Source organism: Cynara cardunculus (assembly GCF_001531365.2).
Source record: "Cynara cardunculus var. scolymus isolate 2C chromosome LG 16, CcrdV1, whole genome shotgun sequence".
In the NCBI taxonomy this organism is placed as follows: Eukaryota; Viridiplantae; Streptophyta; class Magnoliopsida; order Asterales; family Asteraceae; genus Cynara; species Cynara cardunculus.
The window spans coordinates 18,987,532-19,059,620 of record NC_037543.1 but is presented as its reverse complement, the minus strand read 5'-3'; the positions used below and the strand labels follow the sequence as shown (position 1 = coordinate 19,059,620).

The following is a 72,089-nucleotide window of genomic DNA, read 5'->3' as shown; positions in this document are numbered from 1 at the left end:
CACAACTCCATATATATATATATATAATATATATATATATATATATATATATTATTATCAATCTTTCTTTAATACATATATCATTGGTTAAAAGAGAGGTTGCAAGGGTTGCAAAAAAGAAAAGGTTGTAAAAGAAATATACGATATATATATATATATATATATTTGGGATCATGTGAGACCAGCATGTTTTCGTGAGACCCGTGAGACCAGGATTTTACACTTGAAACTTCACAGCAAAATGCTGTGAAGGTGAATTTTTAAAACCTTCACAGTGTTTTGCTGTGAAAGTTCGACTTTTTTTAAACCTTCACAGTGTTTTTGCTGTGAAGGTTCGACTTTTTTTTAAACCTTCATAGTGTTTTTGCTGTGAAGTTTACGTGTAAAAATGTGGTCTCACGGGTCTCACGAAAACAGGCTGGTCTCACGTGAACCCAACCCTATATATATATATATATATATATATCATTATCAATCTTTATTTAATACATATACACGTGTATTTGTGTGTATGAAAATGAGACGTTATGGACATAGAAAAAGATGCCTATTTGACCATATCATCTATTAAAATTAAACCCTACTGACAACGAATATCATTTATTAAATATTAAATAAAATAAAATATACGTCTTCCCCAACCCCCTCAATGCTTAGAAACCTGCAATACATATAGCTACAAAGCTCGACTTCATTTCTCAAATCAATTTTCTATGGCGAAAACACCTCACATCGCCATTTTTCCAAGTCCAGGAATGGGTCATCTCATTCCAATGGCCGAATTTGCTAAACGACTCGTCAAGCACCACCATATCTCCGCCACCATCATCATCCCCACCACCGGACCTCCGCCCAAAGCCCAAACATCCGTCCTTGAATCATTGCCGGAAAACATCCACCACATCTTTCTCCCACCAGTCACTACCGTCGCCGACTTACCGGCTGGTTCACGGCCGGAAGTTAAAATTTTCTTCATCATTCAAGCCAGTCTTTCAAGCATTCGAGATGCTTTAACTTCTTTGAAATCAAAAACCCATTTGGTTGCTTTAGTATTCGACATGTTTAGCCATGATTCGTTCGAAATTGCACAAGAACTTAACCTCTTTAAGTTCTTGTTCTTTCCCATGAACGCCATGGCTTTATCTTTCAGTTTTATATTGCCAAATCTTGATAAAGAGATAGTTTGCGAATTTAAAGATCTCCCTCACCCGATTAAGGTTCCGGGTTCGGTTAGTTTTCATGGCCGAGACCTCATGGCTCCGGTTCAAATCCGAACCGATGAAGCATACAAAGGGTATCTTCAGTTGTCCAAACGACTAACTTCTCTTGATGGTATCTTGGTGAATAGTTTTCAGGAGTTAGAAGCAGAAACCTTTCAAGTTTTGACCGCCGGAGTTACCGGTCAAAGTCAAACACCCATCTACCCGATCGGACCATTGATTCGGTCGGATCCAAGTAATGGGTCGGACCGGCACGAGTCTTTAAAGTGGTTGGACCATCAACCAACTAAATCTGTGGTGTTGGTTTCTTTTGGAAGTGGTGGAACCCTATCTTTAGACCAGATTCATGAACTAGCCACAGGGTTAGAAACAAGTGGCCAAAGGTTTTTATGGATCGTAAGAAGCCCAAATGAAAAGGCTTCAAATGCTTCTTTTTTTACTGCTTCTAGCCGAACTGATTCTTTAGGGTTTTTACCACAAGGGTTTCTAGCCAGAACCAAGAACCAGGGTTTAGTGGTGACGTCATGGGCTCCACAGATTGAGATACTGAGCCATGGTGCAACCGGTGGGTTCTTGACTCATTGCGGATGGAATTCAGTTCTAGAAAGTGTGGTTCATGGGGTCCCAATGATTGCTTGGCCTCTTTATGCAGAACAACATATGAATGCTAAAGTGATGACTGAATCGCTTTCGTTGGCTTTACGAGCTGAAACCGATGAACATGGAATCGTTCGAAAAGAGGTGATTGAAAAGGTTGTGAAGGATTTAATGGAGGGAGATGAAGGGAAAAGGGTATCGAATAGATTGAATGAATTAAAGGTTGCCGCCATGAAAGCTCTAAGTGATGGTGGTTCTTCAATGGAGTCATTATCCAAGTTTGCAGTACGGTTGATCAGTAAATGACCAATTTCTTTACCCATTTTACTTTCTGTTTATATCTCATCGAGTCCTTGCATTTGGAAATTTCTTACATGTATCTCCACTTTCGTATTAATCTTTTTGTTTTTAAGTATATAATATTTATATATAGTAAGTAAAATAAATAATCTTACACACCCTCCTCATATTCGGTGAGGTTTGAATCTTTGATCTTCTAGGAAGCTAATGACTCATATACCATTAAGTCAAAAACCTTTTTTAAGGTTATATAACCTTAAATCACATTTTGATCAAATCGATAACCTTATGATGAATCTTTAATTATAGTTTAACAGGACATAAATTTAATGTAACAAAGTTTAATGATTTGTTTTTCTTAGGGGTTGTTTGTTTACCTTTTAGTAGTTTCATTAAGAGACAACCTTTAAATCGTTAAGAGATGAATCTTGTTTGACAAAAAAAAAAATTGTTTCTTAATGGTTCTAAAACCCTCTGAATGATTTTGTATCTTGGATCTCCCTTAACCATTAAGATCCCTGATTTCATTATATACAATTATTAAACAATTATATTTTATTTTGTACTATATCATGAGAGTATTTTAATCATTCTGACCACTTAATCATTCTGCACCAAACCATTCAGTAATTGCCAAACAGCCCCTTAGTTGATGTAATAAACTTTCAATCGTTGCTATTTTATACCTATTTAAATAAGCTATTGACGTTTTTAATGATTTGGATGTCAAGTTGTCAATTATGGGGTTGTTTGGGATTGTTTATTGAAGCAACTTATTGACTTATTTCGATGTGGCATCGGTAATAATTATTTTTGAGTGTTTGGATAAACAACTTATACCGGTGCCAAACCGGTAATAAGAAGTTTTTGAAGAAGTTAAACCCATCTAATTCTTAATAAGTTGATAATGAATTTTGTAGAAAAGTATAAGTTGTTTCAAATAAGCAATCCCAAACACCCCCTATATTGTAAAACTGGCCACTTGAATTATCAAGTGAGATTATATAGTTTTATTATTTTTTTAAGACTCGAGATTTTTAATTTCAGTATTTTCGTTCACGTGTTTTGAAAATTGGTTTAATAGGTAAAATGGAGTAGATATAAAAAAGATTGAAACTTTGTTACATCGATTATATTGCATTTCACCCTTATTTATTTCCTACACTTACTCAAGCAAGTTTTCTATTACCATTTTTTTCCATTTCCCGCGTTACCCGTTGATGAAAATTTATCAACTAAAGAATAAAACAAACCGACACAATTATGAAAGCAGAATTCATGGTTATTGTCCGCAATACCATTTCCATCAAAGATTCCCGTCATTTAATTATTTGTATCTGAACGGTTTACATTAAACGCTTCCGTCTTTATAACAATCATCGAGAATCTCCATTAACAACGATGCCTCTAATACCGATCCTGAATGTCAACTGTTTCTAGTGATGTCATTTTCATGGAGAAGGCTTTATGGGATTCCTATTCGATTTGATGATATTCTAACTTATCTTGCTTCAATATTCATCTAGCATTTGTTTATTCTACAAGTAATCATCATTATCTCTTTTTATTTATTGATGCAGAATTTGTTATATTTTGGAAACATAATATCAAAATCGTTTGGATAATTTAAGGATCATGTATATATAAAAGACTTTTCAAAATCTGTGATTTCAAAATCCAATTATGGATTTTAGGCAAAACCCAAGATCACACACACATAATGCCCTTGCTTGTTTATGTTGCTTTAGTGACAAAATCCGGAAGAGTAACAGTGAAGATGATCTGCAATCATCGAATGAAGCCTTATATAGTTACTGCCGCTAGGGGCTCTGCCCCTTGGACCCGGCCAGGGGAGATGCCTTTTGGAACTCCACTAGGGGCACTGCCCCCGGACCCCCATTTTTCGAAGATCAACTTAACTTATCCGAGCGTTCACTCCACACCTCTGGGCTCGAATTATAGTTAAGTCTAATTTCGACTTGCCTCACATTAAATCCGATCATGCTAAATGACTTTTAAAATCACTAACAGAAATTCGGTTCTTTATGAAAAAGACAAGGGAACAAATAATAAAGAGACGAATAAAGAAAGAAAGAAACCACTACCCAACTAATCCACCAGAAAGTGTGAAGTAAATTCAATTAAACATTTAATTAGTTTATTTTCAAGATAATATTATTGTTTATGCAAGTGTGTTTCATATACCATACATATGTATGGCAATGTTAATTTTGTGTTATATGTAAAACAATTATGCATGTTATGTATATAGGGAGGTTCAAACGAAAACAACAAATAAATAAGAGAATATAAATAAGGTTAAATACATGCAAAATCACATGTGATTTTACACTAACGGTTGACGTATGGGGTATGCGGGCGACATCGCCCGTGACCATAGGTCGCAGCCAAACTTACTTTAAGTCGTATGTGATTTTACACCTGATTTTAGTGTAAAATCCTATGTGGTTTGACTATATGTATGGAATAACACTGAATATTTTAAATTGATTAATTTTAAATGTAAAATTGGCTCTCATAGTTCTCAACTATTATCTTATTCTTTTTTATGTGTGTATCTTATATATATATATATATATATATATATATATACTTGAGATCATGTGAGACCAGCTTGTTTTCGTGAGACCCGTGAGACCAACATTTTACACTTGAAACTTCACAGCAAAATGCTGTGAARGTGACTTTTTAAAACCTTCACAGTGTTTTTGCTGTGAATGTTCGAATTTTTTTAAACCTTCATAGTGTTTTTGCTATGAAGTTTTAAGTGTAACAATGTGGTCTCACGGGTCCCACGAAAACAGGGGTTCCAGACTGTTTTCGTGGGACCCGTGAGACCACATTGTTACACGTAACCTTCACAGCAAAAACACTGTGAAAGTTTAAAAAAGTCGAACATTCACAGCAAAAACACTGTGAAGGTTCGACTTTTTTAAACCTTCACAGCGTTTTTGCTGTGAACTTTCAAGTGTAAAAAGTTGGTCTCATGGGTCTTACGAAAACAGTCTGGTATCACGTGAACCCAACTATATATATATATATATATATATATATATATATATATATATATAGGGGCACGTTCAAATGAAAACCGTGCATTTCTAAGAAATCGTGTAAATCAATTTCGACCAATAGAAAATTCTTTTTTTTTTCTAATTAAATTTAATCAATAAGGGTATTTCGGTCATTTACAATATTTTCTATTAAATATGGAAGTTATTAAAAATCTTAATTAAGGAAACGTAATAAAGAAAATTGTATAAATGGTAACATTTAAATATTTAATTATATAAAATATTAAAAATTTGGATTTCATATATTGTCATGAGTTATAATCAGGAAACGTGTCTTGATGAAACAATTGAATTATAGAATGAAATCATCAAAAAGTAGATAAACAAAAAAAAATCCACAAAATGAAACAAATTTCATGAACGTAAAACCGGTTCATGTTGCAAAGAAATTAGGTGAACCGAAATATTTTTATGGTGAACCCGTTGCATTGATGGTGTAGTTAATCCTTTTTTTATGAGAAGCAAAATGAAACCGGTGCATTTTGAAAAAAAATATAAAAAGGAAAATGAAATAGGTTTCATGAACGTGAAACCGGTTCATGTTGCAAATAAATTAGGTGAACCAAAACATTTTTATGGTGAAACCGTTGCATTGATAGTGTAGCTGATCCATTTTGTTGATGAAAAGGAAAATGAAACCGGTGCATTTTGAAAATAAATTATGAAAAGGAAAATGAAACAAGTTTCATGAACGTGAAACCGGGTCTTGTTGCAAATAAATTATGTGAACCAAAACATTTTCATGGTGAACCCGTTGCATTGATGGTGTAGTTGAGCCATTTTGTATTTCGCTCGTCATGAACGAAGTGCATGATAAAACGGGGAAATAATTTTAATCTGCTACATAATCTTGAAGATTGTAATCTGCTCCAAAATCTTCAAGATTGTAAGGACTAAATGAATGATTCCATCAAATTGGTGGTGAAATAATAAAATTACTGTACATGAAATAGTTTTCATGAAAGTGAAACTGGTTCATGGCAGTATTGAGCCTGATAAGTGAAATGGTTGCATAAGTGAAACAATTTCATGTTGTATTATAAACTTTTATGAAGTCAGTAATCGATGAAAAATTTTCGTTATCTAAGTGTAACGGATCCATCTACCAGGATAATGAAAATTATGAAATATGATCAGTATTACGTGGATTAATCTGTTGATTAAATTTTGAAACCAATTTCGTTCATATAATGTAATTCAAAATTTAAAACGATTCACTCCATATAATTGAATATGGTGTGTTATATTCATTTTTTTATATGTTTTATTGATAGATGTGATTTAAAGTTAAAAATAATATATTGCTTTAAAAAATGAAAATAGTGTCATTAATATCAAGAAGGATGTTACCAAATGTTAAATTTTGTTTACCATTTTTGTCATTACTGTTGAAATAAAATAATTTTTTAATATATATATATATATATTTAATTTTCTAAAATAAAGTAAACTAATTTTGGCAATTGATCAAGAAAATGGATGGATGAGATTGGTTTACACGGTTTACACAAATGGTGCATGTTTTTATTTGAACGCTCCTCTCTCTCTCTCTCTATATATATATATATATATATATATATATATATATATATATAGGGTATATTTCTTTTACAACCTTGTGTATTTGTACAACCTTTGCAACCTTTTTTTAACCAATCAATGAATAGGTTTTTTTAATTATTTTTTAAATGAAAAGGTTAATATTGTCCTTTGCTAATTTTACATATTTATTATTATTTTTAATTAAAAATAATAATAATCTATTTATGGTTGTAACCTTCTAATTACTATGTATATTTGAAATTGATATGGAAACTTTAAAATTTCTATAGAAAAAGAAATATGTACCTGGATGAATCTCGATGAAGCATCAGCACAATGGGTTCAACTTCACATACTCTTATGGATTCGATATCCTTCAATGAAACATTCGTCAAAGATACATTTGATGAAATTGGTGCCATCAACGGTAACCGTAAAGGTTTTGATCATGTTGGTGAATTTTCAACTGCAGCTGATGATATAACAATATAGGATCAATGCAATTATCAGCTATGAATGAGGAAGAACTCATCCGTCGAAATCAAACAATACCCGAGCCTAGTGTGTCGATTAATGACGGTGTTTCTGCAGATTTTGATGATGATGATGTTGCATCATTGAGTAATGATTCCGAAGGTAATATATTGTTTTCGATTATTTAACTCGAATTTGAGTTCATCAGACAGGAATCATCTCAACCTGTACAGAATTTGTTTCAGCAATTAAGACATTAGTTTAATTACAATTAAAACACCAGTTTCAACAGTTAAACAAGAGTCAAATGTTAAAGGGATCTATATTCATGTAGAAAAAGAAGATTCAGATGCTAAAGTAAGACATCAGTTTCTTTACATCACAAAATCTGTTCCATGACAGTCTTTTTTAGTGACCAATGAAAATGGGTTTGATGTTTTTTGAACTGCACTTGATGTATTTGGTATATTTTACACACGAGTGCATGGCATACCTCTTGAAAATATTGGAATCTAATAGGTCCTTCACATGGGTGCTTGAGAAATCAATCACTACGTTATTTTTTATATAGAGTCATGATGAAACCATGTTCATCAGTTTCATAAAGTTTTTTTAAAGGTGAGATGGATACATGAAACTAAGTTCATAAAAACTAAGTTCAACATAATTGTTGTCAGTGTACTGATGAAACCATCTTCATCAGTTTCATAATGTTATTTTAAAGGTGAGATGGATACATGAAACTAAGTTTATAAAAACTAAGCTCAGCAGAATTGTTGTCAGTGTACTGATGAAACCATCTTCATCAGTTTCATAACGTTATTTTAAAGGTGATATGGATACATGAAACTAAGTTCATAAAAACTAAGCTCAACAGAATTGTTGTTAGTGTACTGATGAAACCATTTTCATCAGTTTCATAACCTTATTTTAAAGGTGAGATGGATACATGAAACTAAGTTCATCAGACTTCTTGTTGATGTACTTATTAAACCATCTTCATCTGTTTCATAACCTTATTTTAAAGGTGAGATGAATACATGAACCTAAGTTCATCTAGCGTGTTGTCCGTATGTCAAAGCTTATAAAGTATGCTGATGAAACTGAGTTCATCAACTAAATAACGCGGACAATGACCTACATAGGCAATATGATTGAGGAGATCGCTAAACTAATGAATTTTCCTGGCATATGATGGAATGTAATAGTAAACTTACTTGTTGAGAAAAACAGTTGCGGCACAGACTATATGAACGGCATAGACTCTGTCACCTATGAAAGATTACAGATCATTATATAATTTCCCTGCATTAAACAATAAGGATTAAGTACTAATTTTCATGTATTAAAAGTAAGTAATGAAGTTATCTACTTATACTTGCCTGAACAGTCTTTTCAGGATAATCAACTATTCATCCCTTCTTTATAACAGACTAACAAAACGAGAACAAAACTCCGAATCAGTATCTTATTTGATATACTTAACTATATAAATCATGGTACATCAACTTGAGTACCTGATAGATCTTTCTGGTGGTGATGTTGTTATAACTTGTGAATCTGGTGTCATCGAAATATTTTACTTTAATGCAAAAAGCTTATAATAATACACTGATCAATGTCTAACAAGTTGCCAAACCATGAAATCGAATATTGGACATCCTCATCAAAACCACAATTGTCAATACCTGATGTTATTCTATGTGATTGTCGACAAAAAAAGCAGACACAATCTTTAAACACACTGATATATGCCATAAAAGTGACAAACACATGACTTGAATAGGCAAGTGTAATTTACGGTGTTATGAACACAATATCATCATCAAATTTCATATGCACCCCGTCATGTTGAAATGCCAAAATTATAATGTTTAAACAAACTAGAAAATCCAGTACTGGATGTAAGTTCTTAAATGCGTCTACATGAAAATTCAGATTTGAAGTCTCTCTACCTTTGTATCGTGAGCTCGCTTCCTTATCTTAGCACACGGACGACTTCATCGATTGAATTGAACTTTTCAAATTCTTTAATTACGTAATCCTTCTTGTTGTTATAGTTGTTGACCAATATCTTTGCTACGTATTTCATCTTGAGGTTTCGATTCTCTTGTGTTTTACTTTAGGTGCCAGTCTAGTCTTCCATATTTTCATATCTCCCATGTATGTCTCCATATGTCTCATTGTAAACACTTCTCAATCATAAAAGTTGTGTTGTGTCTGTCAGTCCATTCTTAATCTCTCTTGACCAGTTTCATCCAATTCTTTTCCTGCTGCATGTCCTAATGTATTCAAATGTCTGATCATCAACCTTTGCTGCATAAACAGAAAGAAATGCTTAACTCATCTTCTTCATACTTAATAAAGAATGCAGTTATAAGTTAGTATTTAATTCATACCAGGATATATGTTATGAAATCATACATTTGTAGAAGGTGGTCGTCATCGGACACCTCTCGATATATGTTGTCTATGACAACAATCGATGGATTTTTCAAATTGAACACCACAAGATAATAATGTCCCTTATCACGTAACGGGAAGAATACCTATTATTTCATCAAGTTGTCAAAGTAAAATTCGGGTGAATTCATATTAAACATAATTAATTGAAAACTAAATGGAAATTTAATAATGCATTCATATTAAACTATACGACTGATTACATAATCAAGACATCTAGATACTGACGTTGTTCACATCTAGAAACAAAAATCAGCACCTACATTCATCCGAAACACAGTCTTATGAAATTAGATTCATATTAAACATAATTAATTGAAAACTAAATTAACCTTATAATAATGCAATCGTATTAAAATATACGACTGTTTACATAATCAAGACATCTAGGTATTGACGTTGTTCACATATATATATAAACAAAAATCAGCACCTACATTCATTCAGATGACAGTCTTATAATAATGCAAATGTATTAAACTATACGGCTGTTTACATAAACAAGACATCTAGATACTGGCGTTGTTCACATCTAGAAAAAAAAATCAGCACTTAGCTAATGATGTTTGCAATAGTGTATCAGATTCATTGATAGGTGTGACTAAGTGCATAGTGAAAATGATAGCATTGTAGTATGTCTGAACGTGGAAAAGATTGTGCAGACCATTCAAAAGTGATGCGTAGACAGTCCTGGTTGTGATGGTTATTTTGAGTGTGCAGAGTTCAATTTTCAGATATGTGAAAGAGCCTTTTGAGTATCGAGTACAAAGGGTAGTTTAGGTTTATTCATGGATAGTTCTGACTGTGATGGTTATGTTCAGTTCCAGATCTCAAGCACGAAAGTTTGGTAATCGACGGGGTCGAAATGCATTTGTTTTCTCTGGTGATGTTTATACTGAAGTGAAGTTGGGTTTATTATATTTATTCACATTGACTCTGTTATGTACTAATTCTTTTAATGTTTGGTTTTTCTTTAGTAGTATAAGACATAGAGTACAATGGAGTTAAGAAGAAGAAGAGATGCTTAAGGTTTGTTGTTCCATAACAATTTAATATGAGTTTTAGGCATGCATATTGTACACCTTTCATTGTATTGTTGTTATCATTTTCAAAGACAATCGTGTAAGATAACACATGATAATTTTCACTGTAAAGACACAAACCAGGCCAAAGAGGACTGTGATTAGATTGTTATGGGACTGGAAACATTTATCTATAGCAATATTGAAGTTAAAAACAAAAATGATTGGTATGTGCATTAGTTGTATTAGTAGAAGGATTCGTTAGATCAATAACAAAAATGAATTGCACATTGCGGTATTCAACATTACTAACCATTTACATATGTTGAGTCCTCTGAATCTTGGGCTGGAAGAACTGGTGCGCAATTTGGTAATGCATCTGGGTTAACTACAACTGATAGCAAATATATCCATCAAGTTAAACGCCAAAACGATATACATCATGAAATGCTAAGCCAAGTGGTAAAGGATGCTTAACTCCTAGGTGGCCAATTAAGTGGACTTAACTAATTGAAGTGGTGATATGATGCTTACTGCCTAGCGGGTGTTTAATCATTCCTAAGCAATAATTTTTAGATCACTGAGTCAACGCCAGTTAATGTTTTGATTTTGGGAACAAGTTGTGATGAATAGATAGAGCTATGTATATATTGACTGATATCTGTGTTGGGTTTTTGGAGCTGCTGGCAGTTGGAGTAACTTATGCTTCTTTGTTTTCATTTTATATGCAAAATTCACCAACATGATCAAAACCTTACTAGTAATGATTTCATAAAATCTGAATAATCAGTGAAAACATTTAAGGTCTACACCCTAAGTTCTATATGCCTTATATCATTATTGGAATGAGAATGCATAATGTATAATAACCTAACAAGAGAAAGTGGGTAAAATGACAGTGAATAAGAGTGATGATGCCGGATTCACGATGCAACAAGTTTCATTGTTATGTCCTTATTTGTATTAATAGAAGAATTCGTTAGGTCAAGATATTCCATTAATTGAATATTACGGTATTCAACATCACTAACCATGTATATATATTGAGTCCTCTGATTCTTGGGCTGGAATAACTGGTTCGACATTCTGAAATGCAACTGGGTTCACTTGGACTGCAACTGGGTTCATTACAAAATCATCAGCTTCATCTTCGTCTAAAAAAACAGGATTTGCAACAGTGTTCTTGAACTTAGACAAGGAATTCCTTATCATGATTCTCTCGCTCCTTTTCCGAATTGATTCATGGGGATACCACACAATAAGGTTATTGGAATAACGTTATACTAAATGCAATCAACCAAACAATTACCTCGATTTGTTGCAATGACAATTCCGGGTTGAACTTCGTCTGCCATTTTAATAGAATCGTAACTCGTATTCTTCAATGAATCTTGCTATTTGTCTTCTAAAGCAGAGTGATTATCGCATTCATGATCTCATAGCATCCCTTAGAATAGATTAACTTTTCCAATTCCAATCTTACCCTTGGTTACCATCAATTTATCAGGCGCGTGCATATAGTTAACCATTTTATTTCAATTTTGCCATCAAAATGCATCTTGACCATAGATTAAAAATTGAAGGGTTGAGATGATGGTTGTATTGAGTGTAGGAAAGGGAAAGGTTACAAAATCATAAAATCTCATGATTTGTGTATAGTGTATTTTTAATATTAATCTTGTTATTTTTTTCTAATATTGATCTTCCGTCTTTAATGCTTATGAATTTGTGATTGGTGGAGGAGACCCGGTAGTAAAGTATTCGGTATCGTTCAAACATTTATGGATAAACACAAAAACTGGGTATGTACAAATTATCAATTATTTAAAAATAATTGAATAGTGTTCAGAAGTAAACACATGAACATTGTTCATAAGCAAAGCTTGATGTTTGTTCATAGGTGAACCAAGTATCATTCCACATTTATTTCATATATGAACGAGACTACATGGTGTGTATGTGTTTATTAAAATAAAACATGGATGTTATAAAAATCTTTACGACTTTTTTCCATATACACCCTTCTTCATACATGAACAATTTCCATAAATATCGAATATTTGTTCATATATGAACCATTAGCAAAAAAAACTATAGAAGAATCTAGTGTCGGGGATCTTGCTGTTAGTTTTGACTCGATGACGAGACAAAACATTTCATTGTCATTAATGGACAACTAAAATATTTTCCCAAAATACCCCTTGTAAACATTGTTCGCTTATGTTACCTTGTTTATGTGTGCAATTATTTACACTTTATGTCGTGAATGATCTTAGCCACAAATTTCAAAGATCAACGGTTAAGATTGGTTAACAAAGTTAACACAATAATTTGGGTTCACAAATGAACTTGTCCACACACACACACACACACACACACACACACACACATATATATATATATATATATATCCATACAAGTAAAGGATCATATGAGAAGAAAAGTCAAGGTGAGAAGCATAAGAAAGAATCTGAATCTTTGGTCACCTTTAATCTCAAACTCACCCATAAATCACTCTTGATACGGGGATCCATTCGGTGCACCTCATGCTAATGTGGATCCATTCGGTGCACCTCATCCTCACTAGTCCGTCGCTAAAACAAACTCGTCACTAAATTTGGTCGGTGATAGAATTATCCACAAGCTTTTGACCCACGGACTATTAATGACGGATCAACGATAGATACTACCTTTAGCGACGGAAATTCTCCTTAGTTTTGTAACGTCTTCCCTCGTGAAAATATTACTTAGAAGTTCCCGTAACGCATCGTAACAGTTGCCATTGCCATTTCTTTTGGTTCGACACACAAATGGTGACTTGAAGAAGGAGATCATAGTTGATGTATTTAACAACGAAATTGCAGGAATTTGTGGTGCTAATTTGATGGTTGGATACCCAACCAAATCATAATTGTTGATTGTAAGACTAATTACCTATTATTTCTTAATTTTATCGTTTTACAACTTATTCAATCAGTTATAAATGATTATTTGATAGTGACTTAATTACTTATTCAGTAAACTTTTAAGTCAAGTTTTTTTTTTACAAACTTGTCTCTCCCAATTAAAAAACACGCCCCCTTCATTTTTATGAAAAAGAAAAACCTCCAAAACAAAATATAATCCACACAGACAGTTTTATCTATACAAGACTTAATGAAAAACCAATCAAACGACCCCTTAAAGCATATCTAATAAAATATTTAATGCATTTGACAAAAACTCTTAAAAACCATTTTTTATGCATGAAGTACTGTATATTGATGCATATTACTTAAAATTCAAGATAACAAGTAAATTATGCACAAGTACAACTTATTAAAGCTCCATGTTTGAATTCGTGTAACTAACTGCGGATAAACATAATCAAATAGAGGATAAACATCTCATTTTGAAATCTAAAATATAATTAGGATAATTATCAAGTTCGAACAAAATAACTAATTATTATCTGTATAAGAAAATTATATTATTAAACCAAATATAAATTACTTCGTTATTGAAACTAAATTAAATTATAATAAAAAAAATTTGAATTAAAAATTACACAAAAAAATAAGACTTTTACATAGTTAATTTGATATTAATATCGTATTATTTTTGTCAAATTTATATTTTATTAAAAAAAATATTATCGTTTTTTCTAAAATCACATAAGACCATATAATAATATCAATCAAGATAAAGAATAAAATAAAATATTAAAATCAAAATATATTTCATTGTATTACGCGAGTACCCTTCTAGTTATTATAAATATTAAAAAAATATACATTTATCCGTCAATTAAAATATCACAAAACTAAACCCAAACATATCATAAGGAGGTTGGTTAGAGAAAATATCAAAACATAAAGAGGAAATCCATAATTCACTCTTAATCAAATAAAAAAAAAGTATACTCCAATTAAATAATCATTACCCTAATTGAATACCAACATATTAATTTATTACATTAATATAATAATAAAAATAAAATAATAATTGAATTTAGAGTAAATTACGTTTTTCGACCCTTATGGTTTATTAAAAGTTGTGATTTTCGTATTTATGGTTTAAAAATTGTTGTTTTCATTCCTATGGTTTGTAATTCATTGTTATTTTAGTTCTTATGATTTACATTTTGGTTCCTGTGGTGTGTAATTTTTTACTGTTTCATTCTCTTTTACTTAAATTAAGGAATTAGTCCAAGTACAAAAATAACAATAAATTACAAACATGAACGAAAATTACAATTTCTAAACATGGGAACAGAACTCAAAATTATTCACAAACCATACAGATTATAAAATAGTTCTCAAATAATTATATATATATTTAATTTGTTAATATAGAAAATCAACAAAAAACACTCACATACTAAGGGGCAGTTTACCTAACGCTAACTCGGGTAAGTGAAAACCAAGTCACATTACTTTACCGGATGAATCTGGTAAATACCAAGAATCTTACCCGGTAAGAACGAGACAAGGACCAAGAATCTTACTCGGTAAGTGAGGGCGACCACTTTTACCATGGTAAGCGCTTACTAGGTAAATTGTTGCATACGATACCGTTTTGGTGGACTAAAATCTTACCCGATAAGTAAATGATAGTGTTAAATTTTACGGGTAAGCGCTTACCTGATAAATGTTTGGTAAACGCCCCCTAACTTTTATTAAAAGAAAAAAAATATTACAATGAAATACAAAACAATTTTTTTCCCAATCAAAAAGATTACTATTTAATGCCTCCAACCTTTTTAAGTGATTTCGGAAACTGCAATCTGGGATGGTGGAGTTAATCTGTGCGCTCCAAGCCTTGACATTTATTTTCTAAACCCTGCTGTCTTTGAGCCAAATGTCAAAAATTCGAAAAGGTTTGGGTCCAAATTCAACAATAACATCCTTCACAAGCAACAAGACGATGATCGGAAATATCTCCATCTAGAGGTGTGACACTGGTTGTTCCATGTCTTCGTGAATCTTTTTGAAACTAGGAAATGATCAAGTTCGTTTAAGTTAACCCATCGGTGCTTATCCTCGTCAAGAGCTTTCCCCATTGGTACCTCAAACAAATGAGAGTTACAGATAAAATTGTTGAAATCTGCTGCCCCTTCATCTTTAAAGACAGTTTTTCTTTTCGAAGATTTTCTTTGACTTCCTGTTATACTTGTTCGGTTCTTAATATATTTTTTAAAAGTTGCTTTAAAAAAAACCTCTAATCAAACAACCTCTTAGGGGTTGTTTGGCAGTTGCTGAACGGTTTAGTGCAGAATGATTAAGTGGTCAGAATGATTAAGAGACTCTCGTGATATAATGCAAAATGAAATATAATTGTTTGGTAATTGTTTAAAGTGAAATTAGGGGATTGAATAGTTAAGGGAAGCTCATGATACAAAATTATTCAGAGAGTTTTATAACTATTAAGAGTCAGACTTTTTTTTTGCTAAACAAGATTCACCTCTTAATGATTCTAAACAAACAACCCCTTAATCTAATTTGTCTATTAACCATTTTAACCTACAATGACACTTAAACTAATTCGTTTGGTATTGTAATTACGGAAAATTGGAAATATATAATTATTTATTAATCATTTTAAAAATATATAATTATCGGACAAAATACGCAAAATAGCAACCTACTTTTACAAATTTCTTTATTATAAAATTCTACTTTCACTTTTTCTTATTACAGCAATGTACTTTCAAAATATTTTTTTATTAGGACATTGTACTTTAAAAATTTACCCGTTATAGCATTGGGTAACCTGCTACCTTTTGAACATGTTTTTCTTTGTTGACATGTCAAATTTAAACTGACATGGAAACCATGTATGATAACCTGTGACACGTGGATATCTTACATGTCATTTAAAAAGAAAATTTTAATTTWAAAACAATTTTTGAAAATGAAAAACGCTCAATCTCTCTCATTGTTCAGACTGTTCCTTCTTCTTCCTGACCGTTCGTTCACCCTTAATCTCTCAATCCTTTTCCTCTTTGACATAATCGATCTTCACCCTCAATCCCTCAATCCTGTTCCTCTTTGACCTAATTGACCTTCACCCTCTTCTTCCTGATCAAATCTAAACCCTAATCGACTCACTCTCATCGACTTCCTCATCGCGCATCCTGTTCCAACAVGTAAGTTCAATATGTTTTTCAGCAATGTATATGTACATTTTATGTTTCTCTATACGCATCCTGTTCCAATAGGTAACTCTTCTACCATATAAGAATCAGCATCTCACTCTAACTACACTTTTAGTTATCAATGAATAATACTAGGGACTCACCTTGAATGGTAGATGCAGTTGCATAAGCAGGAGGRTTCAGAAGTAGATCTCTAATATAGCTGTTACCGAAATACGAATAACATAATATATAAGCAAATAAATTTAATGAAAAATGTAAGCAATAAAACATGACAGAATGCTTTCTACAARGCTTCATCACTTAGAGTGTCCTTTACACAGGTTATGCTGAATACAAGAATAAAGATATGTCCATCCCTTGCTAAACCTTTTTCTTTTTCCTGTTGACCACTTGTAGCATAAAAAAAGTTTCTAAGTATTGATACAAATTATGGTTTCAAGATGGTTTGTATAATAATAAAATACTATGAATATGTGATGTAATGGTGGACCCAGGGCCGTCCCTGGGGGAGGGCGACACGGGCGCACGCCCAGGGCCCAAAAATATTAGGGGCCCAAAATTTTCCCCTAAACTACAATAATAGTCTAAAAGATTTTAATAAATTAAAGAAATCCAAAAATTGTAACATATAATTAGAGACAAAAAGAATTTAGTAGAAAATAAGGGCTTAAAAATATATCAACTAATTACACTGGAGAAGAAAAAAAATTAATTGGTCATTCATTATATGCTATTGTTTATTTCCTCTCTACTTTTTTTTTATCTCCAACAAGGTCCAATGATATTGGTTATTGTTATCTCTAAAAACTTGACTGTTTTCGTACTTCAATAATTCAAAGTTAAGATCATGTGCTTGCTATTGCTATATATATTTTTTGGATATTTTATCAATTTATGCTTTTATTGACTATTGCCATTTGGTTATCTTGTTCTAATTGTTTTTATTGACTATTGTTATCTATTTTTGCTTCTACATAAAATATTTTACTATTATTTGACAATCAATCTATTGTTCTTATAATTTTTGACTTGTTTCATGGTTTTGTGATTAATCAATAAATTTTTCTACTAGATGTATTTAGTAATTCTCTTATATATGTCATGTTCCATAATTTTAATCTTAATCACAAGGGTGGTGCCTGATTGGTTTGAGTTTGGCTCCAAATGTCAAAAGTACCAGAAGGTCTCAGGTTCAAATCCAAGGAGGAATAAAAATCCTCTTGTGTCTACGGAGGTTCAAATGCGGTGACTCCGGGCTATTTGCAAAGCAGGTGGTCGTCCTGGGATTAGTCGGCTAGCATAGCGGGTTGGATATCCAGGTTAATCAAAAAAAAAATCTTAATATCTTATTTTGGTTGAGCAAAAAAAGAAGGAAAATATAATTTAAATGTTTTCATCGATTGTTTGACTTATGTATCTTTCATTGAGATTCCACCACACCATAAAATTCTATTTAAGTGCTCAAACAATTATTTGTTGAGCTTGTATATCATATGTTAATTTCATTATTTATTCTTATTGGATCTCAACAGATCATTTTTTTTCTTTTATATTTTTATTGATCCTCATTTGTTTACTTGTCAAGAAAACCTTGATAATCTTCTTTATTATTGATCTCTCATTGACTCTAATGATTACTTCATTCACACGAATTATCTTTTTATATCAAAATAACACATATTTCTTGCTATGAACTAAAAAAATTCTTACTTTTTATAAAAAATTATCAACCATAGTTTATATACTCTTGGTTTTAAATTACCTAATAAGAAGTACGTAAATTTAAGTACTCACTTATATATATATATATATATATATATTATAAAGATAAATAAGATTTCTTTCATCAGTAAATTATTAGCATTTCTTGTACTCAATTTTATACTAATAAAAAACATTTATTGAATTTATTTTCATACTTACCGAATGTTACTACAAAAAAAAATGAGTTTTGACGAAGCTCCTTTTAGCGATAACATGTTTCCGCCACAAGTTATAACATCGACATGTTGTTGGTGTACTCTTTCTGATGATAAATGGATATTTAGCGACGACAAAAGTCGTTGTTAAAAACCTTGTTTCTTGTAGGGCCCCTGTTCTTACATTCGCCCAGGACCTAAAAAATGTTAGGAACGGGCCTGGGTGGACCAATAAAGTTAGACTAAGGGGCCATTTACAAAACACTTACCCGGGTAATTTTTACCAAGTCATGTTACTTCACCGGAGGAATATGGTAAGGACCAAAAATCTTACCCGGTAAGAGCAAAACAAGGACTATGAATCTTACCCGGTAAGTGAGGGCGACGACTCTTACCACGGTAAGCATTTACCGGGTAATTATTGCATAAGATGTCGTTTTGGTGGATTAAAATCTTATCGATACGTAAATAATAGTGTTAAATTTCACCGGTAAATAATAGTAATGTTGATGAGATGATGTTACAAGATACGTTTATACAGAGAAATTAGAAACATAAAACCTTAAATAGCATCTCGTTACGTATGCTAACTACATGCAAGTTTCGATGATAACTGATATAATATAATTATGACGATGTGAGACAGCTCCTAATGATTATATAATTAGGTAGGCCACATGATTATATTGATGGTTCTTTTGTCTGTTTTTTTTTATACTAAGGTTATCCTAGATGCTAAATTCTTTATGTTTCTTTATCTTCAGGATGACATCTTCATGCAATATCTTTTGAGGTACATTACACAGGTGTTTTTGTATTTTGGCCACTTGAATATGCTAACGGGTTAAGAATTTTTTTTGAAACTTTTGACACTGTCAACATCGAATACATGGATTTTGTTGCTTTTTTGAAGAATGAAACACACACGTTGAAAGATGTCATAACAGTAGATCATGCAAGAATGAGAAAAAAGATGCACCATTGAAAGACATCAGACCATCAGGCAGGCCTAGGACTAATTTTCATAGACAAAGCAGTAAAGGGGGTACACGAGGCGGAACGGGTTCACAAAGGGATGTTAAAAAGATAATGTAAAATCTTCGAGTTTCATACTAATTTTATATATCAATTGCATACTAATTTGTTCACTAATTTGAACATGAACCATCTCAAATGGAATCACGACCAAAGCTCATCCCTAAAAAAAGGAGGCCAAGTGGAATGATAACTTTGAACAACCTACGAAAAAATACAGTTGAGAAAGATGGAGAAGGTAGTAGTTGTGGTAAGGCGGTTCCACTTGATTAAATAACATTGTTAGACGAATGTGAATACGTTAGTTTTTTTGTTGAAAAGATGTCCAATTGTTTAGGTTTTGGTATTACAAAGTAAGCCATGAAATTTATGATGAACTCGATGAATGAATGATTTTTTTGGATATTTTTATAAGTGAAATAGTGATATTTTCTAAACATGTTTAATTTATGGTATTATATTTTTTGTGCATTTTTCCTTTAAATTTACAATGTTTAAATAATAAAAATATTAAAATTAAAAGTATAATGTTGTAATAGAAATTGGTGATCTTAAAATAAAGTAATTTTGAAAGTACAATGCTATAATAAAAAATGTCATGTCAGCACTACAATACATGTGGACAGTCTACGTGGACAATGAGGTGGCAAAGAAACCTGATATAATGGGTAAATTTAATTTAAAAGGTTACTCAATGCTATAACGGGTAAAGTTTTGAAAGTACAATGCCCTAATAAAAAATATTTTGAAAGTGCATCACTGTAATAAGAAAAAATGAAAGTAGAATGCTATAATAAGGAAATTTGTAAAAGTAGGTTGTTATTTTGTGATTTTTCCCATAATTATTTAGTGGTTAAATTGAGAGATTTTAAACTTCATGGGTCGAAAAGGGCAAAATCCCAATCCTACCAAAGAAAGGGGGAAACTCGATCAATTCTCCAGAGTTGTTGAGAATCCTCTTTCTAGCAATTGATCTTTGTTATTCGGGTCCACATCGATTCTACCCGACCCGACTGAGTTCGTCCTCTGCTTAAACTGGTTGGTAATCATATCTCCTTCAGTTTCTTTCTTGGTAATTGTTGTGATTAGGATTCAATCGACACTAGTTATGAATTTAGGTTTAATTTTATGTTTAATTGCTTCGTAATTATGTTTCTTACGTACAAGTAGCGAATATCATTTCTACTTGAAGGAATTTTGGTTGAATTCGTTATCACCATTGTTGACATGGACTAATTTTGAATGATTGTACAATCAATTAGAGGAATTACCACTCGATTCTACAGTTGCTCTATACTGCTTTTCATATTTACGAATGGCATAGATATGTCTCCTAGAAGTTGATGATGTGAATCATGAGAGAGTAATCAATTTGTATGTGCTAAATTCAATAAGTTTGATAAATTTGGGATCTTGTGTACTAACTTTTTCAGTAGTTGTGTTTCTTATATAGTTCCTTGATTGTAATTAAGGAGATCATCTTTACAGGTTCATATAACTTTTTATGTTTGTCTCAAATAACTTTTCCTGTTTGGCTCATGTTGAGGAATGAAAATGAAAATTACAGGAATTTTCATTCCCAAGGTTCAACCAGGAATGAAATTTTGGGCTTCGAGTGGAATGAGCCTATTATATTATAGAAAACCAAATAGTTTCTTTTATTTTCATTCCTATTGATTACTGCTTAATACCTCTAACCAAACACCCCCTGACTTAAATTTTGACTTTTAGAAGTTAGATTTGGATTTTTTTTGTATATTTGATTCACTTTGAATGATCAACATTTCAATCCACCATGCCTGCCACATGGTTGCTACTTGCTACTAACAGTGTGCTTCCCAAAATGCAAAGAAAAAAGGAAATTGAATATGGACCATTCCTTAACTGATTTCACTTGTATTACACCAAATGTTGACAAAATGAATCAATTTACCTTGTAAATAACAAAAAAAATAAAAATGTGTTTGCCAATAAATAACAGAAGTTAAAGAATTGTTTGATGGGATTGATACCATTAACTTGAATTTTCCTACATGGTATAAAAATTGACAATTTTTTAATTAGAGAACATAAAACTGTAAAACTACTAAAAAATGTGCTTGAATAGTGAACAACATCCAGCCCACAGTCCGGGTGGGGGGGGGTTACATATACCGTTTTATACATTCTTCTTCTTTGTGCCTCTTGGTGCATTCTTTGAGATTTTTTTCTCTAGTTTCTCATTATTCTTGTGGTTTCACCATAAGTGGCTTTAGTACAATATATAAGAAGAAAACAACTTTCTAACCCTAAAGGATACACATCCTCAAGAAAGAACAAGGAAGATTAAAATTTGGAATAAAAAAAAAGTTGCATGAAGCATAATTCGCAAGCCAATGAGGCAACACATTTGTTGGTAAGTCTTGTTGTTGGATAATACATATATTTTGTCAAATTTTGGTGTAATGTAGATGGAATTGATTAATGGCATTAATGTCTGTAAAATAACTATCCTTTTTGTCATTGCTGTCAACCAGAACATCTATTGCCATTTAGGAAGTACTTCGGTTCAGATGGTTGATTTTTGGTGACACGCAGCTAAAATCTGTTAATGTTATTAATGTGTTAAGCAATCATCTATCTTTGATAATTTGGATGTTCTTTTCGCACTTAATGAATGTTGGTTGTTTAACAACGAAGTGCAAAGTATGATGGCCATAAATGCTAATCACTATGTCTAGCTTTCAAAAACTATCATTATGCTAGACTTCAGTGATTTGCTAGATTATCATATTTGAGAACAAGGGACTGCCAAAAGTTTATAATTTTTCTATTCGTTTCAAAGTTTACTTTTTGGTGAACTTCATTTACACCCTCTAAAATCTGCTCTCAAAATATCATCCTGTAGGTCAATCTGTCATGGACCGTTGGAGTGGAATATTGAAGGTTCCTATGTTTCCAGGTAGCAGAGGTCACTATAAAGTTGCAGCATCTCTATGTATCTCAACTTCTTCTAGAAACCCAACTGTAAGTCTATCAAAATCCAAAATACCACAGATTAACATTAACATCACATAGCATTTGATGATAGGGGATGCAGATGGTCATTTCTAAGGGATCCGAGTTAGCTCTTTCAAAGCTACAAACTTCATCAGTCTCATTTAGCAGCATCTGTAAAATCATAATTAATTTGGATTCATGAAAGTGTACTTATTTGGGATGCGTTACAATTCTCATGTTTCATATTTTCTAGTATAAAAACTAGAATTACTAGGGATGTACAATAGAAGATTATGGAACTTAACTATGCCTCAGTTCAAAAACCTCATACATCCTTTGTCCCATGAATTTATGAAACTTATTTTGTCACATACATGCTTGGAACAACACAGTAATCACTGAGAAGCTTCTAAAGTTGTGTGCCAGAAACTGGTTGTTGAATTTTCGTTGGACAGGAGGGGGTGGGCTTTATTTTTCCTCACTGTACAGAAAGCATACATCATAAAGCTCGAAACTTTAGAGTGTGCTTTGTAGAGTGAAACTCCCTTTTTTACCGTCTGTTACATGCTGGCTTTTAAACTTTCATGAACCAAATTTGTAGTAATCAAAAGGTAAATGCAAATTAAATCTAGTTTTCTATTGAATTTTGGTACATAAATGTTTATATTACTTGAACTATGCAGGTGCCTTCTATGAATGCTATTTTCTTTAATGGCGACAGAGTCAGAGGGACCGGGAATCCAGTGATTGATAGACTGTCTGATCTTGAAAGAATAGCTGAAATTATTGTTTCGAAACTTGGTGAAAATGTTAATGCCTGGGTTATTGAGGCTTCTAAGTTTAATGGACCCTTTGCTGTTTACAAGGATTTCATCCCATCAGTAAACCAGTGGGGAGAACCGAAATCATACAACGCAACTGGATATCCAGCTTCTACATCCATTGTTTCACTGTTATCAAGTTGTCTCACAGAGGTATAGTGACTTTAAAAGTCGTTATATTCTTATTCATTACATTTGCTTGTGGAATACTCCCTTTCACACACTTTTCACTGGCTGTGGGCATTCATGGAAACAATCTCTCTACTCTTTAGAGTAGAGGTCAGACAGGTCAGGTCTGAGTACATCTTAAACCCCCCCCCCCCCAAAAAAAAATCCAGACCTCACCTCCAGCACGTTTGACGCGACATTAGACTGGGGCATAACAAGACCGAGTGGGACAAAAATGCATTTTTTCTGTCCCACCATAATAGGTGGAACAAAAATCAGGGAGATTTGACAAGATTGATAAATTACTAAACTACCATGTCAAATTAAATCCCAAAACCTACCGAAATTCTTTCACCCGCATACCTCACTGTCACTGTCACCCGTCCAGTCTCGTCCGTATATAATGGTGGACCTAGGATTCTTTTTGCCGAGCTGGTGCACCTTTAAGGTGGATCAAAGGCCCGCAAAGTCGTCCGATGTGTTTTTAGCTGAATTCCAGCGCACCGAGGGATTTTTCAAGTTTTTTGGTTGATTTCGAGCGACTTTTTTCGGTTTTTTGATTGATGTTCCTTGTATTTTCTAATATCCTGGAGCACCCTTCAAAGTTTAGCGGGTACACCTTTCATACCCCAAAAAAGAATTCTACTTACGAAAATAAGTTGAGCCGGTGCACAGGACCCCACTTGAGGCTTAATGGGTCCTCTCCTGCCCACGTACCAAACGCACCCATCTTGTACTTAGAGCCCATGAAACTGCTAACTTGGCTATGGGCTACAAATCTTGGAGGCTAAATGGTCTGTTGTTTCTTTTTTCTCACTTTCCAGGCTAAAAATATCATTTCAAATAGGCTTGAGGAACCATCTGCCATTGAAGCTCCAGGGTCATGTTTTTCTCAACCGAAAACATTGCTGTTTGGATTCAGCAAGGGTGGCACTGTACTTAACCAGCTAGTTACCGAGCTTGCCTTTTCCGAACTCAATTCAATCACAGTTCCGTCCCAAGACAAAAAAGAGATTATTCCAACTTCAAAAGAAAGTCTTCTAAACAGTATAACTGAAATCCATTATGTGGATGTTGGATTGAACTCTAATGGAGCATATATTACTGATCAAGACACCATCGGTAGAATCTCTAAACGTCTTTCAGAAGGAGCCACGGGAATACGCTTTGTTCTTCATGGAACACCAAGACAATGGCGTGATAGCATGCGGGTTTGGGTTGGGAAGGAAAAAGACACGATGGTTCATCTTCTTGATGCTGAATCTCAACTTTGCGGTGAAAAATTGAGCGTATGTGAAAGGTTTTATTTTGCTAACAAGCCAGCCAATATGCAGATGCATTTCGAAGTAATTGAAAGCATGGATATTAGTTGAGTTCTCTGATCTTGTTGACTAGACGGGTCCTCTGGTTAAATGACCTTCTGATATGTTTGAGAATGATACTGCATCACAGAAGAATGTCTAGAAACCTGTCAGAAGGTTATAGATTTAAAACGCACTTATTGGGGGGGGGGGGGTTTATTTAGTTAAATGACCTCCTGACATGTGTCCTTTTTGACATCTTTTATTTAAAATCCATGATTCCGACAGGTTTGAGAATGTCACTCCTCAACAAAAAATGCCACTTCCATACACAAGGCCTAGAAACCTGTCAGAAGGTTATAGATTTAAAAAACATTTGTCAGGAGGTCATTTAGCTGAATAACCGTGACAGAAAGGATACATGGATCACTTTGTTACTGTATTAGATTAGTCACTTAACATGTAGGGGCTAGGGTTAGCGAGTATGTAGTTAGGTTATCAGAACCCTAAGTTAAACTATGAGTGAGTCTGTAGTTAGGTTATCGGAACCGTAAGTTAAACTATGAGTGTGTAGTTTCTGCACTTTGGTTATGTTTCTTTTGTACTTGCTTCTTTTTATATCGTTTTTATTTATACATATCCAGTTTCTAAAAAAATTAGCTTATCCGTCTTTCTCTATTTCTCTTCCTATTGTTGCTCGTATCACATTTTCAATGTTCAACTTATCTGTTTTTCTCCATTTCTCACACTTTTCGCTAGCGGTAGTTTTCACAGAAACAACCGATCTACTTTAATGTATACTATAGCAAATATAATGACTACAGATACGAGATTTATACCAAAATAACCGTATGTTCATGTACCGGGCCGGCGGCCATGTTTTTGGACCCGAAAAGTACCATAACTTGCCAAAGCCATGTACTTGTCTTTAGGACTCTATTATGGAATATGCCCCCCTTTGTTTCTAATGACATTTTTCTCATGTACCATCTACATATTATTTAAAAATGAAGGTGATATTTAATTTAAACATATAATCTATTAAAAAGTTCAACAATTAAATAAATACCCTCCCAAAGATGTTATCACTTTTTTGATAAAGATGTTTAACTATTAATCAAATATTTGTACAAGTTATGAACTCTTTTAACCACAAGGGTGGTGTCTGATTGGTTTGAATTTAGCTCAAAAGGTCAAAAGTATCAGGAGGTCCCAAGTTCAAATCTAAGGAAGAATAAAAATCCCCTTGTGGCCACGGAGGTTCAAATGCGGTAACTCCGGGCTATCTGCAAAGCAGGTAGTCGTCCTGGAATTAGTCGGATCGCATAGCGGGTTGGATATCCAGGTTAATAAAAAAAAATCTATATAATTAACGATTTGGAATGGATCGATTGATTAAATGTTGATATATGTTATATGGAAATTCCTTAAGAATGACGTACAACGGTTTGGAAAGTTAATAACTGTAGGTGTGTGGACCAATTTGCGTATACCTCGACTAATTATATGGAGTCCTAAAGTTAATAGTAAGGAAAACTTACAACGACCCTTTTAAGTGACTCACCGATGACGAGTAGAGAGCAGATCCAATGTCTTACTAGTTGAGTTGCCCAAAAAAGTTGAACACATTCTCGACCCATGGTATATTATATCTTTCTAAATATGCTTTTTCAACTTCTTCGGATGTTTAACAAAAATTTAAACTTATATGATTTATCTGTAAAAATTTAGATACTGATTTTGAAATAATATTATAATCTTGACTAATCATTTTATTTATTCCAAAGAATTGATGTCATATTTGGGAATAACACAAAAAAAATTAGTTGATGCGTCTGGATTTTAGTGCAAAACGCCGAATCTTCATATGCTTGAACCATCTTACGTTGTTAACGTTTTCTTTGTTAAGTTCAACTAGTTATTTTTGGAAATCTGCTAGGAAGCTGTAATCAGCATCAAGATTTGAGATTCCGTAAGTAACTTAGTGAGTGTCTTTCTAAGAAAGAAAGGTTTGGAAGAAGATAATGAGACCTCTCTTCGTATACAAACCCAGAAGTCAGTCCCGTTTTCTGAGGCAAAACTGAATAATCTTTTAAATGGTGGTAAATAATTTTGGCCTAAACGTTGTAGGGCATTTTCCTTTTATCTTAGCTGGGATCATTCATGAGTGGTATCAACGATCTCTTGATACGCTTATCCAACGTGCTTCTTTTCATCTTATTGTTCTTACAGTGTTGCTTCAATGGTTTCTTTTAACAATTTTCACTACTGACTTCTATATATTTTAAATTTGAAATAACACTCTTTTTTATGCATTTTACACTATAGTCCTTTTAATTACTTTATGGGGGTTTCCTTGTAAAACTGAATTTATTGATAAAGACGACAATCAGTATTACAGTTTATTCAAAATTTGGGAGGAAAGTAAGCTACGTTCCGAAAAATGGATTAATACACTAAAACTAATGCATCTGTATTTGAATGATGAAATGATATGAGCATGAACAATTTGACACAGTTGACATGTTTGTTTTTTCTTCAGTTTTCTTTTAAAAACGTGGCACCCACCATATAACATCTGAATGGTTGTACGCTTCAATGTTGTGGTGATATAAGGTTCAGACCAATGGTTGCCAATCGTCACATTCGATTACTAACCCTGGTCGTCACATGTGGTTTCTGTTATTTCATATTCATTCGAGTCGATTCAAACCAACCCACGTGCTTGAAATAGATTTTTTTTAATTTTAAACACAATACCTCCAAAAAAAACTAAAAGCATATTAAGATAATATACAACCAAAGAGATAAAGTTGGGAAAGAAAATTAAAATAATAAAGTTGAAGGGGCAAAATTGACAAACTTTAATAATGTAAGGACAAAAAAGGCATAGTGATCCCCGTAAATTAATCGTTATATTCCAAGCTTATCAAATGGCGCCAAATTTGGTAGCTTTCAAAACCGGCTTCACGCGAACCGGTTCTCGGCCGGTATTTTATATTACTCGCCGGCTTTCCCAAATTGGACTATCTTTTACAAGGAAAAAGAGTACCTGTACGGCCACTTGTCGCTGTCTACTCTATTCAATTTTCATATTTATTTAATAAATATATTTTAATTTTAAATATTATATATATTTAATACTCATACGTTACTGTATTATTTTGTTGGGTGTCATTATTTATTTTTTTGGAATTAAGATTTATTTAATAACCTAGATATCCAACCCGCTATTCGAGCCGACTAATACCAGGACGATCACCTGCTTTGTATATATCCCGAAATCACCGCATTTGAACCTCCGTAGCCACAAGAGAATTTTTATCCCTCCTTGGATTTGAACCTGAGACCTTCTAGTACTTTTGACTTTTGAAGTCAAACTCAAACCAATCAGGCCCCACCTTTGTGGTTTGGAATTAAGATTTTGGTGCCTCACTTTGTATGGCAACCTCAAAATAACCAAAAAGGCCTATTGAAATCAATCAAAAAACCCGAAAAAGTCCTTTAAAATTGAGAAAAACGTTAAAAAAATATTGAAATCAACCAAAAAAAATCTTTAAAAATCCATCGAAACGTGGTAATTAGGCTAAAAACAAGTTGTACGACTTTACGGGCCTTTAGTCTACCTTAAAGGTGCCCCCGCCATTGGTTTGAGTCCTATCAATGTCATATTTTTTTGGTTTTCAGCTTTTTGGTGTTCTTTATAGTCAAATTTATGGGTCCGGCCAGAGGCAAAACACAAATGGACTGGATGAGCAATAGTGAAGGGGCCCAAAAGAATTTTATACTTAAAACCTTAATGGACTGGAGATACTTCACTCAATCAAAAAATACGTTCGTTAAAATAACAATTAAATAAAAGTGTTCATCTTTTATCATAATTACTTTCCTTTCTTTCTCAAAGTAAACTTTCTCCCTCCCATTCTTACAAAGACCTCGTTTGGACAACCTATTTGCATCTTGTGCTGGTAACCAACAAGATACGAACTGATGTGTTACCAGCACATGATGCAAATATATGCTAAAGAGGAGCATAATTATATAGCTAAAAATAATAATTTCAAATATTAAAAGATAATAAATATGGTTTTATTTATTTAAAAAAGTGAATAAATGGGATGAAAACAAGAACATATAGGTGTATATATAAGTTCATCTACTTCAAAACAAACACAAACACACACACATTTATTCTTTCATGGCCACTTGAAGAACTTGTACTTCATCTTCTACACCGCCATTTCTTAAGCTTCTAAGGTATTTATATATCTTTTCATCATCATCATCATACAAATTGCATCATTCGTCTGTAATTGTCGTTCGATCGGGTTCTTCGTTGGGGGCAATGTCGGGTAGGTAACGAAAACGAAAACCATTAAGGGCGTCTGGTTTGATGCAATGAAACGGATACATCATTACCGAGTACTCTGTAATGAAGCATTTTGTTTCTAACAAATTAGGAGGAATGAAGCTCATTCCCATTTCCATTTGTCAACATTCTCGTTCTCGTTCTCATTTGCATTCCTTGAAAAACGAACCAAACGCCCCCCCTTAACACGAATGGTCAATTGGGACCAAGATCGTTTACATCCTCTTCATGACACGTAATCTTTTTACGTTGATTATTGGATAAGAATCGGATAGAAACAATGCATCGGTTTCGAGCGTGTATGTATGCAAGTAAAAAGAACATGAAGGTTTATCATCATGACACTATATATGTTCTACATTCAAGAATGCTTTCAATGTCAAACTCAACTTTGAATCAAAAATTACATTGATGTGTTTGTGTTTTTGGCCCAATTCTTTTTTGGTTTTAAAGATCTTGTCATAGATTAATGTGGGTATCGGTTCGTTTCCTATTTTCCGCGACGAATCTCGTTGATTTTGATGTTAAAAACTAACAAATTTGACTTTTGGAAGTCAAAGCCTGGTCTCTAGGACGGCAGTGACTGCATTTTCTACTTGGAACTTGGCTTTTAAACTGTTTTGGCGTATTTTCAAGAATTTATCAATAAAAAACAAGAACGAGATTCAAGAATTTATCAAAAGTAAACACAAAGATTCAAGTTGTGAAACACAAAGGGTGGTGTCCGATTGGTTTTAGTTTGGACTTGAAAGATCAAAAGTATCCGGAGGTCCTAGGTTCGAATCTAAGGAGGAATAAAAATCCCCTTGTGATCACGGAGGTTTAAATGCGGTGACTCCGGCTACCAGCGAAGTGGGTGGTCGTCATTGGTCGGCTCGTATAGCGGGTTGGATATCCAGGTTAATAAAAAAAGATTCAAGTTGTGATTAGTATCATACAACAAAATCAACTTTATGAAAAGCTAAATATAATGTCTCTACAGACCGTTTGTTTTATAGGATTTCATTTTTTTTTATTAACACCGGATATCCAACCCGTTATGCGAGCCGACTAATCCTAGGGCAACCACCTGCTTTGTTTTGTGGGTAGCCCGGAGTCACCGCATTTGAACCTTCGTGGCCACAAGGGAATTTTTATTCGTCCTTGAATTTGAACATGAGACCTCAAGGTACTCTTGACTTTTGGAGCTCAAGATCAAACCAATCAGGCACCAGAGATTTCAGTTTATTGGATCAAACAATTGTGTTTCATGAAAATTTATCTTATAAAAACAAGCATCTTGTAAAAAATGTGTTTACAAGACACTTCTCAATTGTTGTCGTGTCAAAAAACTAATATAACATTTTATTGTAACACTTTTACATAGGGTACACAATTGTTTGATCTTATAAATTCAGTGTATTTTGTAAATTGTAATCGAAGTTCAAGATTCCAAGAACTCGATCATCCGGAAAAAGCGCAAAGATCGATCGAGTGTTCATCTTAACTTAGTTTGCATAAAAATGCAGATTCATCTGGAGAAGCTTAATTCATTAAGACAGGTGAAGAATTGAAGCTGAACAACGGGAAGAAATGTCGATTGCGTTGAATGCAATCATCCGAGAAGCGATTGATTTGGTATTTCTGAAGCTTTTAGCACACGAACTTTTGATGTTTTTACACTTTGATCATTCTATAGATACAGATTTTTGTGCGTATATATTTATGCAGGAAAATGCACCATTAGAAGAAGTATTTCAACATTTGAAATGTACAAGAGAAGGTTTGAACTCGAATGAAGTTCAAGAGCGTTTGGATCTTTTCGGTTACAATAAACTTGAAGAAAAGAAGGTACTTTTCGTGACACCCGTGACACCATTTTTCTACACTTGAAACTTCACATCAAAAACGCTGTGAATGTAACTTTCATAGTGTTTATGATGTGATGGTTCGGCTTTTTTTACCTTCACAGCGTTTTGCTGTGAAGTCTCACATAAACCCAACCCTATATATATATATATATATATATTCCACTCGAAAAGGAGGGATTTTTATGGGGTTTTTCGTTCTTTTAACAGGAAAGTAAAATCTTGAAGTTCTTGGGATTTATGTGGAATCCTCTCTCGTGGGTGATGGAAGCCGCGGCTATTATGTCGATTGCGCTTGCGCGTGGAGGGGTATGTTCTTTTTCGTTCATCTGTAGTCGTCTATGGTATTTTCACAAGAATGATGGTCGGGTTTCTAAGAAATAGAGGGTTAGAAAAGGTTAACTGTTCCACAGTTTAATTGCTTTATATGACTTAAATTTATAGGACCAAACAGTTATACGTTTCATATAAATGTGTTATAATAAGTTGATAAGACGATCTGTAACATCAAAACAAGTTCTTAACCCTTTTGAAATAAAGTGACATATCAGTCTTTTTATGACATTATTTGGAAAAATGTCTTATAGAAACAAATGTCATATAAAAAGAAAGGTTAATATGACACTTTTCAAAAGTATCATGTAAAAAGGCTAAAAGAATATTTAGGGGTTGTTTAGCATATGCTAAGTGAATTTGGTGCATAATGATTAAGTGATCAGAATGATTAAAAGGGTCCGTAAGACTTGTGTGTAAAACAAAAAATTGACTATATGCCTCCTATCAATTTATTATAACTCCTTTATAAAGGGAGCACAATTGTTTGATTTTATAAACTTAAATCTAGTCAGTTAAAACATTTAGACATATTTGGCGTCCTATAAAATCCGATTTTGTTGTAGTAATTGCAACATTCGCTATATGGTCATTCCCTAGCGATTTTCGTCGTTGATGTTCATATGACTCTGTTTAATTCAGGGAAAGCCTGCGGATTATCATGATTTCGTGGGGATCATTGTTTTGCTCGTTATAAATTCAACGATAAGTTTCATCGAGGAGAACAATGCCGGAAACGCAGCTGCTGCTCTGATGGCTCGTTTAGCTCCAAAAGCAAAGGTTTGATCGTGTTTCTGAAGCATAAATCTCGATCTAGTTTCTGAAATTTGCCGTTACAGGTTCTTCGCGATGGAAAATGGAGTGAAGAAGATGCTTGCGTGTTGGTTCCAGGCGATATTATCAGTATCAAACTCGGAGACATCGTTCCTGGTGATGCCCGTCTTTTAGAAGGCGATCCTCTTAAGATTGATCAGGTACCATTATGACTTAAACCGATGATTATCCATACTGTTAGAGTCCCAAATCAGAACATTTTTCTTCATATATGTTGAAATACCCTTCTATCTCCGAGGAATCTGATGGGGTTTAATATATATATATATATATATAGACTTGGGATCATGTGAGACCAATCCTGAGCCCGTAAAACTAATTCTTAACATTTGGATTAGATCTACAATCTGACAATCTAAACATTCATAAACGCCACGAGACTTCTCAATGATCACAAAATTGCCACCGTGCAATTTAGACCATTAGATCATTAACTTATAAAGTTGATCAATGAACATAAATTAGTCTCACGGGTCTCACGAAAACAGTCTGGTCTCACGTGAACCCAACCATATATAGGGTTGGGTTCACGTGAGACCAGACTGTTTTCGTGAGACCCGTGAGACCACATTTTTACACTTAAACTTCACAGCAAAAACACTGTGAAGGTTTAAAAAAGTCGAACATTCACAACAAAAACACTGTGAAGATTACCTTCAGAGCATTTTGCTATGAAGTTTCAAGTATAAAAAGCTGGTCTCACGGGTTTCACGAAAACATACTGGTCTCACGTGATCCCAAGTCTATATATATATATATATATATATATATATAGAGAGAGAGAGAGAGAGAGGAGCGTTCAAATAAAAACTTGACCCATTTGTAAAAACCGTGTAAACCAATCTCATCCATTCATTTTTTTGATCAATGGCTAAGATTACATTACTTTATTTTAGGAAATTATAAATTAAAAGTAATTAATATTTATTTTATTTCATCAATAAGGGTAGAATCGGTAAACAAAGGTAACATTAATGTCTATGCATTTAAATAAATTTAATTCATAGTATTTTTTATTCAAGGCAACCATATCAGGTAAATTATATTATTAATGAAATTGATTCACTTTGTGAAATAATATACTATTTTAATGTTAATATTTTTTAAAATAATATCCATCAATAAGTTATATCAAAATCAAAACACAACATATTCACTAATGTATAATGAATAATTTCATAAAAAAWTAAAATAAATGATCATATTTCATTGTTTAATATGCTTATTAAATATTATGATTTTGCAATATCGAGTTTCATTATCCTCATTTGATATTGAAACTCATTCATATTTTGCAATGATGAATCGATTTTGTATATGCACCGGTTTCATTTAGCATTTCATCTACTTAACCATTCACCTCCAGCATCATTGTTCATGTCTTAAAGCGGTTCATGACTAACTGTTCAATTACATTATGAACTCATTTCAAGGACATGCACACGTTACATTTGTAAATGAACTTGTTTCATTGTCAAGGATCTGAATACACGGATCATATCACACACAATGCAACATTGATCACCATGAAACTTGAAAATGAATATGTTTCATCATCATGAAACGAGTGCATGAACATGTTTCATCATGAAACGAGTGCATGAACATGTTTCATCATGAAACGAGTGCATGAACTTGAAAATGAATATGTTTCATCATCATGAAATGAGTGCATGAACATGTTTCATCATGAAACGAGTGCATGAACTTGAAAATGAATATGTTTCATCATCATGACCTGGAAGTAGATGAACATGTACAATATAAATAAAAGAAGCAAATAAAACATTTTATAATGAAACCTTCTGATATGAACATTAATTGCATAAAGAATGAAATATATTATGCACCCGTTTCATTATGATGAAACCTTTTCATTATGATGAAACCTTTTCATTATGCATTTAATGTAATATGCAACCGTTTCTTCGTAATGAAACATTTTCATATGAACATTAATATATTATGCTATGGTAATATGAAATCTTTTCATTTTAAAACCTTTTCATATGAAACAGGTTCATAACCGGTAATTTTTGATACAATGAACCTCAAATCATTCATTCATTACATAACAAGATAAAATCTTCATGAATGTTTCCAGCTTCATTGAATAAAAAAAACAAATCAATTTTTAATATTATAAAATATTAAAATCTTTAAATMATTCCATTTATATAATTTCCATTATTAAATTTCCTTATTTAATATTCCTTAATAACTTTCTTATTTATGAAAAAAATAATGAAAATGACCAAATTGACCTTATTGATTAAATTTAATTAAAAATGAATGGAATTTTTCTATTGGTCGATTTTGGTTTACACAGTTTTTTAGAATGACATGTTTTCATTTGAACCTGCCCCTATATATATATATATATATATATATATATATATATATATTCGCACATGGTATCACTAGGACATCTTTGCCCATCTAGCCTTCGTTGGAGGGGGTGTGTTAGAATACCAGATCTTATCTGATGGGTATCTATATGCTCTCACATGGTATCAGAGCCTGAGCCAAATCTACCATCTGGAACATCTTTGCTTTGCCCAGTAGTGTCCGTTGTAAGGGGCGTGTTAAAGTCTCACATTGGCTAGATGAAACACTTTTTTTTTCAATATATGTTGAACCGTTCTCTCCCTATAAGGCTCTTTTGGAGAGTAATTTGATGGAGTTCTATATATTCTCATACATACGAAAGTAGTCTAATTTACTAACGGATTCTTTTGGTCATATTCGTAGTCTGCACTCACCGGAGAATCACTTCCTGTGACCAAGAATCCGGGAGATGGTGTATACTCGGGTTCTACATGTAAGCAAGGAGAAATCGAAGGCGTTGTGATTGCAACCGGAGTTCACACGTTTTTTGGGAAAGCAGCTCATCTTGTCGAGAACACGACTCATGTCGGACATTTCCAAAGGGTTCGTGTCTCGATTGTAGTTTTTAGGCTCCGAGTTGCTACGTATGATTTCTCACGATGTATTCTTTTTGTTGCCAATAGGTGTTAACGTCAATCGGGAACTTCTGCATTTGCTCAATCGCGGTTGGTATGTTAATCGAGATCATCGTGATATATGGTATTCATCAGAGGGAATATCGTGTTGGTATCGATAATCTTCTTGTGCTACTCATCGGTGGGATCCCGATCGCTATGCCTACCGTTCTCTCCGTCACCATGGCCATCGGTTCACATCGCTTGTCTCAGCAGGTAAAGTGAAAGTCGAAATTTTTTGTGTAAAATTTCAAGGATTCGAACTCGGAAACAAATAGAAACTGCTAACAAGATTTTTTTTTTTCATGTTGACCCAACTGGCAGAGGACCAGCTAGTTGGGCCCACAAAATCTTGTTGACAAAAGTCAACAAGTTTTACTGTGTATTGTTCTTTTTGCTAGAACTTACAGATGTTTTCATCTAATGTTCTTGATCTAATCTATTATCGGAATAGGGTGCTATTACGAAAAGAATGACTGCGATCGAAGAAATGGCGGGGATGGATGTGTTATGTAGCGACAAAACCGGCACATTGACACTCAACAAGCTTACCGTTGACAAGAACATGATCGAGGTTTGTAAACTTCGTTTAGGAATCTCCAAAATGTGCTTTGTATCTTAATCTCAAAAAACATAATCGTTTAATTTAGGTCTTTGCGAAAGGCGTTGACAAGGATCTGGTCGTGTTAATGGCTGCACGGGCATCACGGCTAGAAAACCAGGATGCTATCGATGCTGCTATCGTTAATATGCTCGGAGACCCCAAGGAGGTACTACCGTTTTTGGTTTCGTTGTTTGGCATACTTCTTTTGTGACGGGATATGGTGTCGCAAGTCACATAGTGACAAACGTTATTATTTTTGCGTCGTTAAAGAGCTTCTATTGTAGTTTGGATGCTTAGAGACACATGATTTTGTTATCAAAATACTGATCGATTCTCATAATTCCTCGATAAAAATTAGGCTCGAGCCGGGATTCAAGAGGTCCATTTCCTACCGTTCAATCCAACGGACAAAAGGACCGCGCTTACATACGTAGATAAGATTGGTAAAATGCATAGAGTGAGCAAAGGAGCACCCGAGCAGGTATAGAAACATCGATCGAAAATCTAAAACACAACGTTTAATTGACGATTTCATATCATTGAATCATTCGAAATCACCATGTAGATACTCAACCTTGCACATAACAAATCCGAAATCGAGAAAAAGGTGCATTCGATAATAGACAAGTTTGCCGAGCGTGGGCTTAGGTCTCTTGGAATCGCTCGTCAGGAAGTGCCTGCTGGAACCAAAGAGAGCCCGGGTGGTCCGTGGGAGTTTGTCGGTCTTCTTCCGCTCTTTGACCCTCCACGACACGATAGTGCCGAAACGATCCGGAGAGCGTTAGATCTTGGCGTGAGCGTTAAGATGATAACGGGTATTTCTCTCTTGTTTTGAAGCTTTTGATATCGTCACATATCTATCCTCGGATGTCGTTTTCTAGCGAAGTTTCTGGATTCATGTTAAATGGTCAAATTACGATTTCAGGTGACCAACTAGCGATCGGTAAGGAAACCGGAAGACGACTAGGAATGGGCACAAACATGTACCCTTCTTCGGCTTTGCTCGGTGACAATAAGGACGGTTTTGGAGCTTTGCCTATCGATGAACTCATCGAGAAAGCCGATGGTTTTGCTGGCGTCTTTCCCGGTAGAGCGTCCTATTAGTCTTTTTTTCATGTCATTACATATATAAAGGTTTGATGGTCTACGTCTGACTGGTGTGAGACTCCAACATTTTTCGACTACAGAACATAAATACGAGATCGTTAGGAGACTACAAGCCCGAAAGCACATATGTGGGATGACGGGTGATGGCGTGAACGATGCCCCTGCACTAAAGAAAGCCGATATCGGCATTGCTGTGGCCGATTCCACTGATGCGGCTCGTAGCGCTTCAGATATAGTTCTAACCGAACCTGGATTGAGTGTTATCATTAGTGCAGTCTTAACTAGTCGTTCGATATTCCAAAGAATGAAGAATTACACGGTAATTATATATTTTCATTTTGCGGGTCCCATTTATCTGGTGTCGGCTTTCGCTTTACACTAATAACGTTTCTCGTTTCCTTATACAGATATATGCCGTTTCTATCACCATCCGAATTGTGGTAAGTGTTATATTTAGTAAATAGTTTGTACCATAATCTATATCGATTCGAATGCGAAAAGTAACATGTTTGACTTCCCATGGTTGATTTTTTCGCGACCGTTGCAGCTAGGGTTTATGATGTTGTGTGTTTTTTGGAAGTTCGATTTCCCTCCGTTCATGGTTCTCGTTATAGCCGTCCTCAACGATGGTAAGTCAGTGAAGCGTATATAAAAATTTTGTACCGTACAATTATCAGTGGCGGTCTATGCTCAGTTACATGGAACGTGTTGCAGTCTCATATCAGCTAAAATTACACCAATTCTCTTGTAGACTAAGGTTCAAGAGAAAAGCACAAAAATGTTGGAAAACTGATAAATATACTAATAACCATTCATTTATCTGTGCACGTATACATAACAGTAATTGAATTTTTTTTGTTGGTTTTTGTGCATGTGTGCATAAATCAAATTACTTTTATGTACATGTGCATACCGGACAAAAGAATGGATATTAGAGTTGAGGAGTCCTCGTCAACTTCTTATTTTCTTTATGCTTTTCCCTGAACCCAAATTTTCACATATAAATATTGAAACTTCAAATGACTCTTTTGGACAGTAATCTAATAGGGTTCCACATATTCTGATATCTTTCAGGTACAATCATGACAATATCGAAAGATAGGGTAAAACCATCTCCGGTTCCGGATAGTTGGAAGCTCACGGAAATCTTCGCAACCGGGGTTGTTCTTGGTGCATACCTAGCCCTAATGACCGTCGTTTTCTTCTGGCTAGCATACGAAACCAACTTCTTTACGGTACACGATCTTTCCGAACTTTAAAGCTTAACGATTTTTACAGATTTCTTACCCCTTTTTTTCTTGTTTCTGATGCAGAAAACGTTCGGTGTCAAACCAGACTTCAACTCACACCATCGTAACATGTCAATCAAAGCCGAGTCGGAACAGCTAACCGCGATGATGGCATCGGCCATTTATCTTCAAGTCAGCACCATCAGCCAGGCCTTGATCTTCGTGACTCGATCTCGGGGTTGGTCGTTCACTGAAAGGCCCGGTCTTTTGCTTGTAACCGCATTTCTGATAGCTCAACTGGTAAAATCTTGATTCCGATAAAACCAGTTAGGTTATCTTGATGATTTTACCCTAGTTTTTCGATCGTTTTATCCCGTCGTCTTGAATTTTCAGGTGGCGTCGGTGATATCGGCGACCGTCACGTGGGAAACAGCCGGAATCCGAAAGATCGGGTGGGGGTGGACTGGGGTTATCTGGTTGTTTAACATCTTGACTTACATGTTACTTGATCCTATCAAGTTTGCTGTTCAATATGGGCTAAGTGGAAGAGCTTGGGGCTTGGTTGTGGAGAAAAGAGTAAGTTTTCTATTGGTCCATATTTTTATTAACCTCGATATTCAACCCGCTATGGGAGCTGACTAATCTCATGGGGACCACCCGCTTCACGGATAGCCTGGAGTCACCGCATTTGAACCTCTGTGGCCACAAGGGGAGTTTTATTCTTCCTTGGATTCGAACATGGAACCTCGAGGCAATTTTGACCTTTGGAATCCAAACTCAAACCAATCAGGCACCACCATTTTAGTTCATAAAGACATGTTGTTTGACCTCAAAAGACAAAACATATATCTCTCCTCTCAAAAACAGATAATTTTAGAACACTTTACGTAATTTACGCTTCTCGGTTTTGCAGACTGCATTTACGACGAAGAAAGACTTTGGACGGGAAGCTCGTGAGGCAGCATGGGCGACAGAGCAACGTACGCTGCATGGACTTCACTCCGCTGAGCCGAGAGTGTTTCCCGAGCAAGGAACATTCAGAGAGATTAGTCTCATGGCGGATGAAGCTAGACGACGAGCTGAAATCTCAAGGTGCGTGCATGGTTTTTGGTGTCTCGTTTTGTAGGTCCCATTTTCTACAATAGTAGAAAATAGGACCCACAAAATGACCCGTCATTGTTTTTTTCAATAAAATTACCTTTTGATCTAATTTATGCAGGCTAAGAGAGCTTCATACACTTAAGGGGAAAGTTGAGTCTTTTGCTAAGCTAAGAGGATTAGACATTGATGCAATGAATCAACACTACACAGTTTGATTGGAGCCCTAATTTTGTATTTTAATTTTATTATTTTGAAATTGGAATCAAGAACCCTAGAAACACATTTTCCCCTTTGTGGGAATTGCACTTGTTGATGTGCACCAATGTGTTGTTAATTTTATTTATTTATTTTTAATGAATTTTCTTTAAATTAATCACACAGTTGTGCGGTTTTCATTCGACGAAATATATCTTGTAAGGCAAATAAATATATTTTAAAAGGATCTTTTTGTATGTTATTATTTGTGTTCGTAACTCGATCTCATAATCTTCTGATTATGATAAGTGGCTGATTAAGTTCACGTTATAGGAGAATATGATCGGCCTCTGACGTGTAGTTCAGTTGGCAAAAGGGTGGGGCGACTTTGCCAAAAAAACAGGAGAATATGATCGAGATTACGAGGTATATGTCATTGTGGTTAGAGATGCACAAGATTTGGACCTTTCAAACCTATTTTTAGTGAGCGAAGAAAGGTCCAGTCAGGATTTTTCAGGGCTTAATTGTATATTTTGTGTTTAACCAAGCTCTTCTAGGTCGATGTCGTGTTTGCCCCAAAAATTTTGTCTTGATCGGATTTAGGGCCTGGCCTAGACCGGGTTTCGGGAATTAGGCTCGGGCTTCTCCAAACCAAGCCGGAAAAGTTAAATAAAATCTCAAATGATGAAAATAGCCCTCCCTACTCGCATAAGGGCCACATAGGGACCTAAGGTAGTGTTTGATACACAGATATGATTGGATATGACATGACAGGAGAAGACAAAATGGTAGGACTGGACAGGACAGATGGAACAAGTGTGTGTTTGATGTATGGTATGACTAAGACCGGACAAGACAGAACTAAACAAGTTGCCCTTAAAAGTTATTTGATGATATATATATATATACACACACACATGATAATACCAAATTTGAATGAAAAATCTAGTATAATTGATAGTAGTTTGAGAAAACCCGATTCATACAAAGGAGAAATTATGTTTTATTCGGTTTGGAAGATTGTTATCAACTGGTGAAGTGGTGTTTGTTATTGTGGAAGTGGAGGTGGTGGTGGCCGAAAGTACTAGTGGTTATGGAGATGGACAGTGACAGTCAATGACCGACGGTGGTTGTAAAGGATATGAAGATGGTAGATAGTGGTAGTTGTAGCTGATGGTGGTGGTTATGGTGGAGGTGAGGTGGGTCATGGTGGTGGTGTGTGGCCAACGGTGGTTGTGGAGGTAGTAGAGGAAGAAGTTGTAGTAGAGGAGAAGGTGGAGGTGACCAATGGTGGATGTGGAGATGGATGGTGGTGGTGGAGGTGGCGATGAAAGGTGGTGGTCGGTGGTTGTGGAGGTGGCTGATGGTGGTTACCGGTGATGGCGAATAGCAATAATGACCACAAAAACAAATATCACATTAAGGTTATATATCAAACGAGGGTTAGTAATATTTTGGTGGAACAAGAAAAAGTTTTTTTTTGTCTCACGTCGTCCCAATTCTTGTCACAGTCTCATGTCGTATCAAATATAGGATAATGAGCTTTTGTCCTGTCCAAACATGAGACACTGAATATTGTCATATATTGTCCAGTCTCATACCAAATACAGCCTAAAGAATGATAAGAAGAACGAGGGACTAATCCAAAACAAACAATAAACTATAGGGGCCAAATCCATAATTTTTCCATTTTAAGCAACTAATTCATAACAAAATATAAACCAAATGGACCAAGAATGTAAATTAACTCCTATTTTATATATATAATTGGGAAGGTTCCTGGAACCGGAGATCTCTTGAACCCTTTCGTACCTGTCAACTGCCACATGAGCTTCCATTTTGTCAATGGCAACCACCACACACAACCTATTTTGACCCTTATCTCTCTCTCTCTCTCTCTCTCTCTCTCTCTCTCTATATATATATATATATTATATATGTATGTATATATTATATATGTATGTATATGTGTGTATATCCATCTCTCTCTCTCACACACACAAAAGAAACGTGTATAACGAGTATTTTCAATAAAAGCTCTCTGCCTCTACCCACCAGAAATTAGGTTTCGTCTACCTCTTACTGTTATCCTCCCAAAAATTTGAACCATACCAAAATCAATCAAACCCTTAGATTGCTTTCCAAAAGGGTTTGTGTTTTTAACTTCTTGATCCTTCTTTATCGACTTAAAAAGCTTCCATTTTTATGGCCTCTGCTACACTGCCACGCTTCTTTATCATCTTCACTTTGCTTCCCCTGATCACACATTCTATCCCTTTTGTTGTCTTTCATGGTAAGTGCCTTTCTTCCCTTTTTCATCACTGAATGCTTCAATTAGGGCTTGATGGATGTTGTGCAAAACCCCTAAATTGTTTGATACTTGGTTTTTATTGGTCATTTGTGGAAAATAAGTTGTGGGGTTTCTAGGAATTGTATCTATCTTGGATCTTGCTTTGATTTTCTTATCTGTCACTTGATTGTTTCTTGTGGGTCTTTCTTGTTTTGGATCGTTTGACTTTTTATATAAGTCAACTCATGTGAAGTCCCTGTCCCTAAAGTTGCACATTATGCGAGCCGACTAATCCCAGGGCGACCTACTGCTTTGCACATACCGCATTTGATTCTCCATGGCCACAAGAGGATTTTTATTCCTCCCTGATTTGAACCTGCACATTTTCAAACACAGATTTAGTGGTTTTATATGTATATTTGGCTAATTTAGTAATTCGTTTGTGGGAAATGATATTTGAGCAAATTACTGGCAACCCTGACCGGCCCTTAATGGAACCCGCCCCCTAGGAACCACATATGAGGTGGCATTTCAGAGCTGAATTAGGAGCTGAGGCTAGCAGGGGGGGTCTCCGATAGGATTCGAATTTGAACCTATTGTGTATTTGAGCAAAGTCGCTCTGCCCCTTTGCCAACTGAGCTACACGATTGAGGGCTTGTGGGAATTGATATTAGTGCACACTCCTATTAGTTCCTTTTTTGTAGAATGATGTAGTTATAACTATGTGCCTTTAAACAAACCATATCTTAGTGAAATGTTTCCATATAAATATATACATTGCCCATGAAAAGTTGCCATATAATATTGGTATTTGATAGTGTGGTATAAATATTTTTGATAGATGAAAGGGCTAGTGCCCAGCAGGGACATAGGCTATTTTTGGCAAAGTTGATGATAAGCTAGTTGTTGGCCGATAAACTAATCATGATTGGTAAAAACTAACTGATAAGCTAGATGACAATGTAAAATGACATAAAAGAACATGAGGAAAAATTAAATTATAAAAAATATGAAAGGCATCAATGGAAAAAGTGGAAAAAGCCCCTGGCTCTTGTTGAAACACTACTTGAAGTAGCCTTTTAAAAAGCTAGCTTATGGCTTACCAAACAAACGAGATTTTTCAGTAAGCTAGATTATTGTTGCCAAAGATGGCCTTAGCTTATTAAGGGAATCTTCCGGCTCTTATTAGGGTCTTTGAACGGAAACAACCCTCTAGATGAAAGGTCTGCGTACATCATATTCCCCAAACCTTGCGTGCATGAGATTTATTGGGTTTGGTTGATTTTCTTCAAGTTCCTAATTTGTTTTATGTATCCATGTTCATAATAATCATAGGCGTTGCGGATAGTTGCACCAAGAAAGGAGTCACACATTTCACGGATCTTTTAAGCAATTGGTCCAATACTCAAGGATATTGCATGTATGCTCTCTTTAACTTATAATTCCAATTTGGATTCTCGATAAGTTTCTTGCAAGATTTGAATCCATGACCTCCCATAAATTGAATTACATAGTGTAATGAAGTAACTCCTTGGATTATGTGTAGAGAAATAGGAAATGGAGTGTGGGATTCATGGTTTATGCCCTTTTCGGAACAGGTGGTTTATCCATGTTGTGATTACATATTTGCAAATTATTTTTTCAAACAATCGGTAGTTTTCGGGATTGTAGGTTTTAACTTGGGATTTTCGTGTTTTTGTCTTGTAGACGGAGATTGCTTGTGAAAAGGTAATGAAACCGGTCCTTTGGTTATATGACCTTCTCTCAGTTTTTTTTAATTCATGACCTTTTGTCAAGTTTGAGAAAGTATAAAGAATGCCACTTTCATACACAAGAATACTTAGAGACCTGTCAGAAGGTCATGGATTTGAAAACCGCTTGTCGGAGGATCATTTAGCTAAATACCCCTGATGAAATTGATGTGGAATACTTTTTTGTAATTTTATTTCTAGGATCGTTCTAACTCGTGTAGAGAAATGCATATACTTTTTGCAAAAACAGGTGAAGAGTATGAGTGAACTCAGTCAAGGTTACAACATAGTTGGACTTTCCCAGGTGAGAATGATAAAATTGTTGACTTTTTGCAAAAAGTATACATTTTTATGGAAAAACGACTTCCCAAATGAGAAAAGATGTGATCTCATTCGATATTTTTTGTAGGGTAACATGGTCGGCCGAGGAGTTCTTGAGTTTTGTGATGGAGCTCCTCCTGTAAGTACTTGAATAAAAGTATAGTGTCGTTAGTATGATAGTGTTAGTCTTTCCTACCTTTCATGTCTTATTTATGCATCTACTTAGGGGACCATTTATTGTTTGTCGGTCTTAGGGGGGTTTGGTTTGCATAATGGAATTTGGTGGAATTGGAGTTCATCAAAGGAATTTGACTTTGAAGGAGTTGGAATGGAATTTGACCTCACGTTTGGTTGGCAGGAATGAGAATGGAATCTTTCGAAAGAATTTGAATATGCATGTTTGGTTGGCGGAATGTAGCTTTGGAATTGGACTTAAATAATAATAAATGACCAAAATACCCTTTTTGAATTGGCGGTTGTGACGGGCGGCATAGTGGCATGGTGGTTGGGGGTGGTGGTTGTTCCCTGTTTTTTATGTCGGGGAGTTCAAGGAAACAACCTTTATACCCCTTGGGGTAGAGCTAAGGTCTGCATACATACTACCCCCCCACAAACCCTATCTTTGTGTGGGATATACCGTGGTTTTTCCAGTTTGGTTTTTATTTTATTTGCATTTTGCGAAAGAAGTTGTTTTCGTGAATTTTGTTCCATGATGACAAAGGAGCAACCTTACCGATCTTGACCATCATGTGCAGGCACGAAGGCTCCTTGGTCTTACAAGGATCCTTCGTATACAACATTTCCTTGCATAGGTGTTGTGAATATGTGGAACCCCTTTGAATCTCTCTAAAGGAGCTCTTATAGAGATATATATATCGGATCAGGTTCATGGAAAACCGTAAAAAAAATGAAAAACTGAGGAACACCCTGACGATGGTAACTTTTCATTTGGACGGTGTGCACATGTGTATACAAGTAAGAGTAAGCAATTTGTCCGCTATGCACATGTGCATTACATGCACACGTGCATAAAAACCAAGAAACAACTTCAATTACTTGTATGAACATGTAGATACTGTCCAGATGAATTGTTAGTAAGGTGTTTCTCACTTTTTCACTTTTTTGGGGGGCTTTCCCTTGAACCTCCCTCTATTATATACATTGTTGATGGTCTATATCTAATCGAATTAGGACTCCAATAGTTTCTATGACTTTTGACCTCCACCCCACTGCTGCCACCACCACCACCACAACCTATCCAGTCTGTATACCAAACACTACCTCAAAGCTCTCGCTCCCTAGGACAACATTTCAACTTAACGGAAATAAAAAAAACATCTATTGGTTCGATTCATGTGTGTTGTGACAGGTGAAGAACTTCATATCAGTAGCAGGTCCTCATGCTGGGGAAGCATCAATCCCGTTTTGTGGTGTAAGCCTCCTATATTCTTAAGAAATATGCTCGTATATATTTTCAGCCATATTAATTTACGGAACTTTGCGTTCATGAAGATCTCGTTATCTTTTTGCAGACTGGTTTGATGTGCATTATTCTCGACAGTTTGATGAAGTTAGCGATTTATAGCACGAGACTCCAGGTAAATTTCACATCTTTCTTCATACCTGAAAAACGGGAAAAGATGACATTCTTTGGGATAAATTGAATAGATTGCATAAAGAAACGAGGATACATGATCTTGGAGGCATACCCGTATGTCACGCACAACAAGTTAGAATTTGATTAATACTCAAACGTCTATAAAACGCCGTGTTTTGGTTAAATGTTTGGAGAGTTTATAATCTCACTCAACTAAAGTTTTCGATAAGCTAGTTGTTAGCTGATAAGCTAGTCGTTAGTTAATAAACTAGCTGAAAAGCTAGTTGTTGCCTTGTTGGTCAATAAGTTTGGGTGATATAACTAGTCATGTTAGGTAAAAACTAGCTGGAAAACTTAGATGACATTGTAAAATGGTCTGAGAGGACATGATAAAAAAATTAATTCGAAAAATATAATGGGCATAATTGGAAAAAGAAAATTAAAAAACCCCCTGAAGTAGCGTTTTTCAAAAAGCTAGCTTATGAGGAACCGAACTGGGCTTTTTCAATAAGCTAAAAAACAAGCTAGCTTATGATTGCCAAACATGGCCTAAATATGAAAATAGGTCCAAATCTCGAGCACCTTCGAAAATATATTCATTTATCCCTTTTTCTAAATGTTTTCTCGATTAACCGAAGCTTGATGTTGGTTGTACAGGAACACTTAGCTCCATCAAATTACATCAAGATCCCAACTGTGAGTAAAAATACTTCAAACCCTTCATCACAACCATATGAACTTGTAGGGGCAAAATCGGAAATTCTGTAATCTTTTCATGTTTAAGAGGATCAGGCACTCGTTTTCTTGCTTTCTAGGATCTTGATGGATATCGAGAAGGGTGTACATTCCTCCCGAAGCTAAACAATGAGTTCGAAAAAAACGCTACTTACAAAGAAAGGTTCACTAGCTTGCAGAAGTTAGTGCTTATAATGGTAAGATGACTCTTTTTCGGGCTACACATTTATTTGGAGCAAATATGGTCAAATCCAAAGCAAGTGACTGCTTTGGATTTGACCTTTTTCACCCCGGAATAAGTCCCTCCCCCTAGAAATAGTCGAATTCGGAGCATTAGACGACTTTTATTGCAAATCGTGGGTCTTTTCGGAAACAGTTCTCTGTCGTGTGGGATAGAGGTAAGGTTTGCTTACATCTTACCCACCAAACCCTACATTCAGATGGGATATACCAGTTTGGTTTGGTGTGTTGCAAACGAGTCCACTATATCCCGCCTGAAGGTGGGTCCCCCGCTGCAGGGCGTATGCAGAGTATAGTGACTGAAGACCTCCAACCAAGGATTTAAACCTCACCAAAGATGAGAAGTGTGTGTATCTGCCATATATAAATATTATGAGTGACGTTCACGGGAAAACCCCCCAAAAAAAACTGTGGAACATCCAAATAATCGTTCATCTGTACGGTATGCACATATGCATACAAGTAATTGAAGATGTTTCCTGGTTTCTATATATGTGTACAGATGAATGGTTATTAGGGTGTTGATGAATTTTTCATGTTTTTGTGGTTTCCCCTGAACCTGACACTGAATATACTTCAATAAAACATTCAAATCCATTGGATTGTACAATTTTCGGGAAGAGTTTTCCGGGTACGAATTAACCGATCTTTTGATGCATTTTTGTGTCTCGAAAATGTGTTTAGTTTGATGAAGAATCAGTTTTGGTACCGAAAGAAACCTCATGGTTTGGGTACTTCCCTGATGGAGCTTGGGATCCAATTCTTCCTGCACAAGAGGTAAATCTCTTTATGTGTTTTCGATAACCACAAGATGCATCAATGAGTTGTACTGTACAACTTAGGGGTTGTTTAATACCTGCTGACCGCCTCTTACCCGTTAAGAAGACATGTTGTATACCAATACAATCTGACCTACAAATATGTTAACCGAGATGTTGACTCGGGTAGTTTTCTGACTCAATCAGTGCTTCAGTCAGTGCTTGCTCAGGCACTTGGTACCCAGACCGAACCTCTTACACAGACTTGGTCAACGCGTACCCAATTTGTCATTTTGGAGAATCTATCGGAGATGCTCTTAGTAATGTACCAATGGGTTGTACGGTACAATTCATTACTGCATTACGGGATTCTTGATTTTCTATCTTTGTATACGGACCATGCGTCAGTATGTTGTATGGTACAATTCATCAATGCATCCCTCGGATTCTTGATTTTTATTTACGTATGTACAGACGAGACTGTATACCGAAGACTGGATCGGTTTGAGGACGTTGGACGAGGCCGGAAAGGTAGAGTTCGTAAACGTGACGGGTGGACATCTCGATATAAGCGATGATGATATGAAAAAATACATGGTGCCGTATCTGGTAGATGAAGATGCACCCGAGAGTTCGATTCGGTTAGAATCGGATTCCCGTGGGCCACCTTCGTCTACTTCGTCTGGTGCCATGGGTTCCGTTAGAAAACTAATTGGACAACAAGATCTGCAACTAAACGTCATTCATCGCCCCTGATACAAAATTATCGTTCATTTCATCGGTGAATATAATATTCCAAGGACTCGTGTTCAATGTCAAAAACTCGATTCTTATTTCTTTGTTCGAGTGTCGAGCACTTTCTGTTCATCGTTTGATCGGTTTTGAGAAAATTGTTCAAGAACAGCGGTTCCGAGATCTCGGATTTTGGAGTCAAATCTTTAGCAAGTCTCGATCGCATTGAAGTTTAGAGATTTACATGAAAACTCTTGTAAAACGACACAGACGTTACACGAAATCGATTTTATAGAACGTTAAATGTATAATTGTCTAGTTTTATACGATGTTAAATATTTATAAATGTTCCCATAGATTGTTTCATAGCATTTGAATTTAAAGGGGAAAAGTTGAGAAAAAACAAGTGAACTTTTCTATTTTGAATGATGAAATCGGTTGAACCTTTTATTTTTTCATTAAATTTTTTTATTTTGAATTATTAAGTGTAAAAAGAAAACCTAAATCGATTTTACTGTTCTCAAATCATGTATCATTCAAATCACTCGTAAGTTGCACCCAATGACATCGCTCCCTCGATCTCACCATCCTATCGTCGTCGTTACCCCTGCCATCGATCTTCCTTTTTTTCCCTTTCAATTCTCAGTATTTTCTAACGATTTAACGAAGTACGTATAGACATATAAAAAAGAAGGCAAATAAAAAAGCAGATGAAAAAGAGAGAGATTGATGGCATGAGGCAACGAGTCAACAACGGTGACGGAGAGTGGGCGGTGATGGGGTGATGAGAGGGAGCAATGGCATTGGGTGCAAGAGGTCTGAATGACGTAAGATTGGAGAACAATAGATCTAATTTAGGTTTTTTTCAAGCAGCTTTGTAGGTAACAACTTTCTAAAAGTTTCCTGGTTTATTTTATCAGAAAAAATGTCCGGAGACTTGATCGTTGAAAATTGGAAATTTCAATGGTTTGTTTATAAAAAATAATAATAAAAGGACTTAAATATTCAAAATGAGGAAGCTCATTGGGGTTTTTTTTTATTAATCTGGATATTCAACCCGCTATGCGAGCAAACTAATCACAGGGCGACCACCTGCTTTACAGATAGTCCGAAGTCTCCGCATTTATAAAACATCTGTTTTTTATAAAGACATTTTATCTTATAATAGAATATAAAAAGACGAATAGGATACTTTTATAAAACTTATTAAAAACCCCTCAAACGGAAGATGGTTTTTCGAAGAACTCTGATAAAAAGTGAAAGTTTTGAGAATAAGAAGATAGAGCCATTTAGGCGTATAACCTTAAATGAGATTTTAATTAAATCCATAATTCTTAACCTATTAAAAGAAAACTGGTTTGTTATAAATTTAGGTGCCGTTTACCAAACGCTTACCCGGGTAAGCGTTTACCAAGTCAATTTACTTTACCGGATGAATATGGCAAATACTAAGAATCTTACCCGGTAAGAACGAAAGCAAGAATCGGGAGTCTTACCCGGTAAGTGGGGACAAGGACTCTTACCATGGTTAGTGCTTACCGGGATAAATTGTTGCATACGATGTGTTTTAGTGAATAAAATCTTGTCCGGTAAGTAAGCGATAGTGTTGAATTTTAAAGGTAAGTGCTTACCAGGTAAGTGTTTAGATAAACGGCCCCTTAGTTAAAATCTCATTTAAGGGTGTGTGTGTGTGTGTGTATATATATATATATATATAGAAGGCCTTCTTTTGAGAAATTAAGAAATTGTGATAACCTTGAGAACTTGTATATTATGTGTTATTTCATATGATCTTTTTCCATCTAAAACTAGGATTTAGAATATTGATTAACATATATTTGTTTCACATGTACTCGGTTCACAATGTGAACCTTTTTGGCGTGTTTATGATACATAAAATACACGTAAAAAGTTTTACATTGTGAAACGAATACATATAAAAGAAACACATTGTGAAACAAATATATGTTAATTAATACATTGAATACTATGCCTAAATAGAAAAAAAAATCATATAAAATAACAAATGATACACAAGTTCTCAAGGTTATCATAATTTTATGGGTTCTCAAATGAATAAATGTATATATATATATATATATATATGTGTGTGTGTGTGTGTATGTATGTGTGTATATATATATATATATATATATATATATGTGTGTGTGTGTGTGTGGGGGGGGGGGTCTAATCAAATAAGAACTGATTAGTTTGTCATAACTGTGAGGTCTAATCTCAACCACAAATCAACGGATAAATTAGGAAAATAATAATTATGGTAGTTTGAGTTAAAATTATAATTAAAGGGTATATTAGGTATTTTTTAAAAACTTCTCTCTCCTCTCTCCTCTCCCCTCTCCAATCTCCGGCCTCCGGTGAAATCGATATCACAATATATCACAATGTGTATTACAATGGGTATCACATTGTGTATCTTTGTTTTTAAGGTTTGAGTTGATATCATAGTTGGTATCACAATGGTATCACAGTATATCACAATGGGTATCACATTGTGTATCTTTGTTTTTAAGGTTTGAGTTGATATCATAGTTGGTATCACAATGGTATCACAGTATATCACAATGGGTATCACATTGTGTATCTTTGTGATACTTGGTACTCGCTGGATTAATGTTCACCGAAGGCCGGAGATTGGAGGTCGGAGAGATGAGAGAGGAGAGAGGAGTTTCTTAAAAATACCTAAAATGTCCTCTAATTATAATTTTAACTCAAACTACCATAATTATTAATTTCCTAATTTATCCGTTGATTTGTGATTGAAATTGGATCTCACAGTTACCACAAACTAATCAGTTCTCACTTGAATAAGTATATATATATATATATATATATATATATATACACACACACACACAAATAGACTTGGGATCATGTGAGATAAGGTTGTTTTCGTGAGACGTAAGACACGATTTTTACACTTGAAACTTTAGCGCAAAACACTGTGAAAGTAACCTTCACAGTGTTTTTGTTGTGAAGATTCGACTTTTTTTTACCTAAACAACATTTTGTTGTGAAGTTTCAAGTGTAAAAATCGTATCTTACGAAAACAGTTTTGTCTCACATGAACCCAACCCTATATATACATTTATATGTATATACATTACATATATGTATATAACACATAGGGAAACCCCCTTTGAATTCAAAAATTCAAAAGAAATTGCTTCACTATTAGAATTCAAAAGACACTACAACAAAATCCTTAAATATGTCTAAATCAATTAATAGACAGTTTTATAACAATTGTACATCTTACATTCAGGTGTTACAATAAGTTTATAAACGTTTTTGTACGTCCTAACACATTTTTAAAAACACCTGAAATAAAGCCTCCCATTAGGCTTTTTATGCAACATTAAGTAGAACACTTCTCAAAAATATCATATAAAAAGCAAATGCGCCACTTTATTTCAAAAGTGTTGTTAAGATCCCCAAAAATACGTCATAACATCCGAGTATGACACCTTTACATAGGACACGACCATTTAATTAAGTCCTATAAAACAGTCTATTAGAATATTTAGACATATTTTACGAAAAAAGTAAGAAAGCCAACAAGATATCCAAACCAAACCCTCCTGATGGTATTAGAAGCAACTTTGATGTTTCACAACTAAGCAGTTTTAACAGAAAAGATGAAGTTCTTTAAGTACAAGGGAAAGAAAACTCATACAAACCGAGTTCGACTCACTGAGTTATGGTCCAAAAGATCTGCAGCTTAAGAGACACGATCGATCTTTCCATGGCGATTAGTTACGACTATATGGTATAAACTGTTGACTTTATTACCGACGCTTTTTTTCTAAGTTGAAACCGCTACACGGAAGATTCTATCTGGTGGTGCTCGAGGTTTCTGAGCACGATTCTTGCAAAAATCTTTGCTTCCAGTGGAGCCGAAGCGGCTGCGGCTGCAGCCCTCAGGACACGGGGTGCACCAGAGACTTGCAACAGGTTCACATGGTGGGGTGCATGCCGCCCACCCGGAACAGTAAACTGCAAATTTGAATCATAATAAGTTTAAATAGTTCCGATGTAAAATAAAGAGGATGTCAACGATTCGAGCTTTTAACGAGCTACTCGAGTACGGAAAGTGTCTTGATGTTGTTTTACCTGAAGTAGCGCAAATGCAGCACATGCCTTGAGCACGGGAGACTGATTACGTAACATGGCTACAAACCGTCCGATTTCAGCTCCGCTGAGGATATTAATAAAACACATCTAATTAAACACACGTTCACCGATCATCTTCAATGTAGCAATAAAAGAGGAGCCAAACTAAAGCCACAAATCAAACGAGCCCAATATATCCCACCTGGAGGTGGGGTTGCTTTGCAATGCGTTTGTTTCATACGTATTCGGTGCACAATGTGAAACTTTTTTACATGTATTTTTTGTTTCACAAACACGCCAAAAAGATTCACATTGTGAACCGGATACATGTGAAACAAACACATAGTAAAACAAATATATGTTAATCACTACATTAAATTCTAGCCATAGATTAAAAAAGACCATATGAAATAGCACATGATGAACCTGTTCTCAAATATCTAACGATTTAGAGAGTTCTCAAAAGAAGGTACTTTTAGGCTTATCATGAGATGTACTTTCGTCAAATATAAGATGACGGTTTTGTTTATCAGGGGCAATTTAGTCATTTTAGACCATATCCTAGCCACGTCTTTGTTTTTTACGACTAAACTGACCTTCACTATGGGAACTTCATAGTGCATGTGAATCTATAACATGAAGATTCTATCATGTCGGGCATTAATCACTTTAGACCTTATCCTAGCTTCCCGTTTGATTTTTAGGCCTAAATCAACCAAAATTTCCATCACTAACGATTAACTTCAAATTATACATACGGGCATTTAGTCTCCTTAGGTTGTATCAAGCTTTCCATAAGGTTTTTAGGCCGTACCCAAATTTCGTAGGTCTTAAATGACTATCATGCCCTTCACTAACTTCACATTATATACGGTGGATATCCAACATGGTAATTCAATTTGTGTACTTTGGGTATTATTTTTATCAATAAAAGAGGTGTGTACCCACACACATATAGGGAGGATCAAACGAGAATAAGGTCAAAATAAGAAAACAAGGTCAAAATAAGAGAACAAGAGAACGACCAAATCACATGTCATTTTGCACTGAAATCACATGTGAGTACGGAACACAGTCAACACAAGAATGTGCGAGCGAACTGGCTCGCAACCTATGTCGCGGCCAAGGTCGCACATATTTCGTGATTTTACACGTGAATTTAGTGTAAAATCACATGTAATTTGGTCCTTATCTTATTCTCTTATTTGGTCAATGTTCTCATTTGAACTCGACTCTCTTTCTCTCTCACTCTACGTATATATACATGTAGTGAGAGGTTCAAACAAGAACAGTAACTAAATAAGAGAACATGAAAATGGCCAAATCATGTGCAAAATCACATATGATTTCACACTAACAGTCAACGCAAGGAGGCTGTGTAGGCGACATGGCCGCAATCTCATGTCGCAGCCAAAGTCGCATGAATCACATGTGATTTTACACGTGATTTTAGTATAAAATCACATATGGTTTGACCATTTTCTTATTCCCTTATTTGGTTATTGTTCTCATATGAACCTGACTCTTTACATGTATGTATGTATATGTATATATATAGGGGCCTAACCAAATGTGAATTGATTAGTTTGTGGTAACCGTTAAGATAATTGTTAGTATATTTTAAATACTCATAAAGGGTAATTTGGTAAAAAAAATTGACAACTCAACAAATAATTAATAATCCCACTTTTTCTCATACGGCTCCCGTGCTACGTTCTTCGTCTCCAAGTTCTTTGGCCGCACCGATCTCATCAATTTCATCTCCTCCGTCCCAATCCACAAACGAAACGGTATACGCTATTCCAAATCCACATCCTAATATCCTAATTTTCATCATGATTTCTAATTGTTTCAGATTTTCGCCTTTGATTTTCGCAGCTCTGTTCCAATCACTCTTGTTTGAAGCGGTTGGCCGCACGGTGAATCCAGTCAACGGAGCTATCGGACTCCTTTCCACCGGAAACTGGCACCTGTCTTAGGGCGCAGTGAGGGCGGGACGGCGGTACGCCGACGGTTCTCATAAACAGTTTCCTTCATATTTCGGAAATTGGCGGACGTTCTGGAGTCTCCGAAACAGGCGGCACGTGGTCGGCAAAGATGATCAGGAACTAGATACCTTCCGACAAGTGTAGCATAACTAACGCGGCTCCATTGGCAAATATCAAGGTTGCGTAATCTGCCGCCGGCGATGAACAAAGTTTCTCGGCCTCCAACATATCAAAAGTGTTAATGAGTTTTTGTTGCAGCGACGGCGAAGGTCAAAACTGTTGAACCTTCTTGTATAAGTAGTTGAGCTTACAACCTAAATAAAATCATCGATCGATCGGCAACCGTATCCAGGTGAATACTACTTTTTTAGAATTAAAAATAATTAACCAAAACTTTAAAATGTGGACACAATCTTCTTGATTTTTTTGGTACGAGTTTTTGTAAATCACTCGCTTTCCGCCGATGAAATTTGGAGTCCGTAATCGGTGACGGCCGACGGGTGATTTAGAGAAATCGAAACCAGAAAACCATATTGAACACCGCTAATGGGGAGATGGAGCCACCGTTAGAAATCCATTTCAAACTTCATACTACATCGAAATCAGACCTAAAAACTCCATATCTCTATCTCCATCGAAATCAGATCTGAAAACTATTGTATGTATCAACATGAGGATCCAAGCGCTTCGGGTTTTAGATCGGAGCCGTAACCAATATCTCACCGGAGATATAGCACAGATGTCGCCGGAGATGTAACCCATATCTCGTCGGAGATATAACTCCGAAGATGTAACAATGGTATCACAGTGGTATCACAATGCATCTTATATGTGCTTAGGTATCACACCGAGGGTCGTTTGTGTGTATCTTTTTTTAACAGAGTCAATATTTTTAGGTATCACAGTGGAGGACGGAGGACGGAGAGAGAAGAGTTTTAAAATACCTAAAATGCCCTTCATTAAAATTTTAATTCAAAATTACCAAAATTATAAATTTCCTAATTTATCCATTTATTTGTGTTGAGATTCAATCTCACGGTTACCACAAACTAATCAGTTCTCCCTTGAATGGGCCCCTATGTGTGTGTATGTGTGTGTCTAAAAGAAAAATCAAGTAGAACCAAAAAAATATTGAGAACCGTGTATGAAACAACACCGACAAAATCATCTCACATGTGAACTAAAACATGCCCATACGTTTCATATATGAAAGACACAATTTACACAAACACACACACACAAAAACAACAATACCACCTTGAATCCTAGCCTAAAATGAAACTCAGGGTACGTTTGGTTTGTGTGATTTGGAATTGGATTCAAATCCAATCCAAGTTTGGTTTAAAGAAGAGTCCGGAATTGAAATCCCACAAACATCGGATTTAGAAATCACATTGGGGTAGTCGGTATTCCGTGAGGATTTTATAGGATTTGTTTGTAATAATGCTTTTAAAAAAATTTAAAAACGGTTGTTTTGTAATAATCAATTAATAGAAGGTATTTCAATTACTTTTATAATTGTTCATAATTTGTTTTAGAAATTATCTATAGAGAATGGAATTCAATTCCATTCCAATTCCACACACCAAGGGACTCCAAATCCTTCCACGATATCCAAATCCCTCAAAACCATCCCGTCAAACCAAATGGAACCTCATTGAATGGTTAGGATTGTTTGTCATGGTTCTCAACATTTTTGTGGTTCTCATTTGACTAATTTCTACGACATGTTCTCTACTAATAGTGCATGCATTGGAGGGGGACAAAGAGAGCATACCTGCATCGTAAATGACCTGCTTCAAGAATACGAGCCGAATCCGTTACTTGTGCCAATGGTGCAGGAGCCGATGATAAGGCGGCAGCAGAAAACGCTTGTGGGTCAGCAAACGTAAGCACAAAAGTTTCAATGTGCTTCAAGGCCATCCTCCTTGCCCTTTCTAACCCGACACTCTTCAAACTGCCTTCCGATGAACTCCCTATCAGTGCATATTCATCCATTCTGCACAAAATAACAAAACGATAAAAAATTGGCTTTTCTCAGTTAACATGTTACATTTTGTCTTATATGGAGTGCAGAAGAAACAAGGATGTTTCTCCTTAATGTTTACGTTGGAACCTCCATTCTCTCCTCAAAGGCTCTTTTTAATGGGATTCCACATATTCTCACATGATATCACATATCAGAACCAAGGTCTACCACTCTAGGGACTTCACAGTTTGGGATAATTTGTGCCCATCTAGCCTTAGCTGGTGGGAATGTGTTGGAATCCCACATCAGCTAGACTTGGACTCCATCCCCCCAATCCCACCTTGGGGTGGGGAGGGCAACACATCAATGTGGCCAAGATAATACACAATTGGAAACAATGTCGTACCTTCCATCAAACATGTAGGCCAAAGCCAAAGCAGCCATGAAACGAGCCATTTTTGATAATGACGAAGAACAAAGATGGATCAAGGCGGGAACACCCCCATCTTCCACTATACGAAGAGCATTGCCCGGGTTGAAAGCAAGATTCCAAAGGGCTCCTGCAGCAGTCTCGTGGACATCCTGATATCACACAAACATTTTTAAACGAAATCCATTTTTTTGAACATCATTATTTGTAGTCGAGAATTTAAAGACTAAAATTTTAGTAGCCGAAGCCGGGTCTCAAGCTATAGTGTATAATCATCTGTGCACTTTCTTAACAAGTATCACAATTTCAAGGAATAAAAAACATACATTTGTAGCAACTAGAAAGAGATAGATACACGCACCTCTGTCTGAGACCGAGCCAGCGATATGAGCGGTGCAACACCCCCTTCTCGTCCAATTGCAATGCTAGGAGAGATGAAATAGAATACATAGTGTTATGCACCAGAAAATCAGTAGAATATATGAGCAAGATCATATATTATTCAATAGATTTTCTGCAATTGCAATCTTTTTGTTATAACCTTGGGTGTCTAGACCAGCTTGGGCACAACAACTAGACTAATCCCATGGGACCTAAAGTTATCATGGCCTTGAGGGACTCGAACTAGTGACCACTAGAGAGCAAACGCAAGGCATCTTACTAAGCCCATGGGACCCTGAAATTAACCAAGAAAACCTCCGGTGGCCTTGAGGGGACTCGAACTAGTGACTACCAGGGAGCAAACACATGGCCTCTCGACTAATTCCATGGGACCTTGAAGTTAACAACTAGGAAAACCTCTGGTGGCCTTGAGGGGACTCGTACTAGTGACTAGCAGGGAGCACACCCATGGCATCTCGACTAATTCCACGGGACCTGAAGTTAACAACCAGGAATACCTCCTCTAGTGGCCTTGAGGGAACTCGAACCGGTGATCACTGGGGAGCAAGCCCAAGGGTGTCTTGGCTAATTCCAGGGGGCCTTGAAATTAGCAACCAAGAAAATATCTGGTGGCTTTGAGGGGACTCGAACTGGTGACCACCAAGGAGGAAACCCAAGGCATCTCGAGTAATCCCATGGGACCCTAAAGTTAACAACCAAGAAATCCTTTGGTGGCCTTGAGGGGACTCGAGCTAGTGACCACTGGGGAGCAAGCCCAAGGCGTCTTGACTAATTCCATGGGGCCTTGAAATTAAAAACCAGGAAAACCTCCGGTGGCCTTGAGGAGACTCGAAACTAGTGACTACTAGGGCGGGGAGCAAACCCTGCAGCCATCTCGACAAATCCCATGGGACCCTGAAATTAACAACCAAGAAACCCTCTGACCACCTTGAGGGGACTCGAACTAGTGACCACTAGGGAGCAAACCCAATGCATCTCAAGTAATCCCATGGGACCTTGAAGTCAGAAAAAGCTCTAGTGGCTTTGAGGGGACTCGAACTAGTGACCACAGGAGAGCAAACCCAAGGCATCTTGACTAATCCCATGGGAACCTGAAGGTAATAGCCATGAAAACCTCGAGTGGCCCAAAGGGACTCGAACTAGTGACCAGTAGGGAGCAAACCAAATGTCTTAACAATTGAGCTACCTCATATCGCTTGCAATTGTAGTCTTGCTACACTTGCACATTGAATTCTAACAATCAAATTCAAGAATAGGAACCCACTTTCCTGTCATCAAATTACTACTTCCATCCTTGAAGAAAAGAGTATGCATTTGGCATTCAATTGTCAAGTGAGCTACTCTTTAGCATTAAGATTGATATAAAATGGTTTAGCTTCACGTGCTTTGAAGGACAAATATATTTTTGGGCCTCATAGGTATACAAAAGATGCTCTAATTAAAAGTTGTTTTGGACGTTTTCAGAAAATAACAAAGAGGCGATCTCTACACATACCTATTGGCTTCTGAAACCGACAATCCCCATAGAGCACCTGCTGCTCTCTCCTGAAGACTCGGAGAAGCATTTGAACACGAGTGTGCAAGTGCAACCTGAAGAACCACATGAAAAAGTTAAACAGCTTACTGTGCATATTTTACGTACTAGGAAAAGAATAAAAGCAGACAAAAAACTAAGGGTACTTGAGCTGAGCCCGAGCCACGTGATTGCTCAGCTCATGAAAAAAATTGTGGTCCCGGGTCTAAAAGGTTTTCTAAAGTACATAAGTTTGGTCAAACATATTTACGAAACCAAACCAAGGGCCTGTTTGTTAGCAGTTTAATGAGCTTAATGGGATTCACAACTTATTCAGTCAGCCATACATGATTGTTTGGTAGTGGCTAAATAATATAGAAATTGGCATATTCAGTAAGCTTCTAGGGAGGAGCTTTATGCAGAAGGCGAAGTTTTTTTCCAAACTTTCCCCTCCCAATTAAAAAACACGCTCCTTCCATCTATGAAAAAATCGTTCCAAACAAAAACCTTCTCAATCTATACAGACAAACAGATTAATCCACACAGACAGGTTTATCTATACAGAACTTAATGGAAAACCAACCAAACATCGCTTAACCCAGTATATCCCAACAGAGGTAGGGTCTCCGGGGTAGGATGGGGTAAAAAGAATGAGAGAAAGGTGATAATATGCCACGAAGGGTGATCGCAAGTTCCAAAGATTCTGATGGTCTGAATTTATCTAACGATACAGGTTACTAGTCCAACATAATTTAAAGCGCAGATCATAGTTATTCTAATTTTATTAACATAAAATAGGCAATTAGATGCTATGATTGTTAATAACTCGTGCAAAACGAAGTGCTTCGCAAGTTGAACCCTTAAATTATGAGACAGGAACATAAACAGCAAAACTCTGGTTTTCATGTTCTTCTATGAATGTTATACTGCAAATACTTCCATTTTCATGATTGATAACGATATCAGATGGTGCAATAAGGGCAGCACTTCATTGAATAAAGACAATCGATATTTTAAAATATACCTTTCATGTGCACAGATTCGAATTTAAATGAAAAAGATTACAAAAGCAAGGGTTATAATGATGTTATGGAAATTAAACTTCCAAGGATCAAAACCTCATACCAAGGCTTCAACGCCACCAGCTGATGCAATCCCTTCTCGGTTTCTGTCGTCAAATGATAAATTCCACAATGCACCAGCTGCTTCTTGCCTGTTAAAGAATGGATTAGGTTTTACTATACAACAACATATGTCTAAAATGGTAATTGACAATGCCTATTTGAGGAATTTAAATTGTGTACGGTTTTACACCTAATCAGATGCAAACAAACAAAACCACAAAATTAGACGAATGAGGTTTTCTTTGTTGATATAAGATCTATGCTGTTAATTGCGGCACAATAGCGCTGCAATAGCAGTATGCAAAATATCGGTGGTCAAATAGCGGTACCGCTAATATCGGCGCAATTTAGTGCAATTTGACCAATATTTGGGGTCAAATTGCGGTCCGCAATAGCGCTATTTAGTTTGGGTTTTTTACTGGGCTTTATTTTTGAGTCTTTGACTTGGGGCAGTTGGGTTTTTTATTTTGATTTGGGATATGTTTTAATTTTAATCCGTTAACATAACAGTATAACAATTAACAATAACTTTCTTTCTATCAACAACCCAAGTTGGAACTTGGAAGGAAGTCGTAGGTTTTTCCAAGTTCAACAGCCTCTTCCACTCTTGGAAGGAAGTTGTTCATGAACACTTTTCCTATTTTGTTTTGTGAAACTTGTTTAAGTTGATGATTCGAGGTTAAAACTATATTTTTAATTAATGCATATGATATGTTTATGTATGCATACATACATATATATTTTTCTTAGAAATATTACGTGAACCGCTATTTTTGGACCGTATACCATCGCTATAACCGCTATTTCAAATATCGGTCCAGACTGCAATTTTGTATTTTGACCGCTATAACAGCATAGCATAAGATCTAATCGTATAAAGAATCGAAAGTGACACACTCTTTATAAAAGGGTTTAAGAACATGAAATGTCGCCCATTGACATTATTGTTAGAATTATATACGTAAAAATGAAGAAAAAGAAAGTCGGTAGGGCTCTTTCTCATTAGATATAACAAAATTCAGATGTATTCCTCTTAACTTCATGAGATTTCTAAGTGGTTCGTCCATTTTTGGACCAATGCAAACCCCCCGATTGAAGGACACAAAAAGGAAATCACATGAACGAATGAAAATCTGAGGTTCATATTACAACACCTGACACCATCATGTTGAGACCGAATAAGTAGAACAAGTGCTTCAAGAGCTCCGGTTTCTTGTCCCACAGCAGCATTGTTAGTGTTGCTATCTCCATGAGCTGCCAAATTAGCCAATGCACGAGCCGCCTAGAAGATAACCACAAATAAGAGAAGGCACACAAAGTTTGTATCTTTTGTCAAATTCTTGGTAATTTGTTTGATTTTGCATCAATGGCTTATAGTTGTGCTCACAATTTTCAATTGTATTTTTACTCAACTTCTTTTGTAAGCCGCATCCGCGGCCCGGGGGGGGGGGGGGGGGGGGGTCTTCTCGAGAACAGTCTCTCTGTCTCTTGAGATTGAGGTAATGTATGTGTACATCCTACCCCTCCCGGACCCTACCTCCAATTCCAAATGGGATATACTTTTGTTCGCCTACCTCCGGATGGGATATACTTGTGTTCGGTTTGGTTTGATTTGGTTTTACCAACCCTAACGAAACCAAGGACCCTAGGTGCGACCTTGAGGGCTAACTCTTAAGTCGCAAATAAGGGCCAGGACTTAAAGGCTCCTACCCATAGATCGTCAATTCAAGTCGCTTAAGGGGGAATGAGGATTTTCCTGGTTGTTCTGTTGAGGGACTCATGGGATTAATCGAGGGGCCACATGGTTACCAAAAAAAGGAGCCTTGGTGCACCATTGTTGCCTTTTTTAGTCTTGCTAGAGCAATTAACCAATCATAAAACTCATTTGCTAAGTGTAGGATTGAAAATTCTGTATTACCTGTTCTTGCACACCCTCGTGCTTGCATTTACGAGCAAGCGTTACTAAAGCATTAATACCACCGACATTTGCAACTTCCATGCTACACTTATCATCCGCTGCTAAATTCGCGAGTGCCCCAGCTGCTCGTTCCTGAAAATCAATAAATCTTTGATAAACACATCCCCCCGCCTTGAGAAAGACAAATATAGTGCTTACTATACTCTACACTTTCACAAATTCCTTCACCCTTTAGGTTACCCCATTTCTTTTTTTCATTTTGTAGTTTTAACTTATCTTTTTCTCAAACACCTTAATTGTGAACATAAAATTTCGAATTTGATGTCCAAATGAAATCCATTTGAGTTTGAAATCCAACCCATAAACATTTGACACAAAAAGGGGCTCAACCAGCAAATAAAGGCTAGGCCTTGGGATCCTCCCCATAGGTTGCCAGTTTGAGTCTCCTCCGGGCCACCAAGGATTTTCCCAGCTATTATCTCCCGGGCCCATGGGATTAGTTGCGGTGTGTGCAAGCTGGCCCAGACACCCGCAGTTACCCAAAAAAAAATCAAGGTACGTACCAGAACTCCATCACCACCTCTAGGCCATTTGAAGATTAAGTCAACTAAAGCTTTTATGCCACCAGCTTCCGCAATAGCTCCCTGAAACAAAATTAAAATTGTATTAATAATATGACAACATAAAAGTGGAAGTTCATACGCTCAACAAAACATCTAATAACAAACAACCTTGTGCTCTTCCCCAACAGAAAGATTCCAAAGCCCTCCGGCAGCCTCTTCAGCCACCAACCTGTTCATGGATCTTGCTAAGCTTGCAAGGATGGTGATGCCGCCACCTCCCGCCACGGATTTTGCAAAAGCAGGATTCACTGATAGATTTGCTATAGCCTACAAATATATATATATATATATATATATAGAGAGAGAGAGAGAGAGAGAGAATGTTAGACTTCTATTTTCAAAGAGTGGTCGACTTATGAAACCACCGTCCATGGCTTTTCATTTCAAACGAACCATCATTCTTGCGCAGATGAGAAAAGAAAGAAGATCACCCTTTGCAAGAATAAGCGATTTGAAGATAGCTCATTCTTGCAAACAGTAGTGGTTTTTTTCCAAGAATTCTCAATTTGCAACAAGAAACCAAGCATAAGATGGTTAAAAAGTCGATAGCTCTATTTTCTAATGATAATTACAATAAGTTCATTTATATTTTTTGTGTAAAATGAATCAATAAATGGTCAATAAATCATGGAAATTGCACCAAAAGATTCACCTTTGTGGCTTCCGATTGAAGCCCCTCCTTCCACGATCTTGCAAGGCCTAAAAGAAGTTGTATGCCCCCACCTTTCATGACCGCCTCAGCCCTTCCTACATCAACATTAGCATTTTCATCATCGATCACCACAAAAGTTGCAAGCCCCGTAGCAGCCCGTTCTTGAACATCCTCTTGAGAACTCTGCATTAAATTGAGCAAAAGATCGGCACCTTGACTGAGCCAGAATTGATCAAGACCATGTGGGTTACTCTCAGCTATTCGTAAAAGTGAATGTGAAAGAATCCATTCAAGCCAAGTCATAATCTCGTCCAAATTCTCGTCTTTCTTCTTCGATTCTTTTCTCCAATCCGAGAAAACGTCTCGTTCTTTCTCTGTGTCAGGAAACAGGGGAGATATGTCTTTAAAAGTATCGTTAAAGAAGCTAAGCAACATTTTTCCATGGGACTTGCTCTTGATTACAACACTGGTGTCTTCCTCTATGGACGAGCAATTGAACGCACACAATATTTTCAAACTCTTTAGTGAGGAAAAGAATCTCACAACCACATTCGGAACCACATCAGTTCTTGAAACATCTAATCCTTTCAAATTCGGCAACTTGCTCCAATGTTCACCGACCGAACCCCACTTCACATTTGTCGTTCCTGCAACAGAAAGAAACCGAAGGGATACGACATTGGCTAATGCCACTTCATCAATGTTAAGACAATCAATGAAACCAATTTCGGTCAGGTTCGGACAGTGCTTAGCTAAAGCGTTTACAGCCTCTCCGTTAACATCCCGGATCCCAGAAAGCCTAAGCTTACGTAGATTCGGGCAGCAAAACCCGATTGCCACAATTGCATCACTACTAACTCTTTCACAGAAATCAGGCCCAAGTTGGAGGCTCTCGAGAAGCTTGTGTCGAGCTACAATCACTGCAAGTGTAGAATCTGTTAGTTTCCTACAGTAATCGCCACTTAATTCTTTCAAATTCTTGGCTCGAAGATTGATTAGGGAATCAGCATTGTCGGCCCCACGAAAACGAAGCTTTTGGAGATTGGAACATCGGGAAGCCAATGAATCTGTTATACCCCAATCACACTTGTGAGCACGAAGATCCAAAGATTGCCATAAACAAGGAGAAGCGCCAAGAGATCTCCAACTTTTGCAAGTTGATGACAAATTTGCACGATCACGATAGTTCAAATGAGTAAACAGTTGAAGTACAGTATCATCAGGCAATCGGGTCCAATCAACAACTCCTTCTTCACTCAATTTCAAATTATCTGCATCCTCGGTTTCAGGGTAATTTGGTAAATCCAACCTTTGGCTTCCTCTTGCACACTTTCGTCGAACCCTACGATTCATCTCACAAATCCCCACACCAAACATCAAACCACCCACAAAAGGGCAGAAAACACACACACAAACACTAAAAATCCGATCTTTTTTCAACCCCAAATCATTATTTTTCTTAAGAACAACACTAACAATCAAACCAAGAACATCCAACACAAGAACCCTTCATCCTATATGCTATTGATCACAGAACACACCCAAAATTGGGGCTCAAAATCATCACTCATTGAAACCATATAGGGCACCCAATTATGAGCATTGATCAATCTCAAAACCCCAATTACCTAGCCAATATAGAAATGCCCTTTAAATAGCCTCAAGAACCCTACAATCGAACTAACGCAGGTACACAAGATAAAAGCGCAAACAGTAGGGCATACAATTATACAGATTTCACATCACACGGAACACATCAAGATTCCCCATCATCAGAATTGCAATAACATCGAATAGAAGTTGGTGAATTTCGCAAACCTGATGTGGGTTTTTCCACAAAACACCTTCAATTCGCAACGCCCATCAAGAAATCTATTACCTTTAGAGTAAATTGATTTCAAGAAGCTCAAATGGTGACGTTAGAGAGAGGTTTAGAGAGAGAAATGGCGGTGCAAAGAGAGAAAGAAGGGTCTAGAGGGAGAAGGAGGGGGACAAATGTGAGCAAGGGTCGGAGAGAATTCAGGTACTTGTGGTATCATCAAAGACGAGAATGAGAAACCAAAAGCCCAAACCCACAAGGGCTTGTAGTTTCATGTGATGTATGTGGGTGCCCAACTGAAAATTTTAGAAAATCACAAAGGACATTGATTGATTGATTGCTTTGATTTATTTTCCACATGACCAATGTGAATCAATGTCAATTGATGGTGTATCCTTAGCTTGGATTTTATAGTGCAAATTTAATTTCATGCTTTCTTTGGTTCTTGAAATTGGGCTTTTTAGGTAAACAATTTCATGTTATTTGAAATTTCTTGATACCTACGATCTTCTCTAATCAATTTGTGTAGATCTTTTTGTTATTGGAATGAAACTTTATGTTGTCTAATGTCGTAAACGTCTGAATGAAGATGATTTCACTTCGAAAAGGAACAGAGATTCAGCTGACTGAAAGTTCTAACGACTGTACCATGATAAGGCATCTGATTTGAACAACATGGTTTAGTTTGTAAAAGTTTTGGCCCATCTTGTCTGTACATTATCTGTAAGAATCAAACCTCTGAATTTAAGAATTAGATGGTTTAAGAAACAAAAATTATGTCGATAGATCCCGAGGCTTATGTAACGATCGGGGTTTGAGAGATAATGGTATCGCAAGAAGTCTTCTAGCACTCAACATCGTTTGCCAGGTTTGTTACCCCTTCTTCCACCATATAAGAGAGTCGAAGTTACGTCTTTGTATATGTTATTGATATAAAGGTGATTAAGAGGTTATTAAGGGATGATGCATACGTCTCGTTATGTTTGGATGTAATACGGAAGTCGCCAATCTTGTCAGTCGACAACGCTGTAATTGGATTTGGTGATCAAGAAACGAATGAGAATCTTTAGGTCGCAAACAGCTCCAGCAGGTCTTAAAAGTGTGCTCTGCTTGTATGTTTATCCAATCCTCTGTTTCAAATTTACCAAAACAGTGTGGATAGATGATGAAAGAAAACTGAGGACATGGAGGAACTTGATTATGATCCCTTTACCAAATGAAGGTCTACCAAGGGACTCTACGAGTTAAAGTTAAGATGATGGATGGCAGAGGATGCAGACTCTGTTGTTGGGAGCGGGATTCTGCATTATCATAGTTTTCATGGTTTTGAGCTGCCTTCAAACGATGCATCAAACCAGCCAATATGCAAAGACTTTCATGTCAATTAGAACGCCAATGCAATAGTTCCACGTACTCTCGAAGCGCCAAATCAGATTTTCAAAAGTCGACAACACATAACATACAACCTTGATCTGTGAACATAATACTTTACATTACAATTTTGGTTTTTCTATGTATCAACTATAACGCGCGCATAAAAGTGTTTTCTAAAGTGTAATCATCAAAACTAGTTTTTTAATTTATGAGACACCTTTATTTGTGGTTTTATACAGACTGAAAGACTAGATATCCCTTGCCTAATGTTCGAAGATTTCTGATGATAACTATCCACCTCTGAAAGTTTGACTTTGACTCAAAATCAACCATTTGAAATTGGACCAAAGTTGACCATACTTGGCATGTAGCATGTTGAAATGGATTATAAGTAAGATAATTTGAGATCAAAGGCTCAATTGGGCCGTGAATCACCTGCTAACCATCTTTGGTCGAGATTGGTCTGATATGTCTTCTACAATCAAATTTCAAGAGCAGATAATCGTATTAACAGGTAATTCTTTTAACATTGGTATTGATCTTGTTAATAGATTGGAAACCATGAAAACATGACCATTAATGCTAACCTTGATGTATATCATTACTGATATTTTAAAATAAGGAAAACAGAACACTGATTTTTGAATGAATTTATTAGTTCAGTTTAATGAAAAGTCAACGGTAACTCTATGAAAACTTCTTCTCCAACACATTGTTACTGTCAATCATTAAGTGCTCAAAATTTTATAAGAAAATAACATTTGGCTTTCTTAAAATAGAAACTTTCTAAAAAAGGATTTTTTATATCATTTAGAATTCAGAAATAACGGTCTAACATGTGCTACCTCGTTCATGATGTCGTGAGTCAAAATATATGTTCTGAAATTTATTTTAAGGAAGTCATTGTGTTCGGGATTTGAAGTTTAAGGCGGCGATTGGTTCACATAATGAAATTTGTCAGAAATGGAATCTAAATATAACTTCAAGATTATAATAAAATAACGATAAATACCAAAACTACCCCTTCATGATATTTTCGTTATTGCTTAATTAATAAATAATAGATAATAATATATGACAGTGGTGGCAGTAATGGTGGTAGTGATGACGATAGTGACAATAATGGTGGTGGTGGCGGCAGTAGTGGTAGTGGTATCGGCAAAGGTGGAGGCGACAATGGCGGGGGCGATGGTGGTAGTGTTGGTTGTGATAGTGGTAGAGATTAGGGATGGTGACTTGCCTCGAGTCGGTGGGGAACCCGGTTCACCCGACCCGAACGGGGATGGGGATTCCCCACTAAAACGGATCCCTGGGCCAGGGACAGGGATCCCGGTAGACTCAAACCGGGGACGGGGGATGTTATTCAAACTGGGGACGGGGTCGGGGCCAGGGATCCTAGTAGAATCAAACTAAAGGATGCTATTGATGGGGTTTGATCGGGGATTGACCGGGGTTTTACTGGGTTTTGCTAGAGATTTGACCGGGGAAGGGATGATATTCCCCGTACCCGCTAGGGACCGGGGCCGGGGGGTGTTACTACAAATCGGGGTCGGGGTCGGGGAATTACAAAACCCGCCCCATCTCCGCCCCGTTGCCATGCCTAGTAGAGGTGCCAGTGATGGTGATAGTGGTGGTGATGGAGGCGATGGTGGTGGTGGAATTCAAATTATTTACTAAAAACAAAGAAATATAAGGGGGTGTTTGGTTCACAAAATGGAATTTGATGGAATTGGAATCCATAAAAGGAATTTGACTTTGAAGGAACTGGAATGGAATTTAATAGAATTTGACTATGCGTTTGGTTGGTAGGAATTGGAATGAAATCTCTTAATAAAATTGGAACAATCATCTTTGTATGGACTATCCTATCCATCGCCCTTCCCACACCCTACCAGCCAACATGCCACTAATGTCGTCGTCACAACTATCACCCTCCCTGCCCCCACCACTTTCTGCCCTACCCTACTCCATAGGTGGGGATTGTTACGGGCAGGCAGGGTGGGGCGAGGCAATAGGGGTGAAGCCAGAGTGGGGCAATAGGTGGCAATGTGATAGTTGTGATGACTACAGTGGTAAGATGGTGGTTAGTGATAGGTTAGAGTAGGGTAAGGTAGGGTGGGGGCAAGGCAGGACGGTGGGGTAGGTAGCGGTAGGTGGCGGGGTGGTAGCTGTGATGATGCTAGTGGTGGGATAGTGGTCGGGAGGCTGGGGCCAGGGAGTGGGTGGGTATGATGACAATAATAGTGGCATGGTGTTTAGTGGTTGGTTGGGGCAGGTTGGGGTGCGGGTGAATGGAGGTTGTGAAGGCAACAATAGTAGTGTGGGGGTGGAAGGTTAGGTTAAGGGCGGCAGGGACGGGGAGGTGGGGATTAGTGACAGTTGTGACGATGATAATGGTGGGATGATGGTCAAGGTGATTGAGAGTGGGTAGGTATGGTGACAAAAGTAGTGACATAGTGGCTAGTGGTGGTTAGGGTAGGGTGCGGTAGGGTGAGTGGCAGTTGTGACGACGAAAATAATGTTGTTGTGGTGGGGGTTAGGTTAGGGGTGTAACAGTAACGTTAGTAGCATAGTCGTAGTAGGGATGTGTAGTGAGTGACCGGAGGGTGGGTGGCAGCGACATCAGTGGTGGGGGTTAAGGGTGGGGCATCATTAACAATAGTAGCATGATCATGGTGGGTGGTGATGGAATTCAATTTCTTCCATTATGCCAAGGAATGATGAATTCATTAACTTGTGGAATTCAATGGAATTTGAAGGATTCCATCCATTTCAAGAAATAAACCAAACAAAGGAATTGGAATTTGGTCAAAGGAATTTGTCATTCCAATTCCATCAAATTCCTTCGAATTCCGCGAAACGGCCCCTAAATTTAATCATATGTGGAATTGGAATCCCTACTAAAACTCATAGAATGAACCAACACATTATTAACATTTGGTCAATAGAATTGACCATTCCAATTTCATCAGATTCCAATTAACCAAACCCAACCTAAGTTATTGAACCTTCAAAAAGTTGTAAAAGTTCATGTATACAATTTTACTCGCCACAAGCAACTTGTATCAATTATCTTGTATACGAGACGTTTCTTCAAAATTTTATATGAAAAGTGTATAAATTGACATGCGACATACAATTTGAACTTCCACATAGAGCTAACTGAGATAGTTTGAAATGTGATTAATTATGAATTTACCATGCTTTTTATACCAACTAGTGATGTAAGAAACAGTTGAAACCTTAAAACTGGTGACAAACAATCACAATCGTATGCTTGACAATCACCGAACATGTTGTAGTTTGACGGAAAACAATTTCGTGGGTTTATGATGTTTATTGCTTGATACCTTCAGAAATAAGTACAATACCTGTTTTTGGAAAATAATCATCGTAATTAACTGTCTACCAGAATCTTGATTCAAAATTACTATCATGCTCGTTAATAACTACTACAAATTTATTGGTAAAACTGCAAGATTTCTATATTATGTCATTATATAAAAGGGCAATCCAAATATTTATCCAATAATCAAATATCAAATGGTAATTATGCCAGAGTAAATTACACTTTTGATCCATGTGGTATGTTCTTGTTATCATATTTTGTTGCCGGCCTTATTTAATAAATCGGTAGTCAATTTAGTAACGAAATACATATGGTCAACATTCATTCTCTTATTTTTCTTAAATACGTATCATTCTCGTATGAACCCAACTCTTTCCGAGAATAAATATGGATCATATATATCACTAAATAATACCTTGAATAATTAATTACATAGATAAATAAATAAGGCAATAAAAGTAATTTAGTTATATAAAAATTATCTACAACATTTATTTAAAATTCTATTTTTACCATATTTATGATTTAATTTTCTATTTATAAAAATATTTTATACTAACTCTATTTAAATTTTCATTTAAATAATTCATTTTTTTATTCAAAGCAATATTTAAAAAAAATTACAATTTTCCTCAAAATCATACATGATTCACAATTAATAATTATTTTTTTTCAAAATAATTTGCTAATCATATGTGATTTAAAGCTTGAAATGATTCAAATTAAACGTTGAAAAAGAAAACTAATGAAAATAGAATCACATGTGATTATTAACAAAAACGTATTTAAAATGTATAAGATCGCATATACTTCAAAACACAATTTGTACTTTACACATATCACATGTAATGTTGTATATCCATTATAATTAATACCACACATGACACATTGATAAAAATCAACGATTCCTTTTAGAAAATAAACGGTCGATTAATTACGAATATCATATATGATTTTTGACGAAAATTATAAAAAAAAAAATCTTAAATAAATTATTTCAATAAAAATAAATATTTTAAATGAAAAACTAAATCACACTTATTTTAAATGTTGTAAAAATAATAAATAAATAAATGAAAAAAAAAATCATACTTAAATCACCAAACTATAAAAAAATCATGAACAAATACCTTAATTAAATGTATTAAATTCTCTTTATAGAAATAAATGATAATTAATTAATTTCCATATATAAGATATGTACAACAAATAACACATATTCTCTTTTGGACGATTTTTTAGAAAGTCTTATTTAAAACATTATTTAAATAAATGATGGTCCGGTATTATTCTCTTATTTTTTTAAATATGTATCATTCACACACACACACACACACACACACATATATATATATATATGTATATGAGCGATCAAATACAAATCACTCATATCTATACAAACCGTGCAAACCACTCTCATTCGTCGATTTTATTGTTTAATCTTATGAAATAATTTCATGAAACTGTTTGATCTTATGAAATTGTTTTATATAATATTTTTTTGATGAAATTGTTTCATGTAGTACTTATGAAATTTTAATAAAATTGTTTCATGTATTTTTTTAAAATTAATATAATGAAGATGCTAATATTCATGATTAACACTCTCCACAATAAAAATGATTAATCAACCTCTCATAATTAAAAAAATGAACAAAATGAAAAGTTATGATTGGTTGAATGAGTTTTGTACAAATAATACGTGGTTTGCAAAGTAAACCTCACACACACACACACACATATTGGGTCATTCAAGGGAAAATTGATAACTGTGAGATCCAATTTCAACCACAAATCAATGATTAAATTTGGAAACTAATAATTTTGGTAATTTGACTTAAAATTTTAATTAAAATGCATTTTAGGTATTTTAAAAATCTTATAAACCCTCTCCCGTCTCTCCTCTCTTTGTCGAATCTTATTCTGGCGAATCTTATTCCATAAAACACATGATGCATATGGTGATACGCTTCATAAAATAACGAAAAAACACAATGTGATACACTTAATAAAGCAACATTACCTAATATATCATGTTATATTTCGTAAAACAACAAAAATATATTATGATACACTTCATATAACGACAAAAATGCACTGTGATACACATTATGATATCAGATCTAGTTGATGAATACAACTGTGATACCATTATGATACCACTGTGTTACCACTGTATTACACTCTACATTACATCTCCAAAGAGATCTAGGTTACATCCAAAAACCTTACATCTTCTACGTTACATCTCCGACGATATCTAGGTTACATCTCCGGTAAGATATAAGTTACGTCCCCGATCTGAACAAAAACCAGAAATCAAAACCGATATGGGTGTGCAGAAATTAGATATCTTGGGATATGAAAAATCGAAACTGATTTGGGTTGTTCAACATGGGGAGTCGGACCGGTGAAGGTGAGAGTTGAAAAGATGATGGTCTGTGGTTGGAGATGGATATGGCCGGTGGTTGGAGATGGATAGAAAATAAGAAGCAGTGGTGGTCGGTGGTTGGAGATGGATATGGCCGGTGGTTGGAGATGGATAGAGAATAAGAAGCAGTGGTGGTCGGTGGCCGGAGATGGGCGGAGAAGGAGACATCAGACGGTGTTGGACAAAGGGGTCGATGTAAAGTGTTGTACCTGAGAGGAAGCACGTTTTGGCTGGCGATGGGGA

The 72,089-nt window shown here is 35.7% G+C and overlaps 5 protein-coding genes across 7 annotated transcripts; 4 read left to right on the top strand and 1 right to left on the bottom strand.

Annotated features, from left to right (window-relative positions):
- The first annotated feature begins 689 nt into the window (after positions 1-689).
- Positions 690-2,229, top strand: LOC112529328 (hydroquinone glucosyltransferase-like). Its single transcript, XM_025140553.1, has one exon. It carries the CDS (start codon positions 714-716, stop codon positions 2,121-2,123), a length of 1,410 nt encoding a protein of 469 aa, XP_024996321.1. The 5' UTR covers positions 690-713; the 3' UTR covers positions 2,124-2,229.
- Positions 2,230-20,753: 18,524 nt separating this feature from the next.
- Positions 20,754-25,150, top strand: LOC112529744 (UPF0565 protein C2orf69 homolog). 2 transcript variants are annotated; one of them, XM_025141120.1, is made up of 4 exons: positions 20,754-20,844; positions 22,694-22,812; positions 23,469-23,759; positions 24,599-25,150. In XM_025141120.1, the coding sequence occupies exons 2-4, from the start codon at positions 22,705-22,707 to the stop codon at positions 25,145-25,147; spliced, it is 948 nt and encodes a 315-aa protein (XP_024996888.1). In that variant the 5' UTR covers positions 20,754-20,844; positions 22,694-22,704; the 3' UTR covers positions 25,148-25,150. The 2 variants fall into 2 exon arrangements, with proteins under 2 accessions (XP_024996888.1, XP_024996889.1); XM_025141121.1 differs by having other exon boundaries at positions 20,795-20,848.
- A 5,863-nt stretch (positions 25,151-31,013) lies between these two features.
- LOC112529190 (plasma membrane ATPase 1-like) lies at positions 31,014-39,716 on the top strand. The gene is made up of 20 exons (XM_025140316.1): positions 31,014-31,061; positions 31,155-31,274; positions 31,502-31,600; positions 32,267-32,404; positions 32,464-32,598; positions 35,210-35,389; positions 35,470-35,676; positions 35,915-36,034; positions 36,111-36,230; positions 36,423-36,545; positions 36,630-36,879; positions 36,990-37,151; positions 37,252-37,490; positions 37,579-37,611; positions 37,719-37,800; positions 38,246-38,406; positions 38,485-38,700; positions 38,794-38,976; positions 39,314-39,492; positions 39,620-39,716. Exons 1-20 carry the CDS (start codon positions 31,017-31,019, stop codon positions 39,714-39,716), a joined length of 2,889 nt encoding a protein of 962 aa, XP_024996084.1. The 5' UTR covers positions 31,014-31,016.
- Positions 39,717-41,669: 1,953 nt separating this feature from the next.
- Positions 41,670-48,438, top strand: LOC112529263 (palmitoyl-protein thioesterase 1-like). Its single transcript, XM_025140454.1, has 12 exons — positions 41,670-41,989; positions 43,322-43,406; positions 43,533-43,584; positions 43,694-43,714; positions 43,988-44,041; positions 44,147-44,197; positions 45,428-45,490; positions 45,591-45,656; positions 46,313-46,351; positions 46,471-46,587; positions 47,315-47,407; positions 47,863-48,438. Exons 1-12 carry the CDS (start codon positions 41,902-41,904, stop codon positions 48,142-48,144), a joined length of 1,011 nt encoding a protein of 336 aa, XP_024996222.1. The 5' UTR covers positions 41,670-41,901; the 3' UTR covers positions 48,145-48,438.
- Positions 48,439-51,704: 3,266 nt separating this feature from the next.
- LOC112499624 (protein ARABIDILLO 1-like) lies at positions 51,705-64,886 on the bottom strand. Of its 2 annotated transcripts, XM_025102933.1 has the most exons (13): positions 63,086-64,886; positions 62,874-62,968; positions 62,330-62,488; positions 62,162-62,242; positions 61,599-61,730; positions 60,835-60,962; positions 59,682-59,769; positions 58,539-58,633; positions 57,003-57,066; positions 56,618-56,793; positions 56,020-56,241; positions 52,255-52,339; positions 51,705-52,137 (listed from the first exon to the last, which is right to left on the bottom strand). In XM_025102933.1, exons 1-13 carry the CDS (start codon positions 64,248-64,250, stop codon positions 51,961-51,963), a joined length of 2,667 nt encoding a protein of 888 aa, XP_024958701.1. In that variant the 5' UTR covers positions 64,251-64,886; the 3' UTR covers positions 51,705-51,960. The 2 variants fall into 2 exon arrangements, with proteins under 2 accessions (XP_024958701.1, XP_024958700.1); XM_025102932.1 differs by having other exon boundaries at positions 62,874-64,886.
- Positions 64,887-72,089: the final 7,203 nt, after the last annotated feature.

Excerpts from the sequence above, each read along its gene's own strand:
- LOC112529328 (XM_025140553.1), top strand. The coding sequence starts at position 714 with ATGGCGAAAACACCTCACATCGCCATTTTTCCAAGTCCAGGAATGGGT.
- LOC112529744 (XM_025141120.1), top strand. The coding sequence starts at position 22,705 with ATGGACCGTTGGAGTGGAATATTGAAGGTTCCTATGTTTCCAGGTAGC. Across the intron at positions 22,813-23,468 it reads CTTCTTCTAGAAACCCAACT|GTGCCTTCTATGAATGCTAT; the intron begins GTAAGTCTATCA and ends TGAACTATGCAG. Across the intron at positions 23,760-24,598 it reads TATCAAGTTGTCTCACAGAG|GCTAAAAATATCATTTCAAA; the intron begins GTATAGTGACTT and ends CTCACTTTCCAG.
- LOC112529190 (XM_025140316.1), top strand. The coding sequence starts at position 31,017 with ATGTCGATTGCGTTGAATGCAATCATCCGAGAAGCGATTGATTTG. Across the intron at positions 32,405-32,463 it reads GTTTAGCTCCAAAAGCAAAG|GTTCTTCGCGATGGAAAATG; the intron begins GTTTGATCGTGT and ends TTGCCGTTACAG. Across the intron at positions 36,880-36,989 it reads GAGCGTTAAGATGATAACGG|GTGACCAACTAGCGATCGGT; the intron begins GTATTTCTCTCT and ends TTACGATTTCAG.
- LOC112529263 (XM_025140454.1), top strand. The coding sequence starts at position 41,902 with ATGGCCTCTGCTACACTGCCACGCTTCTTTATCATCTTCACTTTGCTT. Across the intron at positions 43,715-43,987 it reads CGGAGATTGCTTGTGAAAAG|GTGAAGAGTATGAGTGAACT; the intron begins GTAATGAAACCG and ends TTGCAAAAACAG. Across the intron at positions 44,198-45,427 it reads TTTGTGATGGAGCTCCTCCT|GTGAAGAACTTCATATCAGT; the intron begins GTAAGTACTTGA and ends GTGTTGTGACAG.
- LOC112499624 (XM_025102932.1), bottom strand. The coding sequence starts at position 64,250 with ATGTTTGGTGTGGGGATTTGTGAGATGAATCGTAGGGTTCGACGAAAG. Across the intron at positions 60,963-61,598 it reads ACGAGGGTGTGCAAGAACAG|GCGGCTCGTGCATTGGCTAA; the intron begins GTAATACAGAAT and ends GTTATCTTCTAG. Across the intron at positions 56,794-57,002 it reads TGGCTCGGTCTCAGACAGAG|GATGTCCACGAGACTGCTGC; the intron begins GTGCGTGTATCT and ends GTGTGATATCAG.